The sequence below is a fragment of the Polypterus senegalus genome, chromosome 8, assembly GCF_016835505.1.
Source record: "Polypterus senegalus isolate Bchr_013 chromosome 8, ASM1683550v1, whole genome shotgun sequence".
Taxonomy (NCBI): Eukaryota; Metazoa; Chordata; class Cladistia; order Polypteriformes; family Polypteridae; genus Polypterus; species Polypterus senegalus.
The window spans coordinates 15,476,126-15,548,214 of record NC_053161.1 but is presented as its reverse complement, the minus strand read 5'-3'; the positions used below and the strand labels follow the sequence as shown (position 1 = coordinate 15,548,214).

Genomic DNA, 72,089 nt, shown 5'->3' with positions numbered 1-72,089 from the left:
TTAAATCCAGATGTTGTATCAACTCTTAAATTCTATTCAGCAAATGTGATTGATGATATTTTCTTTGTTATTACCACAACAAGCAAAGCCACTGAACAATAGTACACATGACCTCCAAGGGGTGAAGCTTCCTGAAAAAATTATATATGGTATGTAACACAACAGGGAGTCCAGGCAGTTGTTTTGTTATTTTACAACTTCTGGCACTGACATGTTTTCACATCACTTTGCATTGCAAATAAACTACTTGCACAAAAGACAATGCTCTCCCATATCATACTCTAAACTAATGAAACAGAAAAGAGGCCATGTTCAAAAAGATAAGATGCTACGTAAAGTGTTTTTTCTGTGTCCCAAAATGTAGTCAGTGTTTTGTCACTCATGCTAAGCACAATTTGGGTAATGGCTTACTTCAGCCTCCAGATATTGTAAGTCATTTGCTAAAACAATATTGAAATTTCTTAATATTTCTTTCCATGTTTTTATTTACACTTATAACATGTTTGAGATAATTCTTTCACAACAGCAAATGACAAAATCTTGCTTGTCCTTGCCTGAAGGTGTGAAAAACAAAACAAAGATTGCAAGACACCTATAGACAAGTCGTGCCTTCAACTCACTAAGGTTAAATGGAACAATGGAGAGGCAACAACAAAAAAAAAGAAAACTCCTTGATGGCTCTTAGTCAAAGTCAGAGACAGTAGGCCTCAGTCTAAGAGATGATAGTTTATACTGTAGAGGCTTAATGAACCTCTACTCCATTCAGACTGTGCTTTTGGTGGGGCACGAAGTGATGTGTTCTGGCAGCTCATTTCTGTCATAAATGAAGGCTGCAAACATAGTGAATAGTGATGAGAGAACTCCATGGTGTTTGCCTTGCTTTGAGTTTGGAAAAACCATGGAAGTGTTTGTGAATATCGCCGAACTCAGGTGAAATGCATTGAAGTCAATGGGGAAAGGCTAACTGAACTACATTTGACTGGATTATAATGGTACACTCATCTTTAAAGTCTCCACGAGGGCGAGGGAAACGTCTGCCAATTATTGTGACCAAAAAGGTGACCTGAGCTGTGCGGCAGCAGTGCCAATGACTGCACCACCATGCCAACCTGAGATCAAAGAAGAAATAATGCAGTCTGAGATACACAAATATATATTATGTCAAAATAAAGTGGAAATGCCAAAATCGTAGTCAAAAGTCAGAAAAAATACATAGGTTGTTTTATGTTGATTTACGCGGGAAACTATGGCATTGTGTGGTTTCAGAAAATAGCCCACCCCCGCCCCTCCTGCACTGCCCCTGCCACGGTAGAGCACTGCATGCAGCAAAAGATGTTTTATGTTGATTTATATGAGAAACTATAGCTTTGTGTGCTTTTCAGAAAATTTAGTTTTTTGAAAAAATATTCAGCCCTGGAAGAGTTGAAGGCAGAAAATTCTAAGTGGTGTGTCGTGATCGAAGCTGCTGGCTCGTTCTATGTTTTGAAGTCACACTGAAGGACCTCCAAAATATCTGTGCTGATGCTTTGCATTTTGTCTTCTATCAAAATGATAAAAATGACTTGTAAATAGTACTAAATCTTTTGTTGTTATTATTATTTCATAGAGTCTTCTATATTGGGGGGAGTGTCTTTTAAGGTTTGCTTTCACTCTCCATGTGGCTAATTATACATGCATAAGGCACACTTCTCTTATACTGACGTGGAACTCGAAGATCGATCTGCACATTTGGCAACAAGCAGAGATAACTCATTATATATGCTGCATATGTTTAATAAAAATAAAATTTGAGAACTTGCATTATTTACTTATCAGTTAAGCTCCTTAAATTGAGTTCACCACCTATACACAGTATTAATGTACCTTTATGGCTTTCCATTTTATAGCATTTGTCTTTATGTAAAATGTAAAAAACTGGTATGAATGCTGATGCTATAGTAGTTCATTAGTGCCAAGCACTCTACGGCCATGTGTGGTATAGTGGGTCCACAGCTCATGTCAAGAGGCCAATTTTAAATAAATAATCGCCGCGCTCACAGCTTTCTTTTTCCATCGCCTTTTCTAGTAAGATGCGACGACGAAGTTCCTCTGCAAGGTGAGCCATGAACACTCTTCTTTTCTGAGTGGCCCCCGTGCATGCCTTGCACAGTACATGTGCGTTGATCGCCGCCAGGTCAAGTGTGTTATAGCACACAGCAACTGGCCACCTACGTGTTCCTGCGCGCATGGAATAAGCTCACGCCTCCTGCTGCACGATGTCAACGCAGCATGGAGTAAAAAAGAAAGAGACATGTATATGGGACATTTGGTATAAATTTATTGTACTTGTAAAAGTTTTTTTCAGTTTTATTCTCTCAATCACAATCACGCTGTACCACCCCACCCCTCCTGATCTGACTCTAAGTAACAGCGTCAGCATAAATTCACACTCGATCTGACGCTGTTCATTTTCAAATAATATTGCATTAGTGCGATGATGTTTTCACATACTATATATTGTCTCATTCTTTCAGGTGTGTAATACAAACCACAGAACTGACCTCTCTGTACTATTCTTTCCTCTGCATGTCTTGGAGTACAAAAGAAACAGCATACAGCAAAATGTGGGGACTGGCAAGATCGGAGAAAAAAAAACACATGGTCACTGATTACAAGCGCAAGATGTTATGCAAATGAATATGAATAATATGAATAATGCTGCATCTGTGCCACAATGTTTTCCGAAATGTTCTATACAGGTCATAAAATGAGTTATTCTAAATATCATATATACCTATGTCTCTGTTTTTTTGTTTTTGACATCATGGACCATAAGGTACATACTAATTCAGCGTAAGAAGGAAACACTCAATAAAACTGAATAAAATAAATCAAGTAACGGTGAGATACGAAGAAGGCAGTGTGTCAGCTTTTATCCCTCCAAATCAGAGAATGTTCAGTTCCATTGCCTCAAAACACCACTCACATCCAGTTATTCCCAATTTCAAATAAAAACTAACAGCGTCAGATCCCTAGGGCGGTAGCATGTATTGTGATCGTGATTGAGAGAATAAAAGTGAAAAAAAACTAGTAACTTTTACAAGTTCTATAAATGTACACGGTCTGTTACAGACGCAAACCAAGTGTATGTGTGTACTGTATAATATTAACAATAAGAGCAGCTCACTACTGAAAATGGCAAATATAGGAGGCAGTTGGGATCGAACCGGGGACTCTTGATTACAAGTCAGTGAATCTTACTGCTATGCCACGGAAGGTGTTGTACCATCCTGGAACCTTTTGTGAAAGTTTTTATTTGATCTTTGGACTTCAGGCTTCATACAATACAGTAATCCCTCGCTATATTGCGCTTTGACTTTCGCGGTTTCACTCTATCGCGGATTTTAAATGTAAGCACATCTAAATATATATCACAGATTTTTTCGCTGGTTCGCGGATTTCTGCAGACAGTGGGTCTTTTAATTTATGCTACACGCTTCCTCAGTTTGTTTGCCCTGTTGATTTCATACAAGGGACGCTATTGGCGGATGGCTTAGAAGCTACCCAATCAGAGCACGTATTACATATTAAATAAAACTCCTCAATGCTATAAGATATGCTTCCTGCGCGGTGCTCGATTGTTTGCTTGTCTCTGCCTCTATCTCACCCTCTCTGACATTCTCTGCGCCTGACGGAGGGGCTGTGAGCAGAGGTGCTGTTTGCTTAAAAGATACTGACGCTCCTCTAAAAAAATGCCGCTTTATTGCGGTGCTCGCATATTTAAAAGCACACGTATTGATTTTTTGATTGTTGCTTTAATCTCGCTCTCTCTCTCTGACGTTCTCTGCGCCTGACGGAGGAGATGTGAGCACAGAGGCTGTTTGCTTAGAAGATACTGACGCTCCTCTAAAAATGCCGCGGCAAACTTAAAAGCACAAGTATTGATTTTTTGATTGTTTGCTTTTCTTTGCGAGTGCTCTCTCTCTCTCTCTGACATTCTCTGCTCCTGACGGCGCTCGTTTGAAGAGAAGATCTATTTGCATTCTTTTAATTGTGAGAAAGAACTGTCATCTCTGTCTTGTCATGGAGCACAGTTTAAACTTTTGACTAAAGGGTGTTATTTCATGTCTAGAGGGCTCTAATAATGTTAACAGTGTGGGAGAGTTTATAAGGGCTTAAAATATATAAAAATAACTACACAAACATATGGTTTCTACTTGGATTTTCGTCTATCGCGGGGGGTTCTGGAACGCAACCCCCGCAATCGAGGAGGGATTACTGTATATAGTTTATCCCTATATTTTCTCATTTACTACTAAAATATGTAAAACATTTCTGTTTTAACAATGTGTTTACACAGATTACTGTAGAAATGGAACACACATGAAGTGCATGCGTTCCAAATAATCTATTATTTTCACTCTATAACTCTAGCACTTCACTCCCAGATAATCAAGGCATGAGCTGGGAGAACTTTGAGCACGTTATAAGGTGGTGGGGGGATGGCATATTAGGCTGCTTGCTGCTTGTCCTAATCGGCACATTTACAGGACGAAAGACGCTGGCGGAGAGGTGCAAACGGATTTAAGGTGGGCTGGATTTACAAGTTTTTTCGTAGGCTCTGGTAATTCTAGTGTTAATAATGGCCTATTTGAAATTAAAAATACACTGACTTCATTTACAAAAAAAGAAATTACATTTTAGAAGAAGAAGATGATGAATTCCAACCAAAAGGAAGATGCTTTACAAAAATTGCAACCCTGCAAACCCTCACATCATATTATCACAACAACGTCTATTTGCTGATTAAGTGATAGCTCAGCCATTCTTTTCAAATTGACCTCAGAAGGCATTGCCACATTACTATTTTGGACAGGTCATGAGAGCTACACTTTCGCCTGACCATCATTCAGTTCTTCCTGGATTGTCATTTGCCTTGCACTTGTTTCTTAAGCAGGTCCTACCTATTTCATCTGGATCACTCAAAAGCACAATGGCTCACATGTTTCCCTCACTCCACTATGGTGAAATCTTATAATGCAAGATAAAAGTTACTTTAGGTTATGATTTACCTCATTCTATAAAGAAATTGCACATTTATGTTCTTTGTAGATATATTTATTAATGTCATGGGGCAAGAAGTTTATTCTTCTAAAATGATATCTACTACACATTACTAGATGAAATGATACTTTTTTAATCAAAAAATGTTTTGCTCAAAATTCTAGGTCATCTGAAAATTATTTTTTTATAATGTCAGAATGTCATGATCGTTTTATTGACTATTTTCATAATTGCCTGTGTATAATAAGGTGAACAGCAGTTTTTGAACAGTTCCTTTCCAAAGTGGCACTTTATCCTGTAAACAAATAACGAAGCATGGAAAGCATGAGATCTCATTTGTACCACCATCTTCATGTTTTCTTTTTTTCAATTTCTAAAATACCTGTTAGCCAAATGCTGCTAGTGTTACTCAACACCGACACATTTTGAGTCAATCCAGTGCTGTTATCCAGTGTCACACCATAGGAAATGATAAAAGATGTGGCAGGTTGGACCCCACCGACTGACCAGTCCCAGCTGACCACAGCTGATGTTGTATGATTTTTCAAGACTTCAACATTCATCTGTAATGTGGACAGTCCTATAAGTAGATAAATGCAAGCCTATGCTTATTACATGAATATTACAAATATTATAAGTAATGTTTTATGGTCTACAGTATAAAAGTTAGCAATACAATATGTAATGTTTTAAAAGCTACTGATTATTGATTAAAAATTATGGCTACCTGGTAAAGTGACATAGCTGATATTGGAAGTGATCTGAAACTGAGACATGCACTGAATGTACACGGCATAAGTGCAGTTGGGCTTCAAACCTGGAATATAATATAAAATAAAGGGAGAGGGTTATATCTGAACAAGTAATAAATGCACTTTATCTTTCAGTATAAACGGTTTTAGTGATCTTCATGCCATTTAAAGTAAAAAATATTCAGATTGATTGAAGAGCATGAAGATTTTGCAATGGCAGCATTGGCCCCTCATAGATTTCACTCAAAGCTCCAGCATCCTTTGCCTGAACTTCAGACTAAAACTATAAAATGGGAGCATTTTGTCAACTTCATTGCTTAATACGGTTTGCCAAAGTGATCATAATGAAAGAGATTTTAAAAATATATTTTTGTTTAAAACACATTCACGTAGGCAACAACTTTTTAATATTTTCACCACTATATTTAAAAAATGTAAAGAAACACAAACCCAGATATTAATTTTGTTTTCTTATTAGAAGATATAGCACTCAGTCATTGTGTATTTAGCATACTGGAACATAATTTATTTCTGCAGAAAACACAATTACAGAAAATAGAAAGTAGAAAATGGAAGAACAGCAGATAACTAACTTACTTGTTAAAAACACTTGTGTGAGTGAACTGCTCAGAGGCATTGCATTCACCACTTCAGGAACTCTAACGTCAAAGTAATTTAAACTGTAAGTGCATTCGTCACTGGACTGAAGCAGCGAATTCCAGGAGACTTGTATGCTTCCAGTTGTCCTGACTTCAGTATTTAAATTTGTTGGACAAGCACATGAACCTGAGAGAAATTAAAATTAGAGTGCACTTGAACATTTCTATGAAACAGAACATACAATCTCAAACAAAAAATAAACAGAAAAAAGCAGTGAAAAGATTTTTCCACAAAAGTCCACCTGTCTTTTACCATAGAACTGGTTTTATACCATTAAAATGATTAAACTTTCCAGCCACAGTTTACCATTTCAAATCGAGAAACAGTCCAATCTTTTAAAAAAGTAATAAACAAACATAATTAGTTCAATGCAGTAAACCTGTTCTTGCGCTGTTACAGTATATCTGTAAGATGGACTCAGCTATGCTGCACTGAATCCTCTGTCTCCACAACATTATTTTTCTGGTCTGGAGCTCTTCAAGCTCCTACTAGTGTCTTTCCATTCTGCATTCTTCTCTGTATTTGTGTTTCAGTTTTATTGCCATGGAATAAGTGTTTGGTAACAGATGGCTGAATGTTTCATTCTAATAATTTACTGTAATTCTGCACGTTCTCTACAGCATCATGTGATACTGTTTACTGTCAAAGCAGTCATATAAAATTAATACTATTTGTTCAATACATTGGAAACAACAAAGTTGTAGGAGCAAACCCTACAACGGACACTGTTTGTGACATTAACTACGAATGAGGTACTGAAAATGCCTGGGCATAAACTGAAGGCAATCATAAACTGTTGTCACAGACGTGCATTGGAGTATCTCCTCACGGCCTCGATCGAGGTATGTGATAACCCATCAGGGCGAGAGGGGGCGCTGTTACTAACATCCCCTTCTCTCCCCTAGCTCTGATAAACCGCCCTGTTAGGACACTTAGCCCCGCCCTTTCTGGTTAGTCAGCTATAAGAAGCCCAGCTGCCCAGAAGGAGGCATTTTTTACAATCAGAGCGACCTGCCAGATGGAGCTCCAGTGAAACGACTCTTATTTCTGTGGCTAAGAGACAAATAGCTTTTGCTTATATTTCACCTAAGGGCTGACTGCACAACACCAAGAGGTGATTCTTTTGTTAGATTTTTATTCAGTTAAATGAGATGACCCAGTTGGTGTCCCAACTTTTATGCTTCTGCGACCCGTCATTCCTGTACACACTGAAAATATTAAATGACCTACATACATAAGATTGCCTGCCTTTCTTTCTTTCTTTCTTTCACAGCTCTAGGCTTTCTAAAAACTTCCTGAAAATGAATCCCAAACAGATTGAGAAGCAAAGTTAGTTCTGATGGTTTAGGATAAGAGATCTAAAGAATGAAGAAGAAATAAAAGGACTGTATTTGTTTGATCTTGAAATGAAGAGTGATTTTACAGGAGTTTTAAATTATAACTAATTGGACTTAAATTGCTATTCTTTAACAAAATTTCACATACAGCATGGATACTAAATATTTTTAGCGCTGTATTGATTATTTATTAATGACCACTAAAAACTACAATAATGTAGACATTAACAATACTATGCTATTTTATTTGTTGAGTGTTTCATTGATTTTTTTTTAGCAACAATCCTGGAGCATACAAGCTGGATAGTAATTATACTGATCAAATACAAACAAATGCAGTATATGGTCACAAGAAAAATGTACATTTAAAAAGGCTATATTCAATTATTTGCCGAACTGGCCTAATTCACATTCATGAACACAGAGAACCAGAGTCTGTCTAAAGCGCGGACCTCAAGGCAGGCCCCAGTCCATCACCAGCCACACTTACTCACACAGTCACACGGCCCCAATTTAGAGTCATCAATAAGGAAAAGATGAGGGTTGTCTTTGGAATGTGGGAGAGCATGTAATGTGAGAAAACGCACAAAAAACACGCAAAATCCACACAGACAAAAAATAATCTGCTATTGTTGTGCTGAGAACTAAAGGGCACACCACAAGGGCAGAGAAAATAGGTTCAGGAGAACAGCGGGAGTCAAACACCTAAGGGACAAGTCTAAATATTATTATCAGACCCAAACTTAGAATAAAGAATGAGGTCAAAAACAATGCAAACGTTTGAAAAAAAAAAAAAAAAAAAGATTAAAAAAATATATTTATGACTGAAACGTTTAGGGTTTGTTTAGTTTATCACAAACACTGATAAGAAAAAGGTCAAAGCCACCATCTTTTATACATGGTTACTCATGACATCATGTAGCATTGATGTTACTACACAGAAACTTCATAGCAACTCAAATGCAAAACAACAGAAAATGGCAACGTTAATGAAATTCAAACTTGTGATTGCGGGGGGATGCAAAAGTAATAACACTTTTAATATAGGTAATTGCCTTAAACTTAATGGCAAAAATGAATTCAGTGAAAATAAAAGGACAGCATACACATGTGCCATGCGTGGTAGCTGGGATCTGAACCCCATTACTGTCTCTAGGTTAAATAACAAGTACAAACAAAAATAAATCTGCCTATAATGTTACTTATTACCAATTTAGTATGCGTCAGTTGGAGTACCGTCACATACTGGTGATTTATTAGCCATTGGTGTTCCAAATGTGAGTCACAGACAGCAGAGGCCTAATGATAAGCACTCCACATCTCCACATTCAAGTCTTTGAGCCAGTCACCTTGTGGAGTGTTGGCACATTCTGCCCATATCTATATATATGCTCCAGTTTCTTCCCCTATCCCAAACAGTTAACTGATGACTCTAACTTGTTCCAGCACAAGTGAATATTGGTGTGTAAGTCTTGTATGCTGTGTTGCTGGGATAGCAATCATCTCCCTGTGACCCTGATTTGGAGTAAGCTGGCTCAGAAAATGGATGAATGAATGGCTGCACCCTAGTGACCCTTCACCATTCAAATGGAAAATGCAGCAGCACATCATATTGCATCTTTTATTTTGAGGTACCCACACTGTCATTACCCAGTACCGTCTCTGCTTATCTTCAGTGTTAGAGAGACCAAAGTCTTTATGTAACTATAGTGTGGGTATATATTTCTCTTTCTTATTCCACACTTTATTGTGTGCTTACCTGTATTGTCTCTTTAATGTAAGTACTGTACCTGCTATCAACAGCTAGCTAACTCTGTAAATACTACTGACTAGTATTAGTGTAAGTACAATGTGACAGGAGGCCCGTTTATTAAAGTGCTGCCAAAAATGCACCCTAAATCCTGAGTAAGAATTCAAATGTTACAAAGATGAATATAGTTGTATATGTAACACAAACCCATGTGACATGAATGACAAGTTGGGTTGGAGCTAAAAGGTACATCTTGTAGAAAGAGAACTGAGGATCATAGAGTACTAATCTTATTTCCAAAAACAGGACATGCAGGTATTTGTAAAAGATAACTTTTACTTACCATATATGAAAACAGAAAATGGAGGCATTGGTGAGCCATCTGTGTTGACTTGGATCATGACAGTGCATAAAGATGATCTATTAAGACCTGGAAAATTATAAGGACTTGGTCTGTGAAAATTACCAATGGCTGCTTCAAACATTTAAGTGTGTTTAAATGACAAACAAGGGCCGCTGCTTTCTTTGATTTGGGTATTTGCAGAGTTTTCAATGGTGCCCTTTGAACTTTCATTTACTAATCATTTGTTGTAAATGACATTACTGTACTTTAGAAAACTGGCATATTTGTACCCTGGATCCCCCTTGTAAGGAACATGCATTTTAACAGGAGCTATCGATGCAAACTGCTAAATAATGTTTCCTTAATTGATTAATTAATTAAATAAATAAATAAATAAATAAATCACAGAGTGTACCCCTGGGCCCTTGAACAACAATGTTGGCTAGTGTGACCCTCACCTGTCAGAAGTATTGAGCTTTCACTTGCAGGGACAGTGAGGCTGAACTGCTCATTGGAACATCTCCACCGGACATTGTAACTCAGGACTTGAAATCCAAACACAGTCATAGGAACCCAGGAAAGAAGCGCACTAGAGCCAACTGTCCACAGTTTCATGTTACTCAAAGTAAACTGTGGAGCTGTAAGTAAAAAAAAAATGCATGTTATTTTGTTCTACTCTAAAAAGCATAGGATCGGTGACAGCTTCATTTGGAACAATAAATCTATCAGAGAGTCAACTTGAAGACAGAACCTGCCAGTTGTGGATTCAACACAGGAAACAACCCTGACGGAGACTCCATTTCATCTACAGACACTCAAACACTATCAGTCATAACAGGCATATTCAGAGGCTCCAGACAAAGATTTAAGTTTTTGGAATGTGGAAGGAAGAGAGAATGCCTTTAGAAATTCAGTATGTGCAGAACACTGTCCACTGTGCCACATTTAATTATTTGTGAAGGTACACAATATTGCTTAGCTAGAAGAACTCTGTCAGTTTAATGCCAGCATATAGTTTTATACCGAGTGACTAATTTAGTATTCAGAGAACTAGTAATATTAACATGTGTAATTAATAATAATTAGTAATTATTTACATTTATGTAGCGCTTTTATCGCAACCCAAAGCACTTTACATTGACAGAGGGGAACAACTTCAACTATCACCAATGTGTAGCACCCACCTGGATGATGCGACAGCAGCCATTATTGTGTCAGTGCACAAACCACACATTAGATATTAGGTGGCAAACTGTGAGAGAGACAGGGGATGATATAGGGCTGGAATGGACAAGGCCTTGATGGGCAATTTAGCCAGGACATTGGGATAAGCCATACTCTTTTCAAAAGATGCCCAGGGATCTTTAATGACCACAGGGGCATTTTGATCTACCCACAGACCACAGGGCAAGTGTCTTCTGATGGTACAGAAAGACAAGCTGTTCCTAGATGTTCCTACCATCCAAGTACTGGCCGGACCCAAACATGCTTACCTTCAAGTGGATGACCTGTTCTGAAGCTCAAGTCATATGGCTGTACAGGTTACAGCTATGCATGTACAGAAAAAACTTTTGCATGTCCAACCAACACGTAACATATTTGTAGAATACACTAATTTAATAGTGAGTTGGTTGCTACTTATCCTCAAAATAGCTTCATTTTCTCAGAATACAGACTTTAGGTGACATAAGGATGGTGTTAGCTGAGGAAAATTAAGAGATGGCAGATCTCAACTCTGAATGGTTTATTCCATCTCATCCTATTAATGCCCATTTAGCAGGAGACATGGTGACTGTAGAGCTTGTGTTATTAGACACAATGTTCTGAGCTATTCCAGGACTTTCCTAGCGTGACAGCACAGAGCACTAGCCTGCTGAAAACAACAAGTCCACCAACACCACTGAGATTTTCAGCAGCTTTGGTTGCTTTAGTTGAATCAAAAAGCCACATTTGTGACACAAAGAAAAGTACACCATTACAACACCAACACAAGGAATCTGCATGCAGATCCAGGAACTTGAATAATTTTCACAGTCTTCCCCCTCAGTATAAATAAGCAAAACAAGGAATCGTCAGACCTGACTATTTTTTTTTCCCAGTCCACTAATGTTAAGGTCCGTCATCCTAACTCCAGTGCAACCTGTGAAATTTCACAATTTGTAGCATTGGCCAGGTACTTTATTTATTTTAAGAGATTTGTTTATTTATTTTTGTTGTGCTCGGTGCTCTGCTGGTGTTTGATGCTCACCATATTTGTTTAACAGCGTCACAGTGACTGTTGGGTCCACACATCCCAAAGCTGAATGCCGACCCTTGCATGTGACAGTGCAGTCCTCTTTAAAAGAGGAGATCTGAAGTATGTGAGTTGACAGCTTTTTCTAATCTTTTTGTGACACTGCTAGCAGTTGTTTTCATGATGTTACTTGCTGTTTTTTCAGAATCAAACTGTTTTCTTGTAAGTTCCTTCTTTTTGCTTTTTATTTTTTGGTTATCATTTACTTCACAATTGCTTTTATTTTTTTCCTCTATTTTTGTACATGGTTTACTTGAAGCAAAGTAGTGTTATGGCTCTCTCTAGCCAAAGAGCTGGAGAACTGAAGAATATTCCTGTGGGTAACTGAAGGGCACTGTTAGGCTACACCACATGCTGTCTGGCTCTCCTCATCACTTTTTAATATGTAAGGCTGAAGATGAGTTTGTGTGTTTGTCCAGTATACAAATCCACACCACATCTAACTTTTGCCCAGGGGGAGCCCTTAGGTTAGGTTTCATTTCAAAATAGTTCCCCTTGGGGAATTTTATTTAGTGACCACACCAACGCTTAATTAGTGACCTTAGGAGGCATTTTTAAGACGTGGCACAGACACAGTTGCTCCACATAGTGTTTTTAGCCAATGAAGCTTTCATTTTGGGCCAAACATTTTTCCCTTGGTTCTTTATTTAGTAATAGAACCTGTACTTTATTCCACCCTAGGGAGCGTTGGGTACCCCTGCCACTCTATGGGCCCCTTTCGTCAAAGGCTAACTTCGGAGTTTGTTGGATATATTTTGAAGGATAGTTCACCCATGTGATCCAGTTATGTATGAAGACCCATTCATAGCTGCTGGTCCAGTATCACTAATGCTGATACACTGGCCACCAAGTTGTGTTGAAGCTCACACACACACCACTCTCATGCTGCCTTGGTACATATGGACCTATTTTAAATTGCGCTGCCAGCGCAAGTTCTTCTGTTACTCACTGCGTGGTCAACTGTGGACTGTGACAGGCATTCCTAATAAAGCGGCTGTTCAATTGCAGTAGAGGTCATGTTCTGTTCTTAACCTTGATCTTCTTGTAGGAAATGTGAAAATGACAGCTTCATTCATGCTGAAATGTTGCATTCAACAGCAGTTGTTTGTAATAGCAATAAAGGCATCCAGCACTTAACGTCTATGATACGTTCTCTTAAATAGGATGTTATGCCATTTCATTATTATATATGGTACTTAGCAAAGATATCCTGAATACAGTACTGTAGCTGTTTTGATTAGATACTGAGAAATAACACTACAACGCTCCAGAGGCACCCATTACACAAGATCGATTGCTGCTGCCTGTGAACTGAAGCATTCATTGTTATAAGGTAAACTCTTTATTTTTAAATAGGGAAAGTTCATATTAAAATTAATAATGGAAAGTACAGTACTACCAGTACAATCACTTTTTATGCAAGAGATATAAGATATAAGTGTTATGAGTGGGAAGCTGTTGCAATTTCGGCCTCCAGTTACATGCACTATGTCCCGTTCTCTGATCAGGATTTCTGAACTCTGTTATAAACTTAAGGGACTACGGACATGCATATTGTAGGATGCTGTCTGAATGGACATCGTGTGGCACATAACTGTATTTGTATTTTCAGTTAGTCCTCCTCAAAATGAAAAGACTTACCAGCAAGGGTCCTCAGGAGAACACCTGTGTTGGGTGGGCAAATGATCTCTGGAAAGTGGCTTCTGCTACAAATGCGGTAAGACGTGTTGGATTGCAAACCTGAAAACAAATTAACTTCGTGTTTATTACTTTTATGTTAAAAATGAAGGAAATATTTTATAGAAAGGAACAGATGATTAACATAAAATGTAGCATTTATGCTACTGTGGGCACAACACCATTACAATTAAATATGCATTATTAAATTAAGTAATCACCACTCTATATAACGTAAGTTCTTTTTACCTGTACTATGCTGTACGTTAGATTAAAAATAAAAATATGACAGCTTTATACAGAGTTGGGAATTGAACCAGGGACTGTGAGGAGAGATGTGAGCACAGTTTAGCTAACTACACATGCTGAAGTATGTAAATGAAATATTATCACAAAGGCAGTAAACCACTTGTGAGCTATCAGGAGTATTGTGTGATCAAAGAATTAAGGCAAAGGTTAAAGGAAAGGTTTTTAAGATGGTGGCAGCTCTCGCAATGATGTATGGAGCTGAGACATGGCCAGTAAAGGGAGTGCAGGAAAAGAAGTTAGATTTGGCAGCAATAAGAATGTTGAGATGACTGTATTGAGTTACAAAAAAGGACAGAATAAGAAATGAGACAATCAGAGGTACAACAAAAGTGGGAGAGATGTCTAAGTACAGGAAAGTAGTTTGAAGTGGTATGAACATATGATGAGGAGAGACAAAGAATATGTGGGCAAAAGAGTGATGGGAATGGAAGTACAGAGGAAGAGAAGGCGAGGGAGGACAAAGCAGAGGTGGATGGACAGAGTAAAAGACAATCTGAAGAAAAAGAGTGTGACTGACGAGGAGGTGCAGGACTGAGCTTTATGGAGAACGTCGATCAAGAACATTGACTCACACAGAAGTAGGAAAAGGTGAAGAGGAAGAAGAAGAAGATACAGTAATTCAACTTGTGTTGCACATGTGTGAAAAGTCTATACATAAAGCCCGTACACATGGAGTCTCATTTTTATTACAACAGTGCAGTTGTTGCGAGTGGTCCATCTGTCTGCACCCTCTATCTTTTGTTGTCTGTTCTCATATATGTCATAGAAATCACAGCCAATCTGCAGACAGAAGGTAAGGTGAGAGAGACGAAAGGAACAGTGAAAAATGCAGGGCCATCTCAACAGCATCATAGACCCCCGGGCAAAGGAGTGCGCTGGGGCCTCTGTTTTGATAGCAAAACCGAAACATACATAGGCATCAGAAACATTGTGTGCCTCTATGCTCCTGGGGGCCCCCGGCCAGTGCCCATTGTGCCCATACATTAAGATGGCCCTGGAAACATAGTACAGATACCATAAGCAGTCATCTTCATCTTAAATCCAAATCAACTGAATTCATTTGAATATGCAGTATGGAAACTGTGTTCCTAAAACAACAGAATATTAAACTTGATAGGTTTACTACTGTGTAAGATCCATCCATCCACATATTATCAAGCCCACTTAGTCCAGTTCAGAGGTGCAAAAAGGTGGCACTGCGTGAGAAGCAGAAACCATCCCCAGGTAGTGAGTTAGCCCATTGTGTGTTACACATCATATTAACATAAACAATAAAAGCTGCATGTTTTGCTCAACAGATAATAACTACTGATGGGCCAATGCTGACAATTTATGAAATTCAGAATACCCAACCTTTTATTGTGATTTTGGAAGAAGTAATTGGAACACTGACTGCCGTGACTCCTGTGTCATCATAGGGCTCTTTGTGATAAATGATATACATATTGCCAGGATTTCCAAAAGACATCCCCATCAATGGTGGCTCCCACTGAATTGTTGCAGAGTCACTGCTAACTAGACTCAATGTTACATTTTCTAATGCTTTGTGGCACTCTGAAATAAAAAAAGAAAGGAAAATAAGTTGTATATGTGTCAGACATTACCTTCTTCACCCTTCCTGCTCATTGTAATTCAGGTTTGCATTGGAGCCTCAGACTGTCCTGGCAGCACCAGTTCATCAAAAAGTATAATTAGTTTATCATCATAAAATTACCAGTCAAACTAACCTACAGGGGCGGCACGGTGGCGCAGTGGTAGCGCTGCTGCCTCGCAGTTAGGCAACCCGGGTTCGCTTTCCGGGTCCTCCCTGTGTGGAGTTTGCATGTCCTCCCCGTGTCTGCATGGGTTTCCTCCAACAGTCCAAAGACATACAAGTTAGGTGCATTGGCGATCCTAAATTGTCCCGTGTGTGTGTGGGTGTGTGTGTCATGCAGTGGGTTGGCGCCCTGCTCGGGATTTGTTTCCTGCCTTGCACCCTGTGTTGGCTGGGATTGGCTCCAGCAGAACCCCGTGACCCTGTGTTAGGATATAGCAGGTTGGACAATGGCTGACTGTCTGACTGACTAACCTACAGGATATAAAGATAAAAAGATGAGTAAAAAAATGTATCTTTTCATGGTCTAACCAGAATATACCTTATATCTCATGATATGTGTAACTAATATGTTTTCTGATATTCATTTTAAAATGTGGTACCCTTTTCTTAGTGTTCACTTAGCACACACTATTTGTCTCCCACCTCCAAAGCATGTAGTCTTCACCATGCAGCTCTTCCCTTCTGTTTGTCCGGTGTACACGTCTGCTATGACGTCGATCAGGTATTCCTGATATGGTGTCAGGTTTGACAGGATTATCTCATTGGCACTTCCTGAAGTCCGGTTGACTGACACACAGTTCTGATCTATCCGACCATAGGCCACGCGAAAATTTTGGATTGGCAAGCTTTCCGCATTCATTTCCCACTGCAACAGTACTTTTGTGCACATTGTAGTACACCGAAGACTGACGACTTCAGTGAATTCTAGAAGAAAAAGCAGAAATCAGCCAAACACTTTGGATCTACTGATCCACAAAATGATCACTGTAAAAATGAACTTTGTTGAACAGTAGAGCTAATGATATTTTTCTCATAATAAACAGCTGAACAAAACAGCTTCCTTATGTAATCTCCTGAAATTCTGATGTATGTGTTTCCTTATAAGCACTGGAGAAAAACAGGAAAAATGAAATCCGTTACTACAGATACTTCAATCAAGTTCCAAAGGTTAAAATGAAGGTATAGCATTTCCACTAGATTTTTCAAAAGTGTGGTCATAGCAGCAGTATACTGTAAGAGTAGTATTGTAACATGCAGAATTGCAGTAAGTTCTAACTAGCATTATAGTCATTAACATAACTTAAAAACCCTGCAGAATATGACACAAAATTCATCTGTCTCTACATGTTGTCATCTTCCTGGAAACCTGTGTAATTGTTCATAAGATCTCCTTACGTTTTAAATATTTTACAAATGATTCAATTTTTTTCAATGCATATTGCCATTTAGCTTTACAAAATCATAATAAACTGTAATCTTGTTTTAAATTTACTCCCTTAATAAAGTAAATTTCTTACCTTGCTCACAATACTGCCCATGGTAACCAGCGTTACAGATGCAATTAAACCCAAACTCCACATCCATGCATGTTCCACCATGTTGACATGGGTCATCAGCACATTCGTTTCCATCTAATAACATACAATTTTCTTATCATTAGAAATTAATCAGCCACCTATGTATGTAGGTGTACTGTTGTTTGTATGGAAAAAGACATGCAGTTTATGATTATTACAACAGCATATTACCATAAAAGAATGTCACAGTGCACTTAGGCACAATCTCTTAAGTGCTCAATTTACCAGTCTCGCATATTTACAAATGTAAACGTACTTTTACCCATCCCTGTGTGTATGTGTTGTATTTTCATTACAACAAAAGTATTTTTACGGTCGCCATAAGACAGAGTCTATTGAAATCTCATTACTACGAAATACATTCAGCAGATACTTTTATTAAAACGTAGTGTACAAAAGACCTTGAAATGCCTGAACGAATCATTCACAGAGCAGCTAGTTCTGTGGTCGCAGCTCAGTTGTGCACAACAATCTCCCAAGCAGAAACCTTGTACATATTTTTTTCTTTCTTCTTCAAACTTTCCTCGTACTGTTTTTTTTTTTTTGCCTTTTTTGTTTTCTGTTGTTTTCAATGATACCTTTTGCTTATTATTCGTCAACATTTGAAAAACATCCATTCGAACTTAACTCATTTTCACTCTCCTATAGAAATGGCAGACACGAAAAAACGATAATAGTTCATATTAGAAGAAAAAACTTTACATTTTTGCAGCTCTCGATTGCAGCAAAAAGAAAAAAAGACATTGCCAGTGAATTCAGAATTTCGCCATCAAAACTGTCAACTTTCTTGAAAGACCGAGCAAAAAAAGAATAAAAACCTCTGGTTGCAAACATATGCGGACTGCTGCGTTTGAAGACATCGAAAAAGCAGTTTTTATGTGGTTCAGTGATGCTCGTTCAAGAAATATTCCTACTAGTGGGCCACTCATTCAAGAAAAAGCAAAGTCACTGTCTATCTAATTGGGCCATGAAGATTTTACTGCTAGCTGGGATTGGCTAATTCGCATTCTGGATCGTTTTGGAATTGTAGCAAAGCAGTCTGTGGAGAAGAATCTGCAGTTCCAATTGAAAAAGCAAACGAATGGCATACAGGTGAAATCAGGAAAATCATTTCAGCTTTTGAGCCTGAAGACATCTACAATGCTGATGAGACTGGAATCTTCTACCAGCTGCTACCGCATCGCACTTTAGCACTCAAAAGTGATCCAAGTCAAAGAGGAAAAAATCTTAAGACAGGTTGACAGCTCTACTTTGCTGCAATTCAAGTGGAAGCCACCAAGTTCTTCCTCTCATCATTGGCAATTTGACCAATGAAAAGTGGTACATTCCTTCCCTTCGAGTATAAAGCAAACCAGAAAGCTTGGATGACTCAAGACATTTTGGGTAACTGGCTGCGACAACTTGACAAGGATATGAAGAAGAAGAAAAGGAAGATTCTTCTTCTGATTGATGACTGTGCTACTCACAGCATGCTTCTACATTTAGATAACATTCGAGTTGAGTTCCTCCCTTCAACCATTGGATTTGGGCATCATTCACAGCCTGAAAGTGTATTATTGCAAGGAAATGCTGAGAAAAATTCTTGTCAACATAACTTGTAGACAGGAGGAGATGAAACTTATTGTGAAAGAAGCTATTGAAATGATTGCAAACGCCTGGACACAAGTTAAATAAAGCACTATAGTGACAAATACAGAATCTTATTACTATGGCACTTCGTTGTGATGGATTAAAGTGGCCACCATTTTTGAACAAGTGATTTAGGGCTGGGCTAAGGAATTTGTAACATGAGCAGGTTATAGAGTGCAGAGCAGAGCAGGTTACCAGAATTAGCAAATGTCTTTTTGTGACAAAACTCACTGGGCCTGCTCTGCCGGTTTGTGAATGATGTATACCCATTACATCAACAATGGAAGTGCCACCTAAAACGCTTTCCTAGGGCACTGACTTGGTAGTGTGATTGTACAAAAACAAAGCATTTCAAGCGTATGTCATTAGGAATAGCAGTACAGCTTCAGAGCAGTGCCATTAAGATATATACACTGTCTAACAGAAATACATCAAAATAGATGAGTGGACTGATGGATTAGATGTCATTGCAGTGACTTGGGAGGTGGGCTAAAATAAGAAGTAATGTCATTAAATGGAAATTTATGGTCATAAAGCAGATTAATACAAAAATACTGTTAGTGTAAGCAAATCCAGTCATGGACTTTTATCATAAATTAAAGCTATTTAAAGGTAGAAAATATTTTTACATGACAAACACTGAATGATTTAATAAATGTGACATAGTAAGAAGAAATTTCCATGCTTTTGAGGGTGTAACAAATAAGGAGTTTCAAGGATGTAATTGTCATGTTATGATATAAGTTGGCAAGCAGGAGTTTTATACGCTACAGAACAGTAGATAGGAGCCACTTAGAGGATCACAGCAGCTCATTCAAAAGGTGACACCACAGACACATAGGTGGTAGCTTACAAATAAATCAGCTTAAAAACATGTAATTTTAGGATGAGGGAAGTATGTATTTAGAGCCCATTTGAGAAAGCGTGTCTACTATTAAAAACTACTGTGCGGGCAGCTCACTACCTGAGGCTGACAACATGGTCTTTGTCCAGAGCACCTCTGGCTTGTCTTTTCTTGTGAAGATCTGCGGTCCCATTTCAGCAGGTAAACTGTGACACCCTTCTCTAACATACCATAATGTCAAACCATTCTCAAACTTGCTTAGTCCAGTTTATGGCTGTGGGCTTCAAGAGCCCCTCTAGGCAGCACTGGACACAAGACAGGAGAAAGCCTTGGACAAGCTGGAAGTGCATTACAGCCTCCATTAGAAAAATCGCTTTTGAGGATTTGGGGTGTGTAGTGCTGGGGTGTCCTCCTGTGACACTGTACTTGGATTTCAATATCAATTCTGTTTAAGTTTGACCTGGGCTCAAGAGGCATCATCTCAAGTTTATTTTGGCTTTGATAAAATATATAAATTGACCCTGGCATAATTACAATCCTTTCAATCAATTCAATTCTCCATTTCATCTCTACAAAAATCATTTTTTGTGTTCAGAGCTTTAAAATATTAAGATCTTTTTGCATAGTCATACCTTTCTGGAAAAATATTTTAAAATAGCCATTATGGGCTCGATCTGAAATGAATCTGGTGGCAATGCTGTCATCATCTGCGGGCCTCTTAAGATGCAAGATGTCGGCCACTTCAGCCATTTGGTTTTGGAAGTGAGTGTCTTGCAAAGAGCCTGCAAAAAATAATTCAACATTTTTTTTTTTTATTGTAACAAAAATACATTTGTAGACTAACTCTTGGCATCACACATACAGCATACATTTTATATTTATATTTAGAATACATGAATATTGAAGAATGTCCTAATAATTATAAGCATCAAGAAAAAAGTTGATGATTTGAGTACAGCTATAGTTAGTGCCTGAAGTGAGCAGACATAAGTGCCAATACTCTCACTATCATCTTGACGTTTGATTGAAAAGTGTTGTTTTGCTTTTTACAATGAAATACTGAGGTGGTTTTATGTGAATTGGAGAGCAACTTTAAAAGGTTACTTGAGTCACAGCATCCCTTTGGGTCATTCTCACTCTCCTCACCACATACTTGTGTCCATGTGAGATTTAGCTGGACAATAGCAAATTCTCTCCATATTTACAATTTAAGATTGATATTAGACACATAATTTTGACTCTTGTCACATAAACTTGCCATTTATCATATAAACTGAATATTTGCCATATATTATTGACAGCTGCCATGTCAGCAGTTCTTTGGCTAGATGAAAACATATATTTGAAAAAAGATGCAGATTTGGCAGATAGATAGATAGATAGATAGATAGATAGATAGATAGATAGATAGATAGATAGATAGATAGATAGATAGATAGATAGATAGATAGATAGATAGGCACTCTATTATAGATAGATAGATAGATAGATAGATAGATAGATAGTTTTTTTGTCCCAGTAGGGAAAGCGCCACAGTAAATAAGTAAACGGATGATGTTTAGGAAAAGGTGCCCAATACCAGCAAGTCTTCTGCCCTTACTTTTCCACAGATATGGCTGACATTGTCTTATTAGGAATCTGAACAGGATATTTAAGTGGGGTTTCGGAGATGAATACTAATTGATCTGCATAGTATACACTGAGAAATGAACAGAAAGTGCCATCAATAGTTTATATCTACTGTGGGCATTATGCCTCCTTTTCTTCTTTATGATCTACATAATAGCAAGAAGGACAATACAATGACACACCCATCTGTTCAGTTCCTAACCCATCCTGTCTGATTACCGGTACTGAGTCAGCATGTCTGCCTGTGACAATGCCGCTTCTTCTCTATGCTCCCACTAGCTTTTTGGGAGCTTTTGAACACGACACCGTCTATAATGTCACCAGATGAGCTGATCAGTGAAGACACAACAAAGCAAGGGGATGGTGAAAAAATGTGCAAAGTGCTTTTTTTTATTAAAATAATCCAAGAAAACAGTGTCCAAATAAATAGTGCAGTGCAATCCAAATGTTATTAAATAAATAATCCATTAAAACAGGGGTGAATCAGTGGATGTTAAAATCCAATAAATAATTCCTTTTAAAAGCGAGGTTAAAAACAATGGCTGGAAGTGATCTTTAAAAAACAAAACCTTTGCCATCTTCAACTGGCGGCTCCCCTGTTTCTCCCATTCAGGCTATGCACTAGGAGAGTCGCCCCACCTGCAGATGACCTTTTCCTTCCCATCTGCTGGTCTGGTGGCTTCCCGATCCCTGGCTTTGTTTTGCTCTCCCCAGACCAAGACTTGGGTTCCCCAGCGACCAGGGCGCATCCACCTCCCAAGCCTCCCAACTTCCGCTGTCTTCCGCAGCAAGCCATCCTCCTTCCAGTCACTCCTGCTACTCACTAATGCTCAGGAGGAGCGACCACTACCAACTGCCCCGGGTGCCGGCCAAACACCCCTCAATGTCTCACTGCTCAGCTGCTTGTCCTTATAGCAGGCCGACTCTCACTCACCTGCCCACTCATTCATTAACCGGCTTCCTCCCTTCCAGCTGCCTTCTCCCTTAATTTCTGTTCCCCTTCTCGCGCTCCTACTATTTATAATAGAGATGTGGCTCAGCTGTGGCGATTAGCAGCTTCCGGAATCAATTACAGACGCGGAACTCTCCTCACCTGTGTACTTAAGCAAGGATCGCCTGCATCACGAAGTGCCTGGGAACTGCTCTGGCCACACTACCACGGCCCCTCTTTAAGCCGCGATTGCAGCGATTATCTATTTAAAAACTGAGCTATTTCATCTGAGCTGTGGACCCGCTGTACCACACTGCCAGCTTCATTAGGTACAAGGCAGGGTCACCAGTCCATTGCAAAAGCACCCTCAGCCACCCAACTATATTTATACTGGGCAAATTAGCCACAAAAATAAACATAGTACACAACAGGTTTGGATGTAGGAGAGGAAATGGAGTACCAAATGAAAGCCAACTGACAGAAATCAACCCTAGCTGTCTTGAAGACTGTATTACCCTGCCAATTAATTGTAATCCCCTACAGTACAGTAAATACAGGTACTCAACTTTTTTCAGTGATGAAAATACTGAATAATTTATTAATTGGCCTTACATTGATTTAAAAAAAATAAAAACCAGAAAACTATTTGTATTTCAATGATAAGATTTAGCAATTTGGATTTTTCCTTCACATTTTAGGACAGTCCATTCTATACCATACATTTTATCATGTGCTAATGTTAGTTATATATTTTGTGCAGTAGATCATTACCACATGTATAGCTTTATCAAAATAGTCATTACTAATGGAGTGATACTGCAACTATCTGTTGTTTGAAGGCTTATTTTATCAGTTTAATAGCATTCTTACCTGTTTTTCCGGAAATCTCATATTCTATGTAAGAGGAATTCATAAGCGAGGAGTTGAATATATAGAAGAAGTCCTGTTTAGCTTCTGTGCTAAAGTTGAGCAAATTAAATTGAATAGCTGTGAAGAAGATAACACACACATATTAATGTATAGTAATTATATGGAAAAATGTGAATATTAATTGTACTTATTGTTTATATAAAACATAGGTTATTTCCAAAAGATTTATACCAGTAATGGTAGAACAACTTCCCAGACAATTCTGGGTGACTGCACTGCACCTATAAGCAAACCAGGGAGGTATCCATCAAAGATCTTACTTATCAACACAGATATAAAAGGCCAATCTGAAGAAAATGCTCAGGTTATTATGAAAGTAGGGTCCTGAAAATGTGAAATGGCCAAGAGTCATAGCAGCCCTTTAAAGGCTATGTGATGGCATTTTTTAAAAAACCTTAGATCAGGGATTGGCTCTGAGCCCTTTCTTATCTGCAATGGTGATGGACTGGTTGACAGACGAGATTAGACAGGAGTCCCCGTGGACTATGACGTTTGCTGATGAGCATTGTGATCTATAGCGATAGTAGCGAGCAGGTTGAGAAGACCCTGGAGAGGTGGAGATATGCTCTAGAGAGGAGAGGAATTAAGGTCAGTAGGAACAAGACAGAATACATGTGTGTAAATGAGAGGGAGGTCAGTGGAATGGCGAGGATGCAGGGAGTAGAGTTGGCGAAGGTGGATGAGTTTAAATACTTGGGATCAACAGTACAGAGTAATGGGTATTATGGAAGAGAGGTGAAGAAGAGAGTGCAGGCAGGGTGGAATGGGTGGAGAAGAGTGTCAGGAGTAATTTGTGACAGACGGGTATCAGCAAGAGTGAAAGGGAAGGTCTACAGGATGGTTATGTTATATGGATGGAGATGGTGGCACTGACCAGAAAGCAGTAGGCAGAGCTGGAGGTGGCAGAGTTAAAGATGCTAAGATTTGCACTGGGTGATGAGGATGGATAGGATTAGAAATGAGTACATTAGAGGGTCAGCTCAAGTTGTACGGTTGGGAGACAAAGTTAGAGAGGCGAGATTGCGTTGGTTTGGACATGTGCAGAGGAGAGATGCTGGGTATATTGGGAGAAGGAGGCTAAGGATAGAGCTGCTAGGGAAGAGGAAAAGAGGAAGGCCTAAGCGAAGGTTTATGGATGTGGTGAGAGAGGACATGCAGGTGATGGGTGTGACAGAACAAGATGCAGAGGACAGAAAGATATGGAAGAAGATGATCCGCTGTGGCAACCTCTAATGGGAGCAGCTGAAAGAAGAAGAAGACTCCAGACTTATGTTTTGGAGTCTACAAGTGAATCATCCTTAGTAGGCATAGACTTCTGTGGTCAGGGTTAGCCTCATGGGCAGGCCTCCAAAAGTCAGGTCACTTTAAATAAATTATATCTGAATACCCATTAGTTCAGCACAATACTGTATAGTCTTAGAAACATCAGCCGTTCTTGTGTTCATAGTGTATTGTTAGTGTGCACATGCAAGCATAGGGGATGTTTCATGGGTCTTGGCAAAGGGTCACATAGGAAAAAGAATAAACCTCTTTTCCGTTTGAACGTTTCAAGTGGAGGTTAAACCCGTGGAAAAGCCATACGGTCACTTCCATGTCAGCGCTGCAAGAGCCACCTCTTCCTGTCTGACAACTACTGAAGCAGACACCATCCCAGATGTCAAATTTCCTACTAGAAACTGGAGCTCTGTCAATTACACAGAAGTATTTTTTCAAGCTTTCAGAAAGCCAGAGAATTGGCAACATCCCCAAACTTACTTAACTTAAGTTCTTGGACATTAAACAGGGTGTTGTCTGGGCAAATCTGTATCCATTACACTGTCGTTCATTTACACAGGGTTGTCTGTTTTTAAATGTTTTCCATTCCCTGTTAATTAAGGTTCTCTTGTGGTGTTTTGATCAGGTTCTCCATCCCGGCACTGGACTGAGATCGTTGAGTTGATGTGTCATTACCAATGACAAACTTGATGCTTAAGCTTGTTGTTCTTCACCAGAGATATTGACGTTTAGCTGTCCTGTGGTGCCTTGCTAGACAAACAACTAGTCAAAGATATATTGAGTCTTTATAGATCTCAATGTTATTTTTCCCATTCTGAAGTAATATATTCAGAGCTACTGTATGAATAGAATTTTTAATATTCTTCATTCATCTGTTTTCTAACCCTGTTAATCCAATTCATGGTTATGGAGAGTTGTCCCCACAGGATTAACACGAGGCTGCAGCTGATTCTGAATGGAGTGATAGTTCACTACTGTACACAGCCACCCTAACACAGACGCACTTGGGATGGATGGGCAAGCCATTCAGATGTGGGCAGAACATTTAAACTCCACCGAGAAACTGACTAGACTGACCTTTAAACCAAAGACTCTCTAGCCTCCTTGCTACTGTGCCACCTGTATTAAACGGTCATTTATTAAAATCATACAATATATCTGTATATTTTACATTCACATTGCAGCATGAGTTTTTTAATAACTTGCTGCAGATAATCTTTCTTACTGTAAGTACACAACGAGTGTAGTGCTCTGAATTGAATAAAAAAAATGTAAAAAGGTATCAGTAGTGATGATTCACATGTTGACAGGGAGTGTGTCCACAAAGAGACAAGAGCTGAGGGAATGTTGTTAATAGAAGGGTGCTTTGGCTCTGCCCAGAGTAAAGGGCTTCATTTTGGTATTGGATGTGTTTATTTCATTTTCTTCTCTCCTTTAATAAAATGAACTTAGCAAGTCTGCAACAGCAGAAAAGTAGTTTCAACCATAGAAGTTACCTTCAGAGTTGGTGAGGTTCATCCACCAGGCCACATCTTCATTACTCGTATACTCGGCAGGGTAGCTGGGAGACAACAAGAAGCCCGAGGTCTGGCTACAGTATGATCTCTGGTAAACTCCATTAAAAGGTGGAATTGTGACATAAGGACACACATTTTCTGAGAGGAAAAAAATGGATTTGAGATCCACAGAATTTTCATATTTAGGTAAAAGAAGATGAAACATTTATACATACACTTTTGTAAGATGTACCCCGATCACCTCTACATTAATTAATGTTGAAAGAGTGTGAATGTGCCTTCCTAAATCCTTTCATTTTAGAAGTTTACAGTTGGTTACACAACACACTATATAATTTGTCCTCTATGATTTAAAGAGCTAACAGTATTTGGTTCAATGAAAGCACAAGCAAATTGAATTTGAGAAATGCAAAAGTTCCATTCATCTTGTTTTAAACGGCATATGATGTTTTTTAATCATACTTAGGAGTCACTGTGTAAATGAATTCACAGATTGAAGAATGTCACAGTGTAGTCTTGCAAACTTTGTTTAAAGCTGCTGCCAGTTCCCACCGTCATTACTGGTGTCTGCTTATACGAACTGAATCAGCCCCTTTATAACAGTGACAACAGTCACCCTCGCTTTATAGATGAAAGGAGGCCACTGAATGAGGAGCTGGTCTGTGAAGCCCCTGAGTAAGCATCATGTCTCAAAGTCCAGTCAGCTGAAAGAAGAACAACCACCAATTGCTGGAACACTCATTATTAGAGAGCAGGCACATTCTATAAAATTACAAAATAACTGCGTCCATCAGAGGATGTGTCTCACACTGCACATAACAGGCAACACTTAGAGTAAAAGCCTACCTATACATTCCCCTCCTATCCTTTTAAAGCCGGGATGGCACAGACACTGAAATGAGCCATCAACGTCCACACACTCTGCATCATCCGGACATACGCAGAGGTCCAGACATTCGTTGATATCTGAAAAAGTAAGGGAATGAAGTCAAACTCAATATCAATCAGCAAATAAACAGTCATATTTAGGATTTGTTTCTACAGAAATGATTGAAACAGGTATTGAACAGTGTAGCTGCGCTTATCAGAGGTTTCCAAATAATTCAAAATAGTTCAAAGCGCAGCAACTAGAAAAACTTCCCAGCAGTTAGTATGCCTTGTGTACAAAAAAAAAAACTTGCACAGTCCAAGTTCATTTGAAACGTTTTAGTGTACCTCAAAGTAGACAGTTCATCCAAAAAATAAAGAAGAAAGTTTAAAATACACACAAAAAAGACAAACTTCTTGTTCATGATGTTCTGTTTAAGGCTTAAATGGCTGAGTTTCACTTCTTATACACTTGGACTTTACATAAGTAATGTTAACGTAATGGTAACAGTCAAAAAGCTACAAGCCCTTAATGCCTTTCTGTCTTACAGTTCATGTTTCCTTCTAGCTAAGTATGAACTGAGAGCATTCTCTTGTCTAAAGACAATCTGTCTATCTAGCCATATACTATATAGTGCATTTCACTATCTATCTATCTATCTATCTAATAATTATGTAGCACCTTTTCTATGTAACTATCTATCTATTAAGGTCATTCCATTAACTTATTAGCTTTTGGTTTAAAGCAGAAATGTCCATTACTCATGCACAACCTACATTCTATTTAAATTAAGTGTAGACTTACCATTAATATTAACATAAATATTTGGCTCTTACAAGCAATGTTGTTAATGAATAATTTTGTCACCTTTATGCATTATAGAGTGCCGAATGTGGGTTGGGTGGTCTTTTGGGACCCTACAGCTTGAGTTTTTGCTCTCACCTCCTCTCTGGTTGTCCAACTGTAGCACCAGACTCTGACTTTTACCATGGTAACTATTAGAGACTTAGAAACTAACTTTATTTAATGGTGAAGTTAACAAAACAGTAAAATTAGTACTATGCAGAATTCCCTTCAGAACACTTTCATTTTATTCATTCATTCATTTATTTTGTCTATTTATTTGTGTTGTTTGATTATTTTACTTTTTAATTATAATTCCTTTTTCTACTTCTTGTTACACATTTTATATGAAAATTTGCCATATAAATAAACATGATATGTATGATTCCTGGAATTCAATATCATCAGTGTTCTGGAAATGATTTTATGATATTCAGAAGGAGGCTGATATTCTAACTGCTGACATTTTTGCCGAAAACCAATTTGATCCAAATCTGATTCCGGGCTGGGGCCCTTCTATTTGCAGTTTGTACACTTAGCTAGTGCTGACATCAGTGGTCAGAACCCAATATCGGTCATCCATCTACTAAATGTACTTATCTGAAAGAGGACATTATGGAGGCACGGTCTACACCTGCAGCATCAGGATCAACACCCCTACAAGCCCCAGCTAGAACACCTTTTAATCCCAAGGGACTCAAACACCCAGCAGCTTTACCCAGTTCAGAGCTCCCAGTTGTCTCAATACATGTCCTTAGACTGTGGGAGAAAACTGAAGTAACAGCAGAAGGAGAAGCCGAGGAGAAGGTAAGACCTCCACACTGACCGTGAACTAAATCAGAATGGCCTGTGCAATGAAGGGATGACGATTCCTGAAACAGCACTGCCTTCAACAGATGATAGCTGAGACACAATATATTTACTGGAAGTATTGTACGCTATGTAGCCTAAAATGAGAGATTAAAAACTGCTTCTGGTGTCTGGAGGGCCATAGTGGATGGTGGTTTTAGGTCCAGCCAAGTTTCTGATCAAAGAATAATTTTCAACTTCCTATTGAAATCTTATCTCCAATAGACATTATTTTAAAAATCAGGGTTGCCTTTTAAACATTAACAGTCAAATTCAGTTTCTCATTGGCTGCAGAAGTTACAGGATTTCATTCTAACCACATACCTCTAATTTAACCACTTTTTTCACTTGTTCACCTATAACCACACTATGGGGGGCATTGCAGAAATACTTAATAATACTTATTAGTTGCTTGTGTTTTAATAATGTTGTGATGTGAGATTTTGCATATAACTTGATAAATGTTTTGTATGTCTTTATTTATAATTTAGGCAAACCAATGTAATTTAGTGTTACTTTGGTGAGAGGTATTCGTGTTTGCCAACCCCCCGTTCACGACTTTTCTTTGTAACTTTACGACAGGATTTGGGGGATGTGTCTTAAACCAGTTTGATGAGTATTTATTTCTCTGCTAAAGTCTTTCAACCCCCCTGCAAGGAAGCCAGGATGTTTAACATATGGCTTGGGGGGTTGCAGGTGTTAAGATGTTCTATTATACCCATTGGTCTGAGATATGGCTGTCTGGATTGGCTGGAGGGGTTGGACAGAAAGCCTATAAATTTGCTTGCTCAACCACATTCTCTCTCTCTAACCAACATACGATGAAGAATCATCTCTCTTGCTAACCTGTGATAATGCAGAAGCATCTTTCTCTTGCTAACAACTGAAGAAGGCCATCACACCATGAACTGAAGACAACACAATGAAGAGCACAGCTCAGCAGCCATATTGAACAGACATGTGGCTGAAAGCTGAGCACCAACAATGCCTTAACTAGAGACATTTTAAGTAACTACAAGTCTGTGTGCCGCCTGAATTACACATCACCATTTTATCAGGTTGTATGGTTGCCAATATTCAAATGTACTTTGCATTTTGTTATTATTTATGAATATTATCAGTAATACATTATTTTATGTGTAACTTAACTCCTGCTTGTCTTTTTACTACATCTAATTGCCTGAGGTTATAGATATAGAAGGGAAGGTGGGGATAAGTTATATACAGTGGTAAGTCTGTGAGATTAGACATTCTAAGGCAGCATATTAATAATACAATAGGGGAAAGTAGAGCAATATATATATTACTCTACCAAGATAAAACACATAATATAAGCATGTGCCTGCTATCATGAATCATTCATTATGCCAGTGGTTCTCAATCTGTGGTCAGTCCCCCTGATGGGGCGAAAAGTAACAAAAAGGGGGGCGCAAAGATGTGAAAAAAGAAAACAAGAATTGAAAATATGAAAAATACATCTATTGAAACCAAAACAAATTGACATAAACTACATTCTGATCCAAGAAAAATAAATATAGAGTTAGATAAATGTTGATAAAAGTTAAGTAGGTATAATAAAATATGCATCTATGATATATCATTAATTAAAAAAGAACAAATTGGTATTAGTGGGCTCCTTTAAAAAAAAAGAGTTAGGGGGGCGCGATTAAAACTGTTGTGAAAACGCGGGTTGTAAATACATAAAGGTTGAGAAATGCTGCATTATGCAACTTTTTTTCTTTCTTTCTTTTATTTTTTTTTTAAACACCTTGCCTTACATAAGGCAAAATACGCTGTGTGGAATTAACACATCATATGCATACTGTACATCTCCAAATATAATGCAGAAAAACAGTTTTGATGTTTATAGCATGAAATACATGCAGCATACCATAGCACTGTGCTCCAGATCCAGTCCAGCCAGCGTTGCAGATACAGACAGGATATCCAGCACTGTTGACTGAGCACTCAGCATTCACGTCACACTCCATGTCCAGGCATGGGTTAACTACTGCAAAGCAAGTAGAATTAGTCAAACGTGTGTCATGGGCACAGGCACGAGTTCCAGCCTTCCACGAATAACTGAATTATATGGTCAAACTGAACACAATGGGGGTGAGAATCAGCACGCAGAAAAATAAGGTGGTGGTTTGTTTCAGGAAACCGACTGTGATATGAGCAGAAAAGGTCATGGAAAGACATGAGGAGCAGGAAGTTTTATTTACCAAAATGGAAACAGAGGACAAGACAAACAGATTAAAGAAGTAGCGACAGTTCAACAATTAACTATTTGTCAGATATTGGTAGGTTTCATTTATGTTATTCAGCTTCAAACCATTTTGTTTTACTGTATGTTTAAACAAATCATCATCTTTATGTGTGCTCATTATGTAATTAGTAGTTTTTAATGTTTGCCATTGCATTTACAGTGCTGTAAGAGAGCGCTACATAAGAGTAAACTGAATTGAAGTCATATAACAAAGAGCTCAAAAATGTACTTAGTGGTGTTTCAGATGGGGTCACTAAACTGGAGTCCCTTTCTTGACGTCATGCTGCTGAAAAGAAAAACTTGGCAGAATAAAACACTGACTTCAAGAATGAATGACTTGCAGATTGTTAAAATTACTGAAGGCTTGAAAAAAAAAAAAAAAACACCCCACTTTCCTTGTGAGATGGTTCATAACCAGTGTAATGGAAGGAAGCATGGATTAAAACTCAGAGACCAGAGAGGCCATCATTTACCCACACAGCCAGGCAGGAAGCCCAGACTGGTTAGTTTTTTTAGACAAAGCCAAAATTATCGTTCACTTGCCAAGGAGAAAGGGATACTCATATATGGAGGTCTATCAGGTGTATATCTATCCCAACAAGTGTGCAGAAATATCTATAGAAAGGGCATTCTGTAATGGCATTAAGCAACTGCAAACTGTAGGAACCCAATATGAATATGTATTTGACACAACTACCCATGTGGTGGAGCCCTGACTCAGAATTCGGCTATACCTGTATGATGTCACACCTACACTCTCACGGAGCCTCGCTAAGACTGACTGAGACTGGAAATTTCACAGCACACTGTCATTTTTCTTTTGGTCTAACAGCATAGGGTTTGTGAGACTCAGTGAAAGTGTAGGCACAGCATTAAGTGTTTTTTGCTTCGTTTTTTAATCTTTGGTGGCCAGTTTTTGTTAAAAAAAACACTTCTTATACTGAAATGTACTTTTCATTAAAATGAAATCTGTTAAACATTATGTTGTATCAACAAAAAATATTAGTTATTCTGAAAATTTCTTTACTTTGGTATTCACTATAATGGGATTTGACCTGTATACACATACATTGTCAGATGTGCAAGCTTGAGGAGTATCACACAAGTCTAAGAGAAGGGAAACACATGGGAAATACTAAGAGTGCAACATAAACACTAACACAATTTCTGTCTGCATCTTCAGAGTGCAAAAGACCCCTGAGAGAAGCCTGACATCACTCCCATATTAACGTCAAAAGTCCCACCCCTTCCCATTCCTCTGCCATAAATAGGCAGTCCCCGGGTTACGTACGAGATAGGGACTGTAGGTTTGTACTTAAGTTGAATTTGTATGTAAGTCGGAACAGGTACATTATTTTAATAAATTCTATTGATGATCGACTGTAAACAAGTGCTCTGCCAATGAATGATGGAGTTTCACAACTCTGACCTTTTTATTATTTCTACTTTATTTTCAATGGTGATGGTTTTTCTCTTCTTTACTGTGTCACCAGCACTTGCATCAGATTTGTGTTTCAGAGACATTTTTGAAGGGTGAAGACAAAAGGTAAGATGAGCTCTTCAGCACAGCACTGTACACGCTATCACAGCAGGAAGGCACCCGTCATCAACACGTCTGATGTACTGACAAGAGACAACTTCCTTCTGTGTGCTTAACAGTACAAGCAGGCTTGCTATTGAGAATGAATGGGGGCGGCCAGGGGCGGTTCAACACCTGCCCACCACACAGTCACCTCCACTACAGTATGTTGCCTGCAGCGTCCGCCCACTGAGAACGAACACGGTGCGGCCAAAGGCGGGTAGTGAATCGCCCCCATTCAATAGGCAGCCATCCGATGCACACTACAATGCTACCCCCCGCCGCCCCATTCACCCTCAATGGCCTCCGTTCAGCCACAACTGGGTCACCAGCCGCCCACCAAGAATGAACGGGGCAGCCATGTGTGGTGAGTGGGCAGTGAAACACCCCCGTCCACTCTATCCAGCCACCGCTTGCAGCGTCCCCAGGCTGAAGATGACGGAGCGTCAGTTACTGAGGTGCATGCGTCACAGCTGCGGCCCCATTCGCAAGTCATAGGTCGGATGTCCGTAACATGGGGACTACCTGTGGTGTACATTGCTGCTTTCTCTGAAGTTGTTGTTCATTTTGGCAGCAGCGGGTTGGTGGCAGGATTGGCACTCCTGCCACTGTAATAAACCTCACACTGTTCCATTCCATTCAAACTAGTGTGGTGCTGAGGTGTCACCAATTGCATGACTAATTTGGGATCCTAAGGTAGTTTGTTGTGTGGTGATGTGACAAGGTGCTGTATCAGCACATGCTCCCAACCTCCTTCTCCTCCTCCTCACTCCTCATGAAGAGGACTGAGCTCTTGGATCAAAAGGTTTGTCATTCATCTACAGTTCTTCCACTTGACCTGGATAATAATAGCCAGTAACTGCAACCCTTTATATATTGTCATGCAGTTATGTCAGAAGGCCACCCTCTCCTATGCTGCCACAGTGCTGAGAAACTGCCCAGTGAGGGTAATTGACTTCTCCCTTTCTGGTCTCAGAACCATAAAAGCCCAGCCACCCAGTAGGAAGCGTCATTTGACTGGAAGAGTGAAGAGATGGAGCTTCTTCATACCTTGGTCAAAGTGATCAAAAGAAGCCATTAAAGGCAGTAATTCTGTTGTTTAGAACGTGAACGTCAATGGATGACTCATTTGTTTGTTGTTGTACCATCGCATGCTATTTTTTTTTTGGTGACTTTAGAAGTAAACAGAGACGGCCATTTTGGCGTCTCAACTTTTATCTTATCTTTTAAACTGTCATTCCCTCAAACAACCAGTATATACATACAGTACACACACGCACAATCACACACACATATACATATATACACTATATATATATATATATATATATATATATATATATATATATATATATATATATATATACACATATGTGTGTGTGTACTGCATGTGTAAAATAAGATTGTAAAGTAGGACTAATTTTCAAAGAAATATCTTTATTTACAGATCCCACTTTTTCCATTAAGATGTCTTAAAAGCTCTTCTAGTGAAGAACAATTATTGAACAATTATTCTTAGGTTTCATATCAGCACACTTTTCAAGTTATAATGGTGGGCACTTCCGATATCAAAGACCACAGGCTCAATAAAGTTCTCCAATTGACAAAGAAAAGACAGCCAACATGAAGAGAAAAGCTGTGAGATAATGATGGGAAAAACCGTTTACTGATCTGGCACAGATTCAACATTTAGTAGTAACCAGCACTGAAATAACATTCCATCTTTCACAGGTGGACAAACTCAGAAAGGATATCAGTTGGATATGCGGTCCAAGTCTCAGCTTACCCATTTCATACCAGACTTTCATTCCTACAGAGGACTGACTTGAGCTAGAGGCCAGTTTTGCCCACAGTTGTTCACACTCTAAATAAAACTCCTTGGTGGTCCCAGGGGGGATGTCCAAACCGTAAAACGTGACTTTTGGTTGCTCACTGGGAAGTGGTCCACATCCAATGGACAAGTCTGTCTCACTTTCCATCAAGTTCAGCACATAAAACCTCATTCCTGAAAAAGAGCAAGAGAAGTAAAAGATCCACTTCCATTATATGTAGATTCCATATATTCTAGGGATAAAATCTCAGGTTCAAATGAAAAAGTTTACTTTTCACACATTATTTTTCTATGGACCCATTTTCTACATAACGCATAAATTTGGCAAGCTGTAGCCAAGTATTTACAGTAAAAGCTTTTTTTTTTTTTTTTAAATCGGTTTTCCAAAAAGCTCAGGGCTGACATTTTAATTCAGTCAAAATTTATTGTCTGTCACTGTGCAGGTTCTCTCACCTACATGGGACCTAATGCTTAAATAACATCATTTGCATAAGCTTTTAGTGGTTATTCATAAAACAGTCTCTATGAAGCAGTTGCTGGTGTCCAGGTCCAGTACCTGTATATTTGTGAACTCCGACATCATTTTGGGAAAGATTAAAGACCCAGCGAGCATTACTGTCATTCTGGAATGACTGGTTATCTGATATGAGGTATCCTTTTGTGTATGGACATGATGGCCAGCTCATCGAATTATTAGCATTCATAGTCTCATTACTCTGAGGAGGGCAAGAGCATTCTGGAAACAGAACAAATATAAGTTAGACATATTTGAAACAAAGGTTACCGGAACACAACCTTAGAATAAAACAATACTCAGCACATTATTTGTAAATTCTTTCCTGTTTTATTCCCTGTGCCTGCATTGATCAGACTTCCACTCATGATCAGCATGGTTAGTGGCTTGGTAGACAAGGTCTTCCAAGGCTGGAAAGGGTGGACTGAGGCTAGAAAGCAGCAACAGGGAGAACTATGTGCTCACAGTGACCATGCATCTCCTTATGGATGGCTGTTAAGTCCTGTAAATGGGGATAAATGTTTGTAATATCTCTGAGAACATTTGAATGCAAGTGACCCAACATTTTTGAGTAGTGTCTCACAAGTAGTGGAGACCATGGAGGCATCAAATATTAAATATCAAATATTCTGATAGAAGGCAGCAAACCATTCCTAACTGGAAAGACATGATCTGGGTTGCCTTTTTAATGGGACAGGCTTTCTTAGAGTAGTGGCTATCTAAGCCAGTGGAAGACTCAGAGTTATCAGGACACAAGGAGCTGCTAGAAGGAGGTCAAGCTCAGCGTTACTGGGGTAAGGGATCCTGGAAGTGAATTGACTCAAAGTGACACTGGAAGGGGAATTAAAGTCACTTCAAAGATGAAAGCACTTTGAGCCATGAGTAAGACGGTAAGCTGGGAAAAAGGTTCAGAGGTGAGATAAATGGGGCCAGAGAAGAGACGGAGAGGTGTGTTATGGGAGGGTTTGATAGTTCTTGAGATATGCAAGTCACCCTGTATGGTAGATATGGAGCAAAGCCAGACAATTAGATTACAGATGTCAGAAAATGCCCCCTGCCACTTTAATTACAGAAGAAATTGGAAAGGAACCCTGGCTCTTCATCTGATGATGTGCTGAATGATCCCTACATTGGCAACAGATTTCAGTTAATCACTGCTAGGAACAGGGCTTGTGCTGGCATTAGCCGTGAAGATGGCATTGAACAGTGTCAGACTCAATCACATGTGCCTAGTTCAGTAATTGAGGACGGCTTGAGGGCAGACTATCTCAAACAAATTCTACTAAAGGGAGCACAATATGGGGCAAATGATTACTTTAGTCTCCTTGTATACTTTGCTGTGTGTGTCCGTGTCCTGCATCAACCACGGTGTTTTTGTCGTTTATACATGTATGCGCTGTCTGGCTTAGTGATTCGCTGTTCGGGATTTCAGTGTGTCATTAATAGCATCAGTAAGAGTAATGAAGAAAAAAATTGTGATCTGCTATAGCCAAAAATTCATCTATTTTTTCATCTTATCTACAACCTTTTTGTTCATGTGCTAAAGCATGGAAAAAAAAATCCTGTTGGCAGACACAGAAGGGTGGGAGACCACTTAATCTGCAAGCATTTCAGAGGCACTTCTCCACAGCAAGAATCCATTGGTCTCCATATGTGGCCACTGGTGAGCTTCTAGAAATATCCTGGTGTTATGCATACGTGTTGGAGGACCCTCTCACAGGCTCAATCAAGGTATGTACTAACCTGCCAGGATGAGAGGGGGCACTGCTGCTAATGACGTTGTCACCTTCTCTCCCCACAGTGCTGAGAAGCTGTCCAATGAGGTCTCTTAACCTTACGTCTTCTGGTCCACATGCCATAAGAGCCCAAACACCCTGGAGGGAGGCGTCATTAACTGTCCAGAGCAACCTCAAGACAGAACTCTACTCCGCTCTTCTCTGTCTTTTCTTAAATCTCCCACTGAAGGGATAACACCTATGTGCATTCCTCGTATTTGCTTGTTTGAAGTTCTCTTGCTGTCATTACCTCACTCAGCCATACTGGCTTAGATCAGCTTATGGAGTTGAGGAAAGTGAGTGCAAATGGTGTTATTTCTGACCTCAGATGAGTTGTCCAAAGTGTAAACAGTAGCATGAATGTCCAAGGCAGAGGAGAGTATGGAGGCACAGGAAAGGAGCCATGAAGATCAGGGCAGTGTTGGCGGGTGGCCGAGGAAGGAGATAGTGGTTTTGTTTGAGGAATGACACCCAGGGGATTCTATTTATTTACTTTCCACCCCAAAAATTTGTAAAGTTTTTTATTACAAAATTTGGATTTTTTTTTCCCGGTGTTAGGTTGCAACACCTAATTCCAAAGAAATTTTGTTTCCACCCAGAAACTATTTATGCAGGTCTCCAACAAAAATAGTGAGAGAAACTTGAATAAAGAAAACATTAAAAGTAATAGATGGGAATGGCAAGTGATTGATCGATCACTTTAAAACACTGCACAGTTTAGTAGTTTATATGTCTTGCTATTTTGAAACTGTAGCTCTGAATTCCAAACTTTTTTGTAAATGGAAAATGGAAAACATTTAGACTATGTTGTCAAAGACCCCTGGGAGGCCCCTATTTGGCGCCTTGAGTGAAGCCTGTATAGGTAAGTGCAAAAGGCTGCCGATTTTCTTGCTGTCACTGCTTATTGATTTCTTTTCTGCCCACTACCCTGCATTCAGTTATTTAATAAAACGAATTCAAGTGATTTCTGGATATTGTAACCTCCTTGGTATCATTCAGGGCAAGGAGTTATGTGTGCTAGACAGGGATGAATTCATTATTTTAATCTTGCCGTTTATTAGTTATTCTTTTATCAACGATCAGGTTATTTAACCCATTATTACAAATAAGTACACAAGTGAATATCACTGAAGTAGCTGCTGTCTATAGTGGCCCTGGAATACAGTGCACAAAATCAAATTGAAAAAGCAAAAATAAATAACAATAGCAAAAGTAATGGAAATGTGCAAAAAACAAATACAAAATGCAAAACCACCAAACGTAAAAAAGAGCAGCAGATGAACACAGACAGGACTGTGCCAGCAGATTGTAAACCAGGCAAACTAAATCAAAGTGCACAAAAAGAGGCTTCAATTTTGTTCTGCCAGGGGATAGAAAATAGCAGGCTATTTGAATTTAAAAAAAGAGATGAAATGTAAACCAGTAAACAAGTGAGGGTCAAAACCAGAAGGGAATTTCTTCATATTTTCACCAATAACCAAAATGCAATCCAAATCTTTATCAAAGGAATCGTTACAAGAAGTTCAAAACCTAAAGAGCCCCAACTAGACACTCACCAAAGTTTTGTAAGAAGTATCCACAATCATGGATGTCAAAAGACACGCAGCACCAGCTTATAAACTGTGTGATGTCACAAATGTGACTCCAGGGAAACAAGCCCCCTAGTGACAGACCACAACATCTTGGTAACCAATCCCCAAAATGGCAACGTCCTCAAAAACAAAATGGCAATACAGTACACACCACATATGACGTTAGACAAACTAAGTATGGAGGACATATTCATTCCATTGGATTCTCGGTTTTTCAGAACTCCAAGTGATCCACAAATGAAGATCAGGAAAACATTTTTAAAGGCAGAAAAAAATGTTAAAGTATGCCAAAACATAACAGATTCGGTTTGCATACTGCCCTTTAGTTTTTTGTATCTGATTTCAATTTGTTTTTCTGCTTTTCAATTTGTAATTTTTATTTTCTATATGGCTTTTCAATTTGATTTGCATTTTTTAGGTTTGCCTTTGTGTTTCTTGTTTTGTGTCATAATTCAATTTGTTTGTGTGTCCAGAAGTTTAGGGCTATAACATCAAGTATTATACCAGACAGTTTTACATTATACACCATTAAACAGCGCTATATAACGTTACACTAGAAACGTTTACAGTACAGTACCTTCACAATGTGTGCCATTGCCCGTGTAGAAGTCGTTGCACTTGCAGTAGTAAGATCCAACTGTATTAATGCATTCAGCATGCTTATCACATTGATTAGTCAATGGATTTTCACATTCATTAATATCTGAAAAAGTAAAATACACTTTTTAATTTTTTGTGAAATGTCATAATTGGCCAGAGTAATGTCCTGTGTACCTCCTCAGCAGCTTACAAATCTTACCACTGTCCTTAGCTGGCAGACAATTCAAGTCTTACATGCTGACGCTTAGCATTCTGCTGTTTGACAGCTCTAGCTGGCGTTTCCCTCAAAGTATAAAATCCTTCAAGAGGATTGGCTGGTGGAGATATATGGGTTGGAGACGCTGGCACTGACCAGAAAGCAGGAGAGAGAGCTGAATGTAGCAGAGTTAAAGTTGCTAAGATTTGCATTGGGTGTGACAAGGATGGATAGGATTAGAAATGAGTACATTAGAGGGTCAGCTCAAGTTGTACGGTTGGGAGACAAAGTCAGAGAGGCGAGATTGTGTTGGTTTGGACATATGCAGAGTATATTGGGAGAAGGATGCTAAGGATAGAGCTGCCAGGGAAGAGAAAAAGAGGAAGGCCGAAGAGAAGGTTTATGGATGTGATGAGAGGGGACATGCAGGTGATGGGTGTAACAGAACAAGATGCAGAGGACAGAATGATATGGAAGAAGGTGATCTGCTGTGGCGACCCCTAATGGAAGCAGCTGAAAGAAGAAGATGGCAGTTTGAATGAACTAAAGATTGCATCATCTGGAAATACTTAACATTTTTAAAGAAAACCCTGAATATAAGATTAGTTAAATGATACTCTTTTGGAATTGTAATGAATACAGTAAGGCAAATCAAATAATTACCCTGACAGTCTTCAGATCCAGACATCTCCTTAAATCCATCTCCACATACACAGGAGGAGCTTCCCGGAGTGTTAATACAAATATTCATGCAACCTCCATTGTTCCTTTCACATTCATTAATGTCTGAAGAGAGGGAAAAATGTTTATGTTGGTCTTTCTTTTCTTTTCCACAACTTTTTCATCTTTCATTTTAACATACACAATGAAAAATACATTCTTTATTAAAAATTGTGCAATTGTGACTAGAATGATTGCTTTACATATATGCCTGAACCAGAACATGCAAAATTTACATTTGAACATATATTTATAGAACCCAAACTTTGAATGCACGTTGATCTCCGGTGCCAATGCAATATTTCATCAGTTTTGGGATCTGTATGTTCCAGTTCATCTGTATGTTAATTACGTCAAATTGAAATTTTTCATTTCCTTATACTTTTAATGATTATAGATAGATATAGTGCTTTTAGCCAACATGCATATATATGAAAAATTAGTGGTGTTGATCAAGTGGTGTGGTAAGCATGTTGGACTTTCAATCAAACAGTCAGAGGTTCAAGACCAATGTAGACAAATTAATTAGAAATAAAATCATTTCGATTAATTGATATTGATGTTTTGTCAAATTACTTCGATATGACTGTTCAGTAGCATTGGTCAAGTAGTTCGCGTCTTCGACGTTTAATCAAGTGGTCGAAGACCAATATGCAAAAAACTAATTTTTTTTAAATTTTACCAGTTATTCATCATTTATATAAAAATCTGTCAAAATACTCTTTTCAGTGATTTGGCGATATTGGCTCAGTGGATAAAGTGTTGGGCTTTTCTGAGAATAATTGAAGGTTCGATTCTCCAAGAGACAAATGCACATTTCCAGTACTTCACATGTGTAAAGGTTTTACTGTGGTTAGGATTTTCTGAAATGAGAAATGAACAGGAATGAATGTTACGTTTCACTTTAAGGTCATAGGTTCAATTCCGCTCTGTCACTAATGTCATTTCTGTCAAATCACTTTACCACCCAAGTCAAGGTTTTTGTAACATGCCGAGGACTGTGTGGCATTAGGGTTGCTAAAAAATATATATATAAAAAAATAAGTGACATAATTTTATTTAAAAATGCAATAAAATATATACATTTTTTTTCTTGTATTACGATTTTGTTGGTCATATGTGACTAACAATAAAATCATGGGGCACCTATAAAAGAATTAATTTAATTCAATAAAAATGCATAGATTCATTAAATGATTAAAAAATTCTCCAGTTATAACCATTATCCTACATACTTTAATCAACATTTACAGTATATGATATGTCATTTTCTTTGCATTGTTAAGCTGGTTAGAAATTTCACTTCAACCAATCTATGCAAGTTTGATAATGGATGGATTTATAATTGTTCTTTTGCTCCTGTCCATTGTGCCTGACACTCTATTCATACTGTCATCTGGCTGGAGTGAAAGCTGTTCCTACTGTTGCTGTTACTGGGGCTCAGTAACAACAATCTCAATTTTTTATAGTTTAGTTTATTTACATATATTTTGTTGATTATTGATCATTGATGGTTGTCCTTGTTCAGGTGTTGCTCCTCCCTTACACTTGGTGCTTGCTGGAATAGACTCCAGATGACCTGCAAACCTATCCTGGAAAAGCAGGTTGGGAAATGGATGTAAGAATGTCTTTGTTAAGTTCTTTCATTTGATATTTTGTCTTTATTGTTTTTTCTTGTTGTATGCTCTGTTCTTATTTGTATTAGTTTATATGCTAGGCCTCCTGATGCTGCAGTTACCCTAGGGCCTTTTTTAGAGCTTAGCATGCCCCAGGCTAGTAGTGAGTGAGATGATCGCCAGACTTTGCTTGTGTTGTTTGGCTTCCCTTATCTAATTCTAGGAAGTCTTTCATTTGGATTTGTTCTAGTTTTAACGGTTTGGTGATTGTTCCTACAGACTAATTGAATTCCTCCTTTGATTGTCTTTAGTATTTAATATTTAGCTTTGTTATCTTTAAAATTCATCTTATTTTGACATTTTTCTAGTATTTTAAATTTTATTGCCTTGGCTCTCTTGGTTTGTTTTGAATTTTCTAAATCGTATGTTAATGGGCCAGAGGTTAGGTGGTTCACCACTCCACTTTTCTGGGCTTTGCCTATTTCCAGGTCTTTTTATGATATTTTTAGGCATCCAATCTTTTTGGAGTCTGTGGGCCTTTTTTGAAAGGCCCAAATCAAAAACTTGTTGCCTATCTAAACTGGCTCAGCACATCTACAATAATTTCCAAAGTTCATCTGAAAATAGTTTTGTTTTTTAAACTAAAAGACATATGAATTTATACTCATTGAGCATAGACACAATGCCCAAGAATGAACTCCCTGCAGCATGTTGTAGTGATTAAAGCTGTGGAGGTTGAGGGCTGGCATTCTGCTACTGACACTGTGCAGCCACCATGAGCAAGTCACTTGATCTGCCTCTGCTCCAATTGGAAAACCAAAAGAAATGTAATCAGTTGTATTTCAAATGTTGTAAGTCACCTTGGATAAAGGTGTCAGTGAACTAAGTAAATGTAAATTTACTATGGAAACATTGATTGTAGTTTAAGGTAAGGGCTAATGATTCATTTTTACTGCACAGAGGACATTTGAGAGTCTTGGTCCTTTCAAGTTTTCTAGAGGAAGGTTTTGACTGTGAGTTACTATGTTGCCTGTTTGAGCAGGATGGCTTCCCTTTGCCTCCATTTCTGCACATCTAAAGTAATGTAGACATTCATTTCAGCACCACAGTTCCATGCCCATATCCAGATGTAGTTGACTTACCAGTACAGTTTTTACCATTTCCTTCATATCCAGCCTTGCATTCACAATTGCTAATGTTCCCTCGTTGAACACAAATGGAATCTGGGTGACACTGCTCGCCACATTCATCAACACCTATGTTTTTAAAGACAGTAATGCAATTTTAAAATCAAAATGAAATGCAAACAGTGCTATTTTTTCACAACATTTTCATGTTTAATTATAGAACAGGCAACCAGGGTTGCCTTACTAAAGCAAATCTTCAATGTATGCTCAATCCATGGGTGTAGTCACATGCTTGTTCTATGGCTATGTACAGTGCATCCGGAAAGTATTCACATGTGTATGTGTGTATATATATATATATATATATATATATATATATATATATATATAAATAAATATACATATAAATACATATTTATATATATGTATATACTGTATGTGTGTATATATACATATACAGTATATATATATATATATATATATATATATATATATATATATATATATATATATATATATATATATATATATATATAAACTGTACATTTAATTCACTTTGACATGATGTTCGGTGTTGAATGACATCAGATAATAATAAATGTTGTATGTGTGAGAATGTGCCAACCAGGAATGAGCATCAGCCAAACAGGCAGAACATAAAGTATATTTAATGGATCTTCTTGGTGATGTTTGGTGCCCACTAGAGTGCACATACATCGTAAGGGCTTTGGTAGATGGTAAAGGATTGACAGAAGCAAAGATGTCACTACAATATCCTAAGGGGCATCTCTTCACATTGAGAGAAAGAAAAGCCCACAATGGTAGCCAGAACATAACTCTGCAATGCAAGATTAAGTAATAAGTTGTCAACTGGCCTTTCTCATTGTAGTCGACAGGTGATCTTTCAGAAACACTCAGCGGGGGGGACAGAGAGATGGAGACAGAGAACGTAGTGCAATAATGAAAACCAGCTAATCCAGCACATGCAAAATGGGGCATGGAACCAAAAAACAGAAATCATATGTGAGACAGAGAGAGGAGGACTAGCTAGTGGCCACTGACGCTGCTTTAGGCAGGCAGCAGCACAGCAGATACAACTGACAGACATGACCCTGCTGCCAGAGGAAGACAGAAAATGACCCAGAAGCTGCCTTAGAGACCTTGAAGGGTGCACGGGGGTAAGGACACCGGGGCTTACTTTGCTTGCTGGACCAATACTTGTAAAGGTCTGCTCCTATGCCATTAGTAACTATAGGATCCAAAAAGATTAAAAGTCTGTGATCAGGAAGAATTTGTAAAACACTCACTTTAGGAAGGATGAAGGATGTATTCAGAATGGGATGTGAGAAAGGAGAGTTTATTTTGGTGTTTAGGTGGTGGAAAAGTGGGGAGGCCATCCCACCAGTTAGATGCAGACAATGGTTGGAGCAGAGACTTTTAGGGGTATTTTGTTTTAGTACAAAATTCAGTTCATGCTTTCTAAGATCATCATTTCTTTATATATACCAAGAATAAGTACAATTTTTGATAAGTCTATGCTTAATGTGTGTTCTTACTGGTTTGGAGAATGTCCAGAAATTGCACTCCTGTTATAATTGAGACTGATAATTAAAAACAACCACACCAATACTATCCTGGATACCCCCAACAACATACTCGGCGTTTTGTGAAGTAAAGTATTTTCCATCGCTTAGTCTATAGTCACTTCTTGGGTTTGGCTTCCACGTCCAAGGCTTTGCCCCTTTTCTACCAACTCTAATCCCAAAGCTGAGATCCATCAATCACGATCATTACTCCGCATTACAGAGCTACTTCCAAGAGTTCCACTGCCTAAACTTTTTAAGCAGCTAAAACCCAAATAGTAACACACTGTAATATTGTAAATTTGAATTTGTATTTCTCAAACAGTCATTTTGCACAGTTCTTAGAAAATTCAACACACAAGGCTGTGCTACGTGAAAAGGAGATTACAGTAATCCCTCACTATATCGCGCTTTGACTTTTGTGGCTTCACTCTATCGCGGATTTTATATGTAAGCATATCTAAATATATATCGCAGATTTTTCTGAGCTTCGTGGATTTCTGCAGACAGCGGGTGTTTTTATTTCTGGTATATGCTTCCTCAGTTCGTTTGTCCAGTTGATTTCATACAAGGGACGCTATTGGCGGATGGCTGAGAAGCTACCCAATCAGGGCATGCAGTTAAGTTCCTAACTGATTGGCTCAGCAATGGAGAGCAGCATTCGATTCCGCTTTGTGTTAGCCAGCATCTCATCTCGCTCATTCAGCATCAACATGTTTCGCTGTGTAAAGACTTAACTTTTGTGCTCTTTTGTGTTTATCTTTGTGCGTAGTCAAGCCCTTCGTTATGTCTCCAAAACGATCTGCTCCTGCTGCTGCTTCCGGGGCCGTGCCCAAGCGCCAACAGAAGATGCTAACGATTGCCGAAAAGGTATATGTATGTTGAAGGAAGGGAACATCTACGCCGCGGTGCTACATAGTCGCCTGAAGAGGCTCCTTTAGAAGAGCTGTAACGCTATCCTTTGTTTTGCAGTAACATTTATTTCTTCTTTATCAGACAAGTCATCGTGTCATTGTTGGTGAGTACCCATAACTAATTTTCTATGTACTTAGTACATGTACATATGTTTAGTGTAACTGTACACACATTTTACACAATTTTTCTTGCATTGTACGTATTTATTGCTGGTTACCTGTCTATCGTAATGGCTGTAACATATGTAATATCAGAGACGCTCGATATCTTTAAAATAACATTTAGGTTTTATTTATATTTACATGTTGTAGATTTTTCATTTATTTTTATATTACCGAATCAATTACAATGTGTTTAAAACTGTATTACGTATTAAATAAAACTCCTGAATGATATATGATACGTATGTTTGTGCGTAGTATATAAACAGTGTGTTTACATCCATAATTTCAACGAATCTTACCTAATATCTAAGAGAATATAAAGGGTTTATGCTGTATAACTGTGCAGGAAATGTTTATAAGAGTGTGGGAGAGTTTATAAGGGCTTAAAATATATAAAAATAACCATATAAACATATGGTTTTTACTTTGCGGATTTTCAGCTTTCGCGGGGGGTTCTGGAAAGCAACCCCGAGGAAGGATCACTTTAATATGCTGATATGCGTGAACAGGGCCGGTGTGTTAAATAATGCTGCAAGGGCAAGGTATATTTTTATCATTCATCTCCACCCCATATAAATTTAAACATATACAGGTACATATGAATGCATGAGTCAATATGCTTAATCCACATACAATGTGTATTGTAATATATCAGATTAGATTAGATTACATTACATTAACTTTAATAGATCCATGGGAAAATTCAGATGCATACAGAAACGGAAACATAACAAAGATACAGACTCACAGGGCAAATAATATAGCCTATCAATCAATCAATCAATAACTAAATAAATAAAAATGAGTACATTGGATGGAAGCATTGAATTGCCTGATAGAAATGAGCAGAAAAGACCCCCAGAGGCGCTTCTTAGCACACCGTTAAAGAATGAGCCTGTGGCTAAAAGTGATTTAAGACAGCTCCGCCTGGAGGGAATTTTTATTATTATTATTATTTTTAGATTACTTGACTGTTTCACTAATCCTACTCAGGTCTCCAAACACCTTTGCAGTTTCAAATTCTACTCGAAAAGTTAAAGGCGTCTTCCTTTTGTAATTTAACATGCGCAGTACAAACTTAACAAACATTTAATAGATGCTGCACCTGTGACTGATGCCTTAATAATTTACATGAAATTAGCAGAATTTAAATATATATATATATATATATATATATATATATATATATATAGATATTAAAATTAAGAAAGTGAATGGCAACTTTAGATACTAACAGGTAACTTCCATGTGCCATTTAATGCACAGAAGCTCAGAGCATGGCAAAGTGGGGCGAATTGCAGTTTCTGAAACCTTTAAAATGAAGATCTTTCTTACAAGTTGGTACACAAATTAGGAACATGCTATGTTTAATATTTTTTCATTTCATGCTTAACTTTAACTTTTTGTATTTCTATCTAATAGTTAAAAAAAAAATACTTGTGTTTGAAAATGGTTGACCTCAGAGAAGCTCCTGTCCTGGCTGTGAACACACCATTGTGAGCACAAACGTGCAGCTCAATCTGTCTGTCAAACTGCACACTCTGTGTTTGAAGGGATGCTGGTCAGACAAGTATGGAAACACTTCTATGAACTGTAAAGGAGAACTCCACCTTTTACCCAAATTACATAAAAACGCAGTGAGAAAATATTGAACATGTAGTAATACAGAAGATTGGTTTTGGTCAATGATGATGGGAGCTTTGAACAGAAAAAAAAAATCCACAACAAATGTATCAATAAAACCAAATGGCACTTACTGGCACTATATGCTAATTTGAATCCTGAGCAGGAAACATGAGAGTCTGATTGAAATCGAAGGTATGGTAGAGCCTTTGTGCTGTAAGGAATAAAGAATTTTTGTCCTGCTGCAATGCTTCCAGATAGGGACTTGACAATATTTAGTTTTGTCAGACTTCCTAGGCCAATATCTAAGAAATCCTGATTTTTTTCTGTGCAGAAGGCATCCACTTTCAAAGTAACACCTGAAAAAGATATTCAGTCTCTCATTAGCAGAAAACCAAAATGCTTGATAGGACTCACTCGAGCAGGATCAACTCTTACCATTGACATTTGTTAAAGCAAAATTAAAAATCCAAAATATATTAAGCCATGAACTGTAATTCTGTGGAAAGGACGGAGTAGCGATAAATCCTTGAGGGGCTGTACATGTACTGTCTGGTTCACAGTAAGGACCTGAAAAGAAGAAACATTCAGTTTGGAAATAAAAAAAGAAACATATATATATTCACTTACTTATTTGGCAGACACTTTTAACCAAGGTGACTTACAACATGTGAAATGCAATCAGTTACATTTCTTTTTGGTTTTCCAGTTGGAGCACAGGCAGGTCAAGTGACTCACTGAGGGTCACAAAGTATCAATAACAGGATTTGAACCTACAATCTCTGGGTTTGAGGTCCAATGCCTTAACCATTACACCACACTGCCTACTATAATAGCCAACAACCAGCCAAATTCTTTAATATGGCCAATCAATGAGCATCAGTGGTGATTTGCCCCTTCACAGTTTCGCTTGCATTGTTTTGTATTAGAGCTTTGAGACTACGGAGAGGTTCTCACCGTCACATCCCATCCATCCATCTCCTCTATATAACGCTGGGCATGCACACCGATACGTGCCTGGTAGATTCTCACAGAGAGCATTTGAGACACAAGGACCCGATGAACACTCATTGATATCTATAATTTTAAACAGGAGTTGGAGAAATAAAAAAAAAATTAAGAAAAAAATGGAAACTTCTGAATTTAGCAGGAAGTGAGAAATAGCTTCTGCTTTGTTAGATATATCTTGCATCAACAAGAAAAAAAGCTATGGCAATATGAATGTAACAAAGGATGCACTTTTTTACATGTTTTCTATGCTAGTATGCTGCACTTTATTGCTTAATAATCAATCTATATTTGATATGTGATATTTATGTATTCTAATTGCAGGTTCAGTGAGCTGATTTTGGTCAATTTCACATAAAAAGGGTGGCGTGGTGGCACCTGCTGCCACCAAGAGACTAAGTTGAAATCCCAGCCTATTCACTGTCTTTATGGAACTTACACTTCCTTTCCCTGTCCTTGAAGGTTCTTCTCCTGGTACTCCAGTTTTCTACCTGCATACATTAAATGTGAAGGCGAAGTTAGCTGCTTCAAGTGCGGTGGGTGTATGAATGAGTTTGCCCTGTGGGCTGGCATTCTTTCTTGGGTTTTTTCCCCACCTTTTGATCCAGTGTTACTAAAATAGTCTGTGGTCTCTGTGACAATGAATTGGGATAAGCAGGTATGCAAAACAAATACATACTATCACTATTTATCCTATAAAACACAACATATTAATTTCTTCTTAGAGATTAAAAATTTGCAAAAAAGTATTAAAATGCCATGCATAGATTAGAACAGCTTTATTGTAACTTAAAGTACTGTAGATATATTCCTACCTGAAAAAAGCAGCTGTCACAATAACAGACAATTCAGACAACTATACCTGTACATGTTTTGTTGTCCCCACTCAGGATGTAGCCCTGGAAACACTGACATGTATAACTTCCATCCAAATTGTTACAGATATGAGAGCAACCGCCATTCATGAAGGAGCATTCATTAATATCTGAAAAGGTCCACAGATGAATGAGCATGAGGGCTGTGTTTCATAAAGTTGTTTAAATAACAAAGAATCATTTTTGAAGCCAGAGGACAATAACATCACATCAGGTAATTAATCACACTTAACTTAGAGCTGGGTAATCGGCAGGGGACGGATAGTGGACGGAAGATGAGAGCGGACTGCGTGGCGTGAGGTGATCAGCAGAGTCCCCTCATGGGTCTGAGCTCCGACTGTTCTAATTTATAAAGATGACATGGATTCTGATATAGTTAGTAAACTTGTGAAATGCATAGGTGACACAAAACAGCAAAAACAATTTAGTAGGACCGGAATTTGGTGAACTCGCAGAAAATACAGCTTAATGAAGAGAAGTGCAAAGTATTATATGTATTCAAAAGTTACGTTAATTAAAAATTAGATGCTGGATGACACTGAGTAAAAACATAAAATAAAGCGGCCTCTGGAAATGATTTGGAGGGTGACATTGATACAACATTCTATTCATCCATAATCATGTAATAATAAAGGCAAAATGTAAAAATCTTAGTTGAATGTAAGTCAAGGGACAGTATGCTGAAACTCCATAATGTGTTAATGTGCCACGTGGGGTGCACTGCATGCAGTTCTGGTCACGACTTTAAAAAAAGAGTTGAGCAAAAGAGACAACCCAGGGCATGACCTACTCTGACAAGATAAAGCACTTAAACTATTTTAATTTTGAACAAAGACGATTGTGTTAGAAGCTTTAGTGTTACACCTTCAAGTAAACATTAATGGCATTGTTATGCTGCAGCCCTGCCTTAGGTTTATTTTCATATTGTTTGTCAATTTCACTAGCTCTAATATGTTATGTTTTATGTGTTTTTGTTAAACATGCAAATTTTTATTAGTATTGTTCTGTTTATTTGCTTATAATCTATGCATCATGTGTTTTACTGTGATCCTATTATTTTGTGAGAGGAACGCCAAGAGGCATGGCCACCCTAACATCGCGGATGAAGGACTAATCTTATATATACATTTTTGTTTGAAGTGTTCTTGTAATTGTGACTATTGTATTTCTGGTTTTTTAACTTATTCCTCAGGTTTCTGGATTTTGATTAATTGATTCTGGACTGCATTTTTAGGCATCTTTTTACCTTCAGTTATAAAGATTTCATGTAGGGCTTGTCTTACCAAGCCAGATGTTTTGTTTCATCTCCAATGAAGAAGAAAGAGAGAAAGAGGGGGGGATTAGGAGTGTGCACTGATACAGTGTGTTGCCACACTCAGCACATGACGAACCACCTCAGGATCCCAAATTAGGACCAGAGTGCAATGGGTGACACCTCAGCACCACACTAGTGCGGAGAGTTACATGTATTTTGTGTGTATTTTTGCATATTTATAGAGTTATATTGAACTTTGGAAGCCAGATTTCCTTTTGAGCCTTTATAGGCCAAAACCTGCCTTTAAAGTTTAGTGTCAGGCTGTCTAGGGTGAGGCCAGTCTCCAGAAAGGCCAGTATATATTTGGGTCTGATTTGTGGGTCTTTTTATGAGTCTCATGTCTATTTCATTTTATGAACGCACTCAAATCATAGCAGACATTTGTCATCTCCATTCTGAAAATTCTCATGAGAGAATATTCTTAGCTTTTGTACACTTTCAGACAGAATGTACAAGTATCATCATCTTTGGAGCTCTGCCCATACTGAGAAAGTCAAGTGTAGCATTTAGTAGACTTTCATTCTGAACAACTGCCCGAACTTGAACATTTTTGAGCAAGTGGTGTGTGAAGCAGATCATTGAGATGATGAAAATTGAGGCCTGCTTTGGAAACAACCAAAGTTTTATAGAAGAAATGTCCTTCGACTCAGTAGATGGGGCTCCAAGGTCTGGTCAGACAACAATAAGAAGTTATTAAAACCTTTGAGTAATAAATTGTATGAACAAGAGTGGATAAAAGAAGAGCTGTTCAGGAAGCAGCAAGTACATGAACCTCTGAGCAAATGAATGCTAAACATACAGAGAAAGAGCATGAAAACTAGGAATGCTCAAATCAAGTGTATTCACTGCACGTTATTGCGCTGTGCACTGTTTGCTGGTTTTATATAAATTATTTTGTAACTGAAAGTAAACTAAATTATTTAATACTGGTAGAGACATTTGTACATATAGTATTTAAATCCTGAGTATAATTTTTTTTAACTTTATTCAACAAGGAGGATAATTTGGGGGACGTAACGGTTATTTTTCCAGAACCATTAAAGGTGACTGAACTGTTCTTGTACTATATCTAGATTCTGCCTAAATACAAAGCCTAATTTGTTCAGATTTATTATCTATTCTACAACAGGATGATCACAGCATTAAATTTTAATTTTCTGTTAAGAATCTTGATGTAAGCATTTCAGATCATTATTGTGTTTTCTTTAGTATAATAATATCCATGCCAAAAAATAATAAGGAGCACATTATTAAGAAGGATTCTTTTGATGCACCTATGCAGCCTCTACATTGTGAAGTATTTTTTACAGTAAGCTGTTGGTCAGTAATCCCACTGGTAGAGCTAGCACTGTGCATGACAAGGTTAACAATTTTAACATTAGCCTGATATTCTACTAATGTTGCAGCTCTGTTTAGGCTTAATGAATATTCAAATACTCTGGTGACATGGAAAACTGAAACTGTTATCCATCCATCCATTCATCCATTATCCAACCCATTATATCCTAACTGCAGGGTCACGGGGGTCTGCTGGAGCCAATCCCAGCCAACACGCCAACACAGGGTACAAGACAGGAAACAAACCCCGTACAGAGCGCCAGCCCACCGCAGGTTGCGCACACACATACACACCCACACACCAAAGCACACACTAGGGACAATTTAGAATCGCCAATGCACCTAACCTGCATATCTCTGGACTGGGGGAGGAAACCGGATCACCTGGAGGAAACCCACGCAGACACAGGGAGAACATGCAAACACTGTTTGTTATCTTAAAGTGAATTACTACAAAGATGAGCACAAATCCTTATATATAATTTGATACTATCTGTATGTATAGTGTTCGCGTCAATACCTCGACTCAATACAAGTTAGAACCATACAATGTGACTCTGCCTCTGTAGTTAGAACATAACGTGGCAAACGCAGACGCAGTATTGCATGATTGGCTTAGGCCGGAGTTATGTTCGAATGCTTCAGTGTCGCCACTGGACGGCTGTATAGTACGTCAGTGTTGGTTCGAGGAGATAACAGTAAGTTCGGTTGGTTTTTGGAAAGTTTGTTTGGGGGGGAGTACTTTCCAGGACTAACATCATCGACTGACATAAAACCTTCAACAGCTCTGGAACCGTAAGTAATTTAGAACATATCACCATTTGCTTGGTACGTCTAAATCTATCTTTGGGCAGTTCGGTTTTGGCATCCATCCTTCTGACATCTATTGGCAAACTAAGTAATGACTGGTGGGTGTTAACAATGGTCAGTGTTTAAATTTTAGCCGATCTCAGATCTACAATGACCATGGCAACATAATTATTACTCCGACTCTGATTAGAGTGCAAATATACGGTTTGTTTTGAAAATTTGTTTGCCAGAAAAAAATCAAATGAGGTGCGCTAAAGTGCTGAGTTCAAGTCTCGCAGCCCCATTTAAACAGGAAGCTCTTCATTACTTCGGCCGAAAAGGTCTATTTTAAGCACAAATCAGTGCCATGATAACAAAATCATTTCAAGGACTTAAAAAAACAATTAATTCTATGCAAAGAAAGTATGGATTTCACAAATGTAGAATTTGTAGTCTGATTCGATCGGGCTCCCAGTCGCTAGTTAATCACAAAAAAGCAAGTCTGAAACACCACAAAATTGTTACAAATCATAAAGCTTAAAAGAACACTGCTGTTCAAACTCAAGGGCAGCCATAGTTTCCAAAGATTATAAACGTCAATGCAAAAAAATTCAAAAATACAATTTTCAGTCATTAATAGTCTAATAATTCCCCTTCATCTTCTAACTGCACCAGTCAAGTATATGTAGCTGAGTCCGAAGCTTCTACAAAGTTTTTTTTACACCGAGAAGTGATAATGTATGATCGTGGTGATCAAGGGCCAGAGCAGCTCACCTTTCTGCTATTCATTCCACTAATCTTAAACTGTTAAATAAAATAAATTAAGCTGAACTTCTTAGAATAAATGCCCAAATTAATCCTTTTTTTTTTTTGGAAAAAGTCTGATTGCTTAATTAATGTCACACTAGACTTTATAAACACCTCAAGGGAATCTGCTGTTTTCCAAGAAGTGGTTGGTAGACTTCTGCTTAAGAGAACTAAACTTAACTGCTCGGTTTTAGGGAATTTTAAACCTATTTCAACTTTATCCTGTTAAGTAAAAAACTGTAAAATGGCTTAAAACAATTTAATAATTACTTGAGTGAAATATTAATGTTACAGAAGTCAGCTTTTAGAGCTATAATTATAGCACTAAAACAGCTTTAGTTAAAATAGTAAATGATTTAAAACTTAATGTTGATACATACAAAGCATACACACATTCTCTTCTAGGTCTGAGAACTTATCTGACTCCACCGATCACTGAAGTCTAATTCACTGTCTAAAACAATGAGTTAGAAAAGCTCTTTGCATGTTTATGAGTGTCATACAGAAATGTAAGATGAAGAGTATGGTGTGAAAGAAGGATCAATCCTCGGTCTTTCACTATTGCAGATATGTGTGCTTCTCTTTGGTGAAAACCTTAGCAGACATTAGACATGTTTCCACAGCTATTCAGATAACACACAGCTACACATGTCAGTCACAGCAGAGGACACATTCACTCTTAACCCCACACATCTTATCAGAAGGAAGATGAACTTCCTTAAACTTAACACAGATAAAAGCAAAACAAAACAGATACGATCTACTATTTGGCAATAGTAAACTCAGCAGTGGCCTGAAGAGAAAACTTGATCATCTAACCTTACAGATCAAAGCAGAAGTAAAGGATTTGTGTGTCACCATTGATTCAGATCTCACTATTAAATCCCAAATTACCTGGGTTACAAAGAAAGCATTTTTTTTATTGAATAAACATAGTAAAAATTTGTGTCGGTGCAATACGTTAAGAAGCAGACAGATGCTTTCTTTTTAGCTGACTAGGCCACTGTAATGGAGTGGGAAGGAGAAGGAGTATAGGAAACTATTCAAGGACTTGGTTAAATGGTGAGACTCAAACCACCTACAACTGAACACCAGCAAACCAAGGAGCTGGTGGTGGATTTTACGAGACCCAGACCCCTCATGGACCTCGTGATTATCAGAGGTGACTGTGTGCAGAGAGTGCAGACCTATAAATACCTGGGAGTGCAGCTGGATGATAAATTGGACTGGACTGCCAATACTGATGTTCTGTGCAAGAGAAGACAGAGCCGACTATACTTCCTTAGAAGACTGGCGTCCTTCAACATCTGCAGTAAGATGCTGCAGATGTTCTACCAGACGGTTGTGGCAAGCGCCCTCTTCTACGCGGTGGTGTGCTGAGGAGGCAGCATAAAGAAGAAGGACACCTCACACCTGGATAAACTGGTGAGGAAGGCAGGCTCTATTGTAAACACAGTGCTGGACAGTTTGACATCCATGGCAGAGCGACGGGCGCTGAGCAGGCTACTGTCAATAATGGAAAATCCACTGCATCCACTGAACAGTATCATCTCCAGACAGAGGAGCAGCTTCAGCGACAGACTGCCATCACTGTCCTGCTCCACTGACAGACTGAGGAGATCGTTCCTCCCCCACACTATGCGACTCTTCAATTCCACCCGATTTAACATTATTATACAAAGTTATTGTCTGTTATACCTGCATTGTTATCACTCATTAATTTAATATTGTTCTTTATCAGTATGCTGCTGCTGGAGTATGTGAATTTCCCCTTGGGAATTAATAAACTATCTATCTATCTATCTAAAGAACGACATAAACAGGCTTCAACTTGTTCAAAATACAGCAGTAAGAGTTCTAACCAAAAAGCGAGTGTACAAGCACATACCGCCAATTTAAGATGCACTTCCGCAGCATCTGATATCTACTAGGAAGGACTGTAAAATACTCTGCACTCTTCTGAGTCGTGTCATTGGCTTGACTAACAACACTTCTACAGTGACCCCGGCATCATCAGAGCTCGGCGGCTTCATGATTGATAATGACTTGGATCAGAGAAATACAGAATGTCCAGGAGAAGGGGCTGAGTGGACGTTAGCTAAGTCAATAAATCTTTTGATTCTTGATCTACAGAGAAATATAGGTCCCGCATATTCATTTTGTCCCAGTTTCATGCTACCAGGCCATTGTTCTTGTTTAATGGCAAACTCCAAAATACAACAGGGAATGACAGCTTGGACTGGATGTGCTACTGAAATACATCAGTGATGTGCAATACTGGCAAATTTCAACCTTGCATATGGTTTTGCAAAACTGACACTAAATTAATTTTGCAAACAAATTTACAATTGTGAAACTCACTGAAGAGTTCTTTGGGCGGGGTTTAAAAGTTTTTTTTATTTGGCTAGAATTTGTTTCTGCAGCAGCGTAAAGCAATTAGTCCATACCACCCTGGTCAATTCTGTTTACATGCATGTCATTCACGTCACTGTGGAGGAGAGTGCAGTACATTTCTTAAAATGCGAGCATATTTGCAACATGAATATACACTAAAATGCACCATTGTGCATTTCTGGGTTTTCTCCAACGGAAAAGTCAGCAAGCATTAAAATACACCTCTTCTTTTACCTAGCAGCCACCTTTCTTAGTTGACGATATGCATACTCCCAGTGGGTGTTTTTTAGCTATAAATCTTTATTTAAATTACCTTAGTGACTACATGCATGTTACTTGAATTGATGTCAAAAGTCATGAAATATTTTGAGAGACTTATAGCCCAGCACATTAAATCCAGCCTCTCTTTCACCTTCTGCCCTCGCCAGTTTCCTTATAAATCAAGTAGATGCAGGGAAGACATCATCAGTACAGCCCTCCATACAGTGATGAGCCATCTGGAAGACTCGGGGACCTTGTGTAAGGGTTCTATTTGTCAATTATAGCTCAGCTTTTAATTAAATCATCCATAGCATACTAATCGATAAGCTGTATAACCTGAACATTTTCCTCTCCTTCTGTGCTTGGGTAAGATGTTTCCTCACTGGCTGCCCACAAACTGTCAGCCCCCTCTATAAATCAATGAGGACCTGGTGGAGAGTGTCACTTCCTTTTAGTTCCTGGGAACTTACATTTCTGAAAACCTGTCCTGGACAGCAAACACTCTGGTGATGGTCTAAAAGTCTCAGCAACAGCTGCTTTTCCTGAGACTTCTCCAGAATGTGGAAATGAAAGAGAAGCTGCTGTTGACCTACTAACGCTCAACCATCAATTTTTCATAACAATACAAATTCTACATTGTATGCATCTTTCCCCTCCATATGATGTACTAGTGGCCTGTCCTAGTGGTATTCCTGCATTGCACCCTATGCATGCTGGGATAGGCTGTAACTTCTACACTACCCTGCCATGTATAAGTGGGTTAAGAAGATGGGAATATGGATCTTTCCCGTAATCAATGTGCTTTACAAGTGCTGTGTTTCACAGCTGGAACATCCTCACGGCCATACAGTGAGTCCAAGGTAGGAAGTGATCTAGCACACTTGATGTGTTAGGCCACAATGCTATAGTAGATAAGCCATTCGATTTTTGCTAAGTTGGGAGTTATTATTATTATTATTATTTTTATGTTTTTATGTTTTCTCAAAGAATGGTCCTCTTTAAATTATATAAACTATACCCAGCAAAAGAAAATGGCCAATCTACAGCATATGAACACCTGACAGTATAAATGTCTCTTTTTCATCAGTTTACCTGTACGGACCTCGATAGCAAGTGGGTTGGCAGACAGACAGGCAGACAGACAGACAGAAGCACAGAGCTTACCCAAGCAGTTGTGTCCACTGGCCATAAATCCAGCTTCACAGCGACAGCTGTAAGAGCCCTCGGTGTTGGTGCAGAGCGTGTTGCTGCCACAAGGGACAGGCGTCTGTAGACATTCATCCACATCTTTAAGAAAATAAGAAAAAGCCCATAAGGCTACAGTCTGTGACATAAGAGGATTTAGCCATTAAAGGAATATGTTACAAATGCAACAATAAGTGCTTCAGTTTTGAATTAATGCAGTCACGTTTTTCACAAATTGTGTAAACAGCAGCACACATGTGTCTTGTGTGTGTAAAGTTCAATTATCACTTTTACAGTTAATGGTCAATGGGAATGCACTCTGGAAGACTACAAGGAAACATCAAGGACACAAAAGAGCAGTCACATTGTACAGAAGACAGTTGGGAGAATGAACACTAGCTTTATTTTTAAAGAAGTGGACAAAGTGGTTAGTAAAGGAGTGGATGGACAGATGATGAACACTGCTGAGGCCTGTTGCTGCTGGTGCTTAACTGTCTTCATGAAAATCTTCTTGCATATATTTAATTGAATTGTATTGAATTGAAACTACATGTGATTAAATTTATTAAATGTATTTAAATTACATTTTTACAAATACAAGGAAAAGCAAGGAAATTGTGAATTTTTATTTTTATAATCCAAATATTCTTGTTTTACTAGACTCAGAACATACTCAATTTCTAGAAAGCAGTATGAGCAGTTACAGAAGTCCTCCTATCTGGGCCAAGGACCCCAAGTGAGTGGATAGCACTGGGGCGGTAGGTGGGGGTGCCGTGTGCCCTCCTGACTCGAGTAGTCTCGATTTAAACCTGAGCTGGCCACTCTCTGAGTGGGGTTTGCACATTCTCCCTGGCCTGAGAGGGTTTTTCTTCAGTTCTGCCTTGCTTCTCAACCCCATGCATGCTGGGTAGGTTAACTGATGGCTCCCAATTGGTCTGGTATGAGTGAGTGCTGCTGGGGATGTCTAAGTGGAGGGTCTCTGGGTCCAGGCTCCTGGTGCTAGGAAGCAAAAGTGTTCAGCCCTGCACTGGAGTAGGTAGGATTATACAAATATGCAGTGTGTGTGTGTGTGTATGTGTGCTTGTAAATGGGAGAAGACCCATCCAGAGTGACATCTGCCTTGCACTCAGAGCTCCCCACAAACCCTTAACTGAAGAGACTGAGCTCACAAGATGGATGAAAGGATAGCTTTCAATGCCACCAGTTTCCATCCATCCATCCATTTTCTAACCCGCTGAATCCGAATACAGGGTCACGGGGGTCTGCTGGAGCCAATCCCAGCCAACACAGGGCACAAGGCAGGAATCAATCCTGGGCAGGGTGCCAACCCACCACAGGACACACACAAACACACCAAGCACACACCAGGGCCAATTTAGAATCGCCAATCCACCTAACCTGCACGTCTTTGGATTGTGGGAGGAAACCCACGCAGACACGGGGAGAACATGCAAACTCCACGCAGGGAGGACCCGGGAAGCGAACCCGGGTCTCCTAACTGCGAGGCAGCAGCGCTACCACTGCGCCACCGTGCCGCCTTGCCACCAGTTTCCCAGACTGTAATTAAGCTTTCTTTCACCATATTGGCTTGCATTTCCAACAATTGCAGTGCGTGCCTTAGGGTGTAGTCACACTAGGCATGTTTGTTCCATTTCGTGTCCAAGCACCATTGTCCCCCCTTCCTACTTCTCCGCTGGCCTACACTCATAACCCGCTTAATGTTCCAAGCACAGGCACACTTTCATTACCACTATGCGACTTTGTACAAAGACAAAACAAGATCCAAACACGGAGTGACAGCATACATGTCAAAATCCTTTTACTTATGTTGTGGTTGAATTGGAGACATGTAAGGCAGGATAATAATCTACACTCTTACAGATTTGAGTGTGCAGTGCAGCATTTTGCTGTTAATCGTGCTGCACGTACTAGAAGATTTTTTTACAGAGACAAATGATATTAAGGGAGAAATTTTGAGCTTTTTTTGCACAAATACAATTCACATTTATGCGTGTAAGAGCCATTTTCCTAGTTCTGTAAGATTCATGAATATTTTACTAGATGACAATGCATAAACTATGGGAGGTTCCTAAAACCCCCCCATAAGTAGAATTGTATTGGTATATTCTTGTCACTTCTAACAGCTTTGAGTAAACATTATTCTTCAGTTAGTGACAGCCTTGCCATAAGTAAGGTGTGGAAGGCATAAGGTTTTAAACCGCGACCGGGCCTACGGGCTTTTTGAGTGTGTAAAGTAAATTGTAAAACAGCACATATTTAGGTGTTGAACAATATACTCAAGGCGTACAGAAGAAGAAATTAAGAGCCTTTAAGTATAGAAAGAAGAAGTAAAGAACTGTTACGTACAGAAGTAACTAAGAAAAGTTTAGAGAAGATACTAATTTTCCTTTTTTTTGCCTTTTATTCTATGTGTGTAACTATTCTTCTTTTATTTTTGTGTGGATTATTTGCTTTTAACTTTCACAAAATATTTTAAAACAAACTTTTGGATTGAGAGATTTCTTTCGACACGCGTTTTAACCGTGCTTGACTTCACCTTACGCTTCGGCGGCAACAATGCGTAAGGTGAGAATAAAAACCTGTTTTTAACTCAGATGGCATTGAATAAAATGAGAATTGCACTGACTTGTCACATCATTAAGGTCATGTCTGTTTTCCCTGCTTGGGCATGTTTAGCGATCACATTGATCCCGAATGCTACTGAACCATGCTTGGGCAAACCTCTTCCCAGCGGGCCAGAGCACAGGACAGTTGGCCCGACACACAGCAATCACACTAGTCAAACTAGACTTGGGGGGGTTACGTACGGTCAAACGTGCTTAGGTGTGGAATGAATTGCCAATGTGAGTACACGCTTATTATTTCCAAATTAAATTCTTCTCAGTATAGTTGAGGTTTCTAAATAAACTGCTTTAATCAAAACCATGCAGCCACAGTGTGATCAGGACAAGAAACTCAGTTAAATGACAGGTTATGCCACTGTTGTTGTGGTGAGGTACAATTTGTATGAACTGTTTCAAGATAATAAAGTTGGCCATGGTGTGCAGTTTCATAACCAAATATTTCTAATCCTCAACTTCCAGCTCTGATTGTCTTCATGAAGCAAATTCAAATAAGCCAACTGTTGTGACCAGGCGTAAAGCAGTGAAATGTATTGTGTCTGAAATGCCTCCTCTAATCTAGCCTGAAAATAGAAATGTAACACCGATTAATGATTTTATCCATTTTCTATATAAACTGCAAAGTGGAGACTGCTGAAGATCAAAACAAGATACTGCCATGCTGTCAGACACATTCCACCGCATGAAGATGCAGGAGAAATCAGAAGGGGCAAACAAATAAAGATTCACCGACAAAAGCGCGACAGACATATGTGCCCCAATAAAACCGCGACGGACAAACTCGCACCGACAAACTCGCTAACTGGTTGTCGGCAAATGCGCGCCGACAAAATCGGCACAACAAAATCGTGAGAGGCCAAAAGAGTGGGATGCGCACGTGCGCATTATGTACACATTATGTGCTAGGTTATAACTGTTATAACTGCTGACGGCATGCCGCAAACAAATAACTCAGTCGAGGGTTGGCATAACGCGTCGTATACAAAGTGGAATTACCAGCAGTCAGGCAGCCAGCAAGTCTAAAAACGCTCAACTACCAAGACGTCTTGCTGCAATTCTTCCTACATATGCAGGGCATGATCTTAAGGACTATCTGCGTGCCGTGCTGATGGCATGCCGCGTCTCATAATATTGACTTCTAAAATAAACATTATTATATATGCTTTAAACTAGTAATTCATATTTAATGAAACTTTTGCGATTTTGTCGGCGCGTTTTAATCGGCGCTATTTTGTTGGCGTTCATATGTCTCTCGCGCAAATGTCGGGTCACAACAAATGAATGTGTTTTTGAAAGGATACCTGAAGAAATAAATGCTAATTGTACACACGTGAAGCATGTTCTCATTTGTATCCTCATCATGACAAAGCAGTCTAATGTCTACGCTCTCTACAATACTTATTGAATGAACAAATAAAGTACTGTCAGCAAATGTGTGCCTGATATCTTAAGGTCTTCTCTAATCTCCAATACCGCTTGTAAATTATCACAGATTTCAAACTATTGTAAATTTAAAAGTGACCGGCAGGGGTGTAGCACCTAACTCTGGGCCCAATATATAAGCAGTCTCTGTGGACTGCATCTTCTTGAAAGCAAACCTTTCATTTCAGGCTTTGAAGGCCTGACCTACCCAGTGGGCCCTGGGAAATCATTACCCTTGTTACCTCCACAACGACACCCTTGCCCAGATCCTAGAAGACAAAGGCTGACGGTTCATCTTATGTGCACATGGAGATGCGGATTAACAATAGAGATTTTACACACGACCTGAAAATAAACTTCACCACGTTCTCCGTCATAGTTTAGGGCTGAGAGACAATTTGGACAAAGGCGAAAAGCCTAGGGAAAGAGACAACAGAGGTTGAGAGAGAAGGACACGTGGGAGATGAAACGTGAAAAGGAGACATGGCAAACTAAGAATAATTATAAATGGATATATTCTTCTACATTTCTACCATACATGAGGCTTGTTCAGTGTGAGTTAGTATTGTAGTATAATAAAAAGTTGACTTACTTACTCACACATTAACAAAAATGTCATTTTCTGTTTTGTTAAAAAGCTGTAATTTGTTTGAATGGCACATCTAGGCCAGTAGGTAACCTCTAAGAAGGGACACTCTGATATATCAACATTTAGGAGTAAAACCCAAACTACAATAGAAAAACTTAAGTACATTACTGCTAAATCTCAAGGACCAATGCAGCTTAAGCTCTGATCTGCTGTGCCCGACTCCTGATCTTTTCATCTGTTTAAACTTAACAGGTCCTCCAAAAGCTACTCTATTGTAATAGACATTTGCAATTACGAATGGTAAAATGGGACCCCCACTACAGACCTCCAAAATTGTTTACATTTACATGCATGTCTGCTTTCTTTGAACTGGGTTGCCCACCTCCGTGTCGTTCTCGAAGCAGGCCGGTGTATTTCAATTTTTGCTTTTGATTCCCTTAAATGCCTACCACATTGTGGTTATCCATTCCACTCTGTCTGCCTCCAGACCCCTGATGCAGCACTCGTAACTCCCCCCACTTTGATGGCGGCATTGGTCTTAGATCATGACACATGAATTTCTAAGGGGGAAGCCCCAGCAGTTTTGTTACAACACTCAAAGTGATTTCTTTGCACTCCTCGTGATTAACCAACTGCACTATAACTGATGTCCAATGTCTTCCGAAATTTCCTGGGCAAAGTCAAGTAACACAGCTAGCAAAGTTAAAATTTCACAATATTTTATAAATATTGGTCTCTGTGGGCATCATTTTGGGGGTGTGGAGATGCCACTGGTGTTGTGCTGCTTTGACAAAGTCTGCAAAGAATTTGTTCTCTTTAAGATTCAAAGCATATTTTTTTGTTTGGGTGTCCAAATATTAATGGTGTTAAAATGGTATGCATGTTTGTTCACACATGCTCTGTGTGATCTAAAATGGTGTAAGGGTATCACAGCAGCTTAGCTGCAGAACAATCACAAAGAAATACCTGTACAAGATGCATTATCTGGACCCAAGACAAAGCCCGAGTAACAATGGCACTTGTAACTTCCATCCGTGTTGGTGCAGAGATGTGAGCAGCTGGCATTTCCATTGGCACATTCATCGATATCTGGAATTGGAGAGCAATAGGATGACCAACACTGGCATTAAAGCAGACCAAACAAAGTGACAGATTATTGACAGTACATACGGAAATACATTATAAGAGGAAGGAATCATCAAGTCTGCACAGATACAGTATGTTGAAACTTCTTATCCAAAACATTTCATAATGTTAATACAGATAAGGTGCTCTCTTTTCCCCTACTAGTTTCAATGAGCTTAATGCAGTTTTAGGGTCCTGGAGGCATTCAGCCAAGGCAGGAGCCAAGCCCTGGAAGATTTCAAGGGATCGGGGGCTTCAACACATCAGTGACTGTATGGATAAAAATCTGAAGAGTGGAATTTTACATGTGTGTGAAATTTAAGAGTGGGGATGGAGGGCTCTCTTGGGCTTTTGTGTGACTAGTAAATGGACAGTATGTGAATTTCAACGATAGGGGGACCTTTGGGATTTTGTGCAAGTCATACATGTACAGTATGTTAAATAAACCACTTGCCATTGCTCAGAGGCTATATGATGGGCAAGAAGATCATGGGCTTGCTGATTGTGCGGCACAAAGGATTAGGGGCCTTAAGCCCCTGGAGCCCACCACTGGACAAACTGACACTCACATCTGGGCTACTTTAGTCCCCCCAATTCATCACACAGTGTCTGTGAATATCTGGAGAAAACCACACTGGGAGACACTGGGAGGGTGTGCACTGGCAGAACTGGGAACTCAGGAACTCTAGGAGCAGGGAAGAAGTTCCACAAATACTCTGTGGAACCACTTCAGGCGTTTGTATTTTATTAGGTTACTACTACCAGCATGCAGTATGAGTTTGGGAGGTTCTTTACATGCTTATTGGGAGTTTCATTACCTCCAGTGTGTTAGTTTGATAAAAGAAACTTTTGTATTGTCGGCAAAGCTGGTCAATCCATTAGGTGACATAGGTGGGTGCTTATGGTGCCGTCACGTGAGATTTGGTGGTTATTAAAGTTAACCAAAGGATACTTTGGGAACCTTGTCCCCACAGACCCCATATGGCAGCACTATGGACACTAAGGGGCACCGCTTTGGACAATGAAGGGGCCCTCCCCTACCTGCAGAACTCAAAATGGGCTTCAAGCAAAATCGATTTTCTGTATTTAGTAACTGAATCACCTTGCTGTGTTACAGGCATCTGACTCTTTTATTAGTTCATATTTCCTCAAATAAATGTACAAATATGACCAGCAGTACTAAAAAGCATTTTCCATTTATCATACAGAGTAAACTGCATCAGGAAAAGCGGTTATGTACTGAATTATTTGTGCCTTACTGGTAAATGCAGCACAGTTGCACATTATTCTAACCCCATTCCAAATTAGGTTTATTGGCAAAATGTACAAACTTTCAGCTATTTGCAACAACAAATCACATAAGAACAACTTAAATAGCTCAACACAACCCTAATATTACAAGCGGTTTCTCCACATTCAACATAAAATGCCACTTTTAATGACTACTGCAGTCTCAAAATTATTCAACCCCTTCATGACAAGCCTCTTTAGTACTTAGCAGAGCACCGTTTTGCTGTTATGACCCCCTGCAAATGTGATGCAGAGCCAGACCTCAGCTTCTGGCAGCACTCCTGAGGAGTCTTCACCCATTCCTCATGGACAATGGCCTCCAGCTCACTAATACTCTTGGGTATGTGTGCTGCAACCGCCTTCTTCAAATCCCACCAGAGATTTTCTAGCGGTTCAAATCAGGCACTTGTGACAGCGACTCTAGAATCTTCCAGGACTTTTTCCGAAACCACACCTTGGTGAACTTTGAGGTATGCTTGGGATCTTTGTCTTTTTGGGAGGTCTTTGTGACGCCCAAGCTTCAGCTTCCTCACAGTCGGCAGGATGGTTTCTCCTAGGATTTCTTGATACTCGGTTTCCTCCCACAGTCCAAAGACATGCAGGTTAGGTGCATCGGCGATTTTGTCCCTAGTGTGTGCCCTGCGGTGGGCTGGCGCCCTGCCCAGGGTTTGTTTCCTGCCTTGTGCCCTGTGTTGGCTGGGATTGGCTCCAGCAGGCCCCCGTGACCCTGTAGTTAGGATATAGCGGGTTGGATAATGGATGGATGGATGTTCTTTGGGATCTTTTTTTCAGACATTTTGGATGTCCATGTTTACTTTGACATTTTAATATTTGTTTATGCCTCCTTGATTTTTAAGGTAATCCAATAAATCTAATGAATTATCTTTAGATGTTTAGTCATTTTCGGATTTTACCGGTAAATGCAGAACACACTTTAACAACTGACACAACAACAACATTGACAGCACACAGAGGGGGGTTAACTAACCTGACAGAAAGAGCTGAGATGCAACAGTCAACTCTTAACACTATAGTCAAAGTTTCATCCATGTGTATTTAATCTTTATGTTGCCTTTCTGTTTGTATGATATTTTTCTTCTGATAGTATTGTTTCGTTTATTGACTATTCTGTAGATCTGTATTATTTTGATGTATTTATTTGTTCTTTATGGGTGGCACGGTGGCGCAGTAGGTAGCACTGTTGCCTCGCAGTTAGGAGACCCGGGTTCTCTTCCCAGGTCTTCCCTGTGTGGAGTTTGAATGTTCTCCCTGTGTCTGCGTGGGTTTCCTCCCACAGTCCAAAGACATGCAGGTTAGGTGGACTGGCAGTTCTTAATTGTCCCTGGTGTGTGCTTGGTGTGTGTGTGTGTGTGTGTCCTGCAGTGGGCTGGCGCCCCCGTCCGGGGTTTGTTTCCTGCCTTGCGCCCTGTGTTGGCTGGGATTGGCTCCAGCAGACCCCCCGTGACCCTGTAGTTAGGATGTAGCAGGTTGGGTAATAGATGGATCCTATGAATTTTAGTGTAGCCACAGGACTTTCCAGGTGGCGTGGCTGTCGTGACACTGAGATTCATTCTCTCAGTCAGCTCTGTTTTAGATTTGGCTATTTTGTGAGAAAGGTTTTGGTTTTTTTTTTCTTTTTTTTTATTTATGTGTATGGACATTGGCTTTGATTTGGATTTTCGGATTAGTTTTAGTTACTTTAGGTTTGCCTTTCATCATACCTTCTTTTTAATTTCATTCTTGCTTTAGCCTTTGTTTTTGTTCTTTTTTTTCTATTCCTTTTTAAAAACATTTCAAAATAGAAAGGGGCACTATAATGAGTTTTGGGCCGAAGATTTTACTGTTTCCCATACCCCTTCAGAGTTTCTGAATTTACAAAGACTTTCTTAATTTGTACTGGACCTGTGGAGGCCAGAAGCCTGCTTATTGAGTTTGGAGCCGGATGACTTGTGCAAGTGAGGCCTACACATTTGTACTCTGCAGTGGTCTGATTCTCATTTTGAGGCCTAAAGCTGTTTTGATTCACAACTGTAATTAGCAGAAAATAGAAACAGAACAAAAAAAAGTAAAGAAACAAATCAGAAATGAGCAATAATGCAAACCCTGTCACTTACGAGTCTGTGGTCGCTTACCTGTGCAGTTGTGTTCTGGGCTCAGCATGTAGCCCTTGTCACACTGACACTGATAACTGCCGTCTGTGTTGATGCAGAGCTGATGACAGCCTCCATTCCCACTGGCACATTCGTTAACATCTGCAATAAAGTTCCCCAGTTCAGAGTTTACAATGATTCTGATTTATTATCTAAATTCTATAAATGTTTCCATCTGTTAATTCATGCATCCATCCTTCAGATTTTTGTTTATTTTTTAACCTTCTTAGTTGAATATGAGAATGGGAAACTTTGGCAGGAGCATCACAGACAGGACAAACAACAAATCCCTGATGCCTCAAAGGGCTCATTTAGCTGCACAGTCCCACTTGAACGCAGCGGGCTAAGGTGGACTTGCCAGTCCCCCTAATGGAACTCTGTTGGGTCACCTACTTTAACCTTTAATTATCTGGTCTTGACAAAGCCACAAGTGAGCTGCCACAGGTACGCCAAGTGATTTGGCCAGGCTCACATAACCAGACAGAGATTATAACTCAAACTGTAAACTTTAACCAAAATGGAATACACAAAAGAGAGTGCAGAAGGCAGAATCATGACATTAATTCTCTTAATAACATCGCCACTACAACTCCCACTGCATTTACAATACATGTTAAGAGGAATTTCAGTGCCGCTGACACGGTCTTGTGGCTCTCCTTGCATATGAATTCTGCCACCCCTTAGCACAATATGGGGCAACTGCAGCCCATTTACGGAAGCAAAAGCACTTGTTTGCCACTGATTCATGAAGTCAGTCCTGATTTTCTGACTTCCTTTGTTGAGATAAATTACTAGCAAAATTTCAGGCAAGAAAGATTTTTCTTATTCACAGTTCAGATGAGTAACAGTTTCAGTCCACATCCACATTAAAAATGACAATTGTCTGAGTGTCTGCGTATCCGAGTGTCCACCCAGTTGCTATGTTTCTGTCAATCCAACAAGGTGGCACATCACAAACTTTACAAAATTCTTAACGAATGGCTTTCAACAGAAATATATGCATTGCAGTTGCCATTCCAACAGATGGTACATCATAAACCTTTGAAATAATGCATTTTATTACTATAAATGCTTGTGAGGTGCCATTGGTTGGAATGACAGATGCAATGCATTTTACTACTACTTGCATTATAAAATACATTCCAATAGATAGGGCACTGAAAACATTAACGCTAAGGTGTGCGTTGATTGCTTACATTAAAACCCGTCTTAGAAGGGTAGCACAGCTAATGCTTAAAATAATGTGAGTAACGTGATAGTGATTGACATCATGAGCTGCAAAAAGAGCTGGCAATGGCATCCACACATTTCCCAACCAGTATGGTATCTCCAACATGTTTGAAGTCATCGGAACAAGGCCAAAAATATTTTTAAAAAATGAGTAACTAAACAACCATCTAAATATAAGAAAAACTTGTCTCGATCTTTCTCTTTACACCAGTGTTTTGTGACATATATACAAATATTTAAAGCAAGCTTATTTCTGCTAATTAATGACCAATAATAAAACGAAGCATAAAGAAAATGATGAGGCTAACAAATAAACCAGAAATGCATCAGGAAGCCCATGGAGTTAAGATGCAATCTGTAATAAAACAAGAAGTAACACACAGAGAGAAATGTAATGTCCGATATTACCCATGTAACCCTTTATACATTTCAGAGGTTTGCTTTTGACCCTTTATGAACATCAAGGTTGCTCTTCAGTAAAATGTGACCCCACCAGAGCCGAGTACCTGCACATGTATGGTAGTTGTCACTCAGGCGATAGCCGGGGTAGCACTGACATTGGTAACTTCCATCTGTGTTGTTACAAAGGTGGGAGCAGCCGCCATTACCTATGCTGCACTCGTTGATATCTGGAAAAAAGAATCAAAGTTACAAGCATTTGCTGCTTTCTCATATTTACAGATCACAGCATTTGGCAGATTTGACAGTTTAAATTCAACTTGGGGCAATTTTATGGACCATTCAATGGTATGCATAAGAAATATGGACTTTTATAATTTGCTGTTGTTTAAGCCCTCATTGTAGAGTTGGTGCGATCTTCTTAACTTGATGGAGTTCTTACCACATGATGATTATGGGATTGCATTCGTTGTGCAGTGCAGGTCTTACTTAGGAACAGAATGCGACTGGTGTAAGGTGCTGTGTCAGTGGGAAGTTAAGAGTTATGAGACCAGCGAAAGTTAAGAAATAAATGGAGACACTTTATTCATCTGAGCCGTAAGGCAAAGCTCTCAATTTACCAGTCGATCTACGCTCCTACCCTCACCTATGGTCATGAGCTATGGGTAGTGACCGAAAGAACCTGATCGCGAATACAAGCAGCTGAAATGAGTTTCCTCCGCAGGGTGTCTGGGCTTTCCCTTAAAGGTAAGGTGAGAAGCTCAGTCATCCGGGAGGGACACAGAGTAGAGCCGCTGCTCCTCTGCGTCAGATGAGGTGGCTCGGGCATTTGATCAGGATGCCTCCTGGACGCCTCCCTGGTGAGGTGTTCTGGGCATGTCCAACCGGGAGGAGGCCCTGGGAAGACCCAGGACACGCTGGAGGGACTATGTCTCCCGGCTGGCCAGGGAACTCCTTGGGATTCCCCCGGAAGAGCTGGAAGAAGTGGCCAAGGAGAGGGAAGTCTGGGCATCTCTGCTCAAGCTGCTGCCCCCACGACCTGACCTTGGATAAGCGGAAGAGGATGGATGGATGGACTTTATTCATTCTGATGTAACCTGGATTAGGTTTGAAAAAATTAAAGAAATAAAGACCACCAAACATGAAACTTTTTAATAAGGGTAATTCAAGTAAAAAAAAAAAAATGAAGGATGGTTGAAGGGAAGTGAAACTTAGCTTTAGGAGTGATCGCTACTAGTGCCTCCTGATTGGTCCATCCCAGCCCGGACAGATTAATAACAGGGATGTGATTGGAGGTTAAGAAAAAAGCGGGGGAGACGGGAGAAGAAAAAAAGGAAGTGAGAACAGAAGGGAGGCAGCCATGCCATGCTGACCAAAAGAGGGAAAACTCCAGCAAAACACTGAAGTGAAAAGAAAGGGAAAGTTTCAACAGAATCCTGAAGTGAGGAGAGAAAAGGAAGAGAAAGGAGGAAGGCTAAAAAGTAAGCGCTGGCTGCACAGAAATACATTATCAGAGACAACATGTATAAAAGAGAAACAAAAAAACAATCAGTAGGTTTGACTGTGTAGGTGAGTGCGAGAAGGTAAAAGGTGTGTTCCAGTGTAAGAAACAAGGAGAACTGAGAAAGGAAGAAAAGATACAACGTTGAATGATCAGAGTGTATTGGTGGGTTGGAAAAAAAAGGAATCTTGAAGACGCACCTTCAACTCTGTTAAACCGGTGGGGAGTATGGGACGTAGAGTTTGGAGGTGAAATGACAGACGAGTGAACCGAGTTGGTGCAAGGCACTGGCATTAACACCAGGCATGGTTTACGATGTCTTATGGTTTCTTACCAGGCCGGAAGGCCAGTTTAATGGAAGGGCAGGGGGAGATTAATCACATGGACTGTTTGCTCCTCTCATCCTGTTCTACAGTGCCTGCATGGATAACCACAGGGCAGGCTGGTGATTGCCCATGAGACATCCCTGGTGAGGTCCATGGGTGCCGCCAGGAGGACCTGCAGGAACAAGCCATCCCCACTATAGAGAACTTCCACCTGACCCGGGAGCTCTTTGTGAATCCAATGTGGCAGCACCGGAAATGCTACCTGGTTTGGCATAAAAGAGACCAAGTTTCCTGTCTGGGTAGTCAGAGTCGCCAAGAGAGTGGATGAGACAAGAAGATTTTGTATTGTACTATAGTGGAAAGGATTTGGAGGTACTGTGTAAAAAAAAAAAAAAAAAATCTATATATAGTGTATTTTCTGTTTGAACCCAGGACTGTGTTGTGTAGATGTTTTGGGGAGTTTGGGGGCGCTGCTGCACTTCCTACTGGTCACATCTGGCGTAGTTGGCAGGATTTCTTGGCTGTCCAAATGGCAGAAAACTGGTATATTTTTTCTTATTTGTAAAATTGTTGTGGCTAAGTTGCTGTAGTATAGTAGTTATAGAATAATCCAGAGTGTTATTTTCCTTTTCTTTTTTTAATACAGAAACAATGTGGAGAAAACCCTTTAAGAAGAATGGGGTATAAGAGGAGAACCCAACAGGGATGTGGGCAAGTCGTATGCCCTAAGTGACGGTTCCAGCAAAGGAGAGGAGACAGAGGTAAGTGCCAACAATGGGTTAAACATGTCATGGGATTGTCCTGATCGTGTTCTCTATTCCTTTCTCATTGCCAGAGGTAGAAAGGCTTGCAGTTCGCTGCCCCTAATACAGACCTGAGGACGATGATGATGATGAGTGGTCCTGCTATTTTAGTTGAGAAACCTCACTCACCCCCAGTATTCACAGAAGATGAACATGAGATCAGTCCTGAAGATCCTTGGGAAAACCAGCATGGTGAATGAACTGCAACCTTGGGGTTTTTGATGCTGCTACCACCCCTACAGGTCACAAGTTAATTAAAAAAAAATCTATATTTTGTTGTCTCTGTTTTGTTATTTAGCTTGAGGTAAAACTTCACATGGAAGGGCCAGCTTGGTTTTCTTTCGTGGCCACCGCTCTTTCAAACTATGGTTTGAGGCCCCCAATGGAAGGTGTATAAGCCATACTGAACTTTATAATAATTGGGGTCTAAGCTCACTGGTGGTATTTCAGTGGGACGTTGGATATCATTGTAAATATTTTGTTGCTCACGCATTTTATAACATTTTGCATATAATTGTATTCTTGTAATATTTGGATATCTATTGTAAATATTTTGAGCATTTAAGTAAAGATAAAAGTTAACTGTTCATAAAAGAGCTCAAATACCAGTGGTGTAATTAAAAAAAAAAATCTTTAGTTATTTTTTTTTTTTACTGAAATATCAGTGAAACATACACAAATATATATACTGTGAACTGTCATTTACCAGCAGTTATCTTTTTCAGGACTAGAAGGTTTGATGAATAAAAATGAAGTAAAAAAATGCTTGAAAATATTTGGGTACTAGTGACTGGGAGCCCGATCGAATCGGCCTACAAATTCTACTTTTGTGAAATCCATACTTTCTCTGCAAAGAATTTTTTTTTTTAAAAAAAGTGATTTTGTGATCATAGCACTGATTTATGCTTAAAATAGACCTTTTCGGCCGATGTAATGAAGAGCTTCCTTTTTAAACGGGGCTGTGAGACGTGAATTCAACCCTTTAGTGCACCTCATTTGATTTTTTTCTGGCAAACGAATTTTCAAAACAACGACTCGAATCAGTCGGAGTAATAATTATGTTGGCGTGGTCATTTTAGATCTCAGATCAGCTAAACAATGACCGTTGTTAATACCCAGCCATCATTACTCAGTTTGCCAATAGATGTCAGAAGGACGGATGCCAAAACTGAACTGCCCAAAGATAGATTTCGACGTACCAAGCAAATGGCGATACATTCTAAATTACTTACGGTTCCGGAGCTGTCAAAGGGTTTAAGTCAGTCGACGATATTAGTCCTGGAAAGTACTCCCCACCAAACCAACGTTCCAAAAACCAACTGAACTTCCTATTATCTGCTCGAACCAACACTGACTTACTATACTTGGCCATCCAGCAGCGTCACTGAAGCATTCGAACTTTCTTAGCCAATCATGCAATACTGCGTCCGTATTTGCCACGTTATGTTCAAACTACAGGGGCAGAGTTCCATTGCATGGTTCTAACTTGTAGTCGAGGTATTGATGCAAACACCATACATACGGATAGTATCAAATTGACACGAACACCATACATATGGAGTATTGACGCGAACAGCATACATATGGATAGTATCAAATTATACATAAGGATCATTGTTTTTAGTGTTGCATTAAAGCATTATTGTGTTGATTTTGAAGATACTAAATGTGGGGTGTAGTTAGTGACAAGCCTCTGGTGGGCAAGAGAGGATGATATGGAACAGAGGTGGTACCCAGCAAGTCCCTGAGACAGACAGGGAGATACCTGACCCAATGGTGTCAATTCATGTTGACATGGATGATGGACATTTGAAAGTCAGTGTCCAATTCTAGTGTGCATACGTCAAGGATGATCTGCAAGAAGTCAGGATTGTCGAAACTGC

At 39.2% G+C, this 72,089-nt stretch overlaps 1 protein-coding gene and 1 long non-coding RNA gene across 2 annotated transcripts; both read right to left on the bottom strand.

The window, feature by feature from the left end:
- Positions 1-6,548: 6,548 nt before the first annotated feature.
- LOC120533682 lies at positions 6,549-10,466 on the bottom strand. The gene is made up of 3 exons (XR_005634597.1): positions 10,344-10,466; positions 9,886-9,972; positions 6,549-6,581 (listed from the first exon to the last, which is right to left on the bottom strand). It is a non-coding gene; the product is annotated as an uncharacterized LOC120533682 (long non-coding RNA).
- Positions 10,467-13,790: 3,324 nt separating this feature from the next.
- Positions 13,791-44,250, bottom strand: LOC120533672 (protein jagged-1-like). Its single transcript, XM_039760569.1, has 14 exons — positions 44,103-44,250; positions 42,488-42,601; positions 39,673-39,795; positions 38,791-38,916; positions 34,889-35,068; positions 34,288-34,506; positions 26,940-27,059; positions 26,073-26,231; positions 23,242-23,358; positions 20,444-20,593; positions 17,279-17,392; positions 16,404-16,685; positions 15,518-15,718; positions 13,791-13,918 (listed from the first exon to the last, which is right to left on the bottom strand). The coding sequence occupies exons 1-14, from the start codon at positions 44,248-44,250 to the stop codon at positions 13,791-13,793; spliced, it is 2,181 nt and encodes a 726-aa protein (XP_039616503.1).
- Between the last annotated feature and the right edge of the window lie 27,839 nt (positions 44,251-72,089).

Bases quoted from the DNA above. Each gene is read 5' to 3' on its own strand.
- LOC120533672 (XM_039760569.1), bottom strand. From the start codon at position 44,250: ATGGATCTCAGCTTTGGGATTAGAGTTGGTAGAAAAGGGGCAAAGCCT. The intron at 35,069-38,790 runs GTACTGTACTGT...TTCTGTTTCCAG, and splicing joins CAATGGCACACATTGTGAAG to AATGCTCTTGCCCTCCTCAG. The intron at 23,359-26,072 runs GTAACTTCTATG...TCTTCTTCACAG, and splicing joins GAACCTCACCAACTCTGAAG to CTATTCAATTTAATTTGCTC.